The sequence below is a fragment of the Apodemus sylvaticus genome, chromosome 4 (genome assembly GCF_947179515.1).
Source record: "Apodemus sylvaticus chromosome 4, mApoSyl1.1, whole genome shotgun sequence".
NCBI classification, from domain to species: Eukaryota; Metazoa; Chordata; class Mammalia; order Rodentia; family Muridae; genus Apodemus; species Apodemus sylvaticus.
The window spans coordinates 60,272,719-60,344,020 of NC_067475.1; the positions used below are offsets into that span (position 1 = coordinate 60,272,719).

Sequence of the window (71,302 nt, forward strand, 5' to 3'; positions counted from 1 at the left end):
CTTGCTGACGTGATGGGTGTGGGCCAAGAGGGAGAGAAATACCTTCACTACTTTCAGCCTCTAAGAGCTGAAGGTTGTTAGTGCTGTGCAGCCTGATCTGTGCTGATGAATTCTCACCCTGTTGGTTTGTAAAGTTCGAGTTATATCCAATGTCCCAGTGGATTCTACTTGCTTGACCTAATGGAAGATGCTAGAAGGCACAGCAGCCTGCTTAGGCACCAGAGCACTTCTCTCAGCAGTTTGGCTCCCTGTAGAGTACCAGTAATTTAGATGCAGTTGTGCAGAGATGGATATGCCTTCCGCTTGCCTCTCTACAGGCCACCTTCTAAATTAATTAGAAGCTGGAGGTGAGCAGAGAGGACATTCTGTTGAGCCAGAATGTTCTTTTAAAAATCTCGAGTCTAAGATACTATTTTCCCAAGGCTTTGCCAAGTTGTGCCTCTATGAGAGTTAGCAGTATTATTCTCCTGGTGGGTGAGAGCATTGTGCTTTCCAGCCAGGAGTCTGACCCATTTCCTCACAGAGGCTTCAGCATCTGGAAGGGCTCCTGTGATGCTCCTGAGTGCTCTGTGAACTGCAGCCTGACAGAAGGTAGGCAGGACCCAGCCTGTCGTGGTGTTCAGGTGTCCCTTGAGAAGAGGGACATCCAAGGGCCCTTCTACCTATCTCTCCTAGGCAAGTGGTTGTCTATGTGAAGGGAAGAACACAAGCTTATCCTGTGTGTGTGGTGCCCTCTGAATCCCAGCAACATAAAATGACAAGAGAAATGGGCAAGAGACGGAGATTTAATTGAATAAAAACTCCAGGCTGTGACAGGGGTGGGAAGACACAAAGCAGTAATTAACAACATAATTTTTTTAAATGATGATACAATTAATTAACATCCTGGGTAAGCGCAAAGGGGGAGGGGAGCATCTCTCAGCCAAGAAACACTTTTAAATAAAGGAGAGGAGAGTGTGGTGTCTTCAGTAAACCTCTGTGTGCATTGACCTGGTTACCATAACTTCAGCAACGCTTGCTACCCTCAAGGGGTTTCTTGTACCAGGGGAAGCCAACCAAAGAGCCAATTTTGAATTTCAGTTTATTCTGCACTTCTGGTCATTAAGTCTCACATCTGTGAGGGAAGAACCCTGGCTAACACGTGGTGAAGCCTGTTCATATCATTGATGCTTCAGAATGAGGAGGATTGGTCTGGCTGCCTTTGCTGGGGACTTGGGGGAGGGAACCCAGGAGCTAGAAGCCTTTCTGGAATGGACTTCCATGCCTAATTTCTACCGAGGCTAGTGGAGCTAAAGCAGTTGATTTGGGTGTTGAGAGGGGTGTGGCCATAACCAGGTGCTGTTTCCAGAAACTGTTGGGATGCTTACTTATGGAAAAGAGTAGCTGGGACATAGAAGGCTGTCTCAGACAGGCAGCTGCAGTCCCACGATTCAGGCAGACCACACCCTTCTCTCTAAAGATCTCACACTGAAACATCCCACCTGCCTAAGGGCTTTGGGGTGGCAGCTGGGCATGCCTTTGGAGCCCACTTCAGGGAGGATGAATACTTACTCACTAACTTCTGGGCTCCTTATGACCCAGCAAACTCAACTGGCTCCTTCCTAGTTAAACTGCTGTGTGCCTGTGACAGCCACTTTAGTGGGGTCCATCTAGAGTCAAGAAAGAGAGTGAAGTCACTTGTTTGCTGAGACTCTTGTCATGACCTGTGATTTTTTTCTGCCTCTCAAGTGAACTTCCAAACAGGGCACTGCCTGGCTAGAAAGGCTTATCAATTGTAAGATGTTTGAAGAGAAAAATCTTCTTTACACACCAGCCCCTAGTGTAAGGCTCATACTCAGTGGGGTCCAGATTCATCTATATCTACTAGAAAAGTGGGCCGCTTCTCTTGCCACAATATCCTGTTGGCTCACGTCCAATCCGGCCATTCTCTGGCTAGCAGACACTACACAGTTAGGGCAGCAGAAAAACTTGGTGGCTTGACTTAAAATGGCGGTGACTTTCTTAAGTAGCTACTCCTATAGCATGGGACATATATAAAGAGTAAGACACGAGGTATGCAGTTAGCTTTTGTGTTCTTGACCTTCTGTTGTTGAAAGAAAAGATTTTCCAAGCTGACTTGCTTCATGCAAGTCCTACAGTAGCCACAAGTTGGAGTGGAAACTCACTTTCATGTGCTTACAGGGTGTGGTGGGAAGGCCACTGGTCACTCTGTAGAGATGTGCTATTATAAATACAGTCATTCATTTTTGTTTTCTAAACTGAATTTGGCCTAAGGTAGAGATCTAATGGAAAAACAAACAAACAAGCAAAGATCTTCTCACTACGACTAAAACAAACCACACAGAATACTTACTAATTTATAGAACTAAAGTTTAAAGTGAGTCATTGTCCCAGAGTCTGTGGGGCTGAGCTAGTCTCTGGCTAACTGGGTTTCAACTAAGAGAAGGCTCTTCATAGACAAGCAGACTCAAAAATGTGGTTCGGATTTCAAAATGCCCCATTCAGGAAAGAACGTGTTATCTAGATTTTTCTTTGCTCTGTTTAGGCATTTTAAACAGCTGCTTGGTGCTTCGTGGAATTATAAAGCTATGTATAACACAGGAATCGTTCTGGAACATATGTGCCTCCTTTCTTTACAATGAAGGTTATTTCTGAGAACTAAAATCCTGTTTTCAAACAAATGTGATCATTAACTGTGGAGTGTCGGAAAACATATGGCATGGTTACTTTCAGCGGATCGTTCCTAAGGAACGCGACAAAGTTCCCACGTGGAATCACAATGTTTCCATCTGGGCAAAGCCAACCAAGGGGGGACATGGATCCTGCTTCAGAGTCACAAACATGTCAGAGGTCTCATGATTCCAACACAGGACAAGAAGGCCACATCTTGTCTTGGGTCACAGCAGTGAAGAGCTTCCATGAAGACTAATTCACCTTGGAGAATTCTAAATTGATAGGTTCCGTTCTTGGAGGGCACTGAAAATATAGCCACAGCTCCATATTTCTGGTGCATCTCCAGGGGTCAACATTCGGTGGAGGCACAAAGTTCAGAGATTCAGTCTGTTTTCTCCCAAAAGACTGCCATCTTACATTGTATTTCTCAGAACCAGTTTCTGGGCTCTCGGTTCTTCATTTTGTATCTCTAATCATTGTGTTTTTATTTCTTTCTCAACAGTAGACCCAAACAAAGTGAAAAACCACAAGAAATGTCACCTTGGGAGACAGAAAAGACTAAGACAGATCTGATCACAGAGGACAAGTGTCTGGGCCTTGACCGGCACGAGAGCAGTTAAGACCATGGGCTGGCAGGCCGCGGCTGCTGCTGCTGCTGCTGCTGCTGCTGCTGCTGCTGCTGCGGCCATCGCCGTGACTGCACGAACACTGTGTTTAGAGACTGGAACAAGTGCGGAAAGAACATTGCTGAGTCCGGTCGGCTCGGCTGTGCAGCTCATGGTGTCGGAGGTGGTTTCGGAGACGGGCATGAGCTCTCACTGTCGAAGCTGGCAGCTCGGCCCTGCCACTGTGGAGAGGAGAAAAGCCAGGTCATTGATCGCCAGCGGAATCGAGGTCTCAGATTTGCTGGCTCATGCACTGTGCCCACCTCTCCGAGCCTTAGTAAGCCTTCTAGACTTTTGCTGTCAGCCATGCAAAACCATAAGGATACAAGCTTTGTTTGGCACGCTTGGTTCTCAGGAAAGATCTACTGCAGACCTGTTTTCAGCTCCTTTTACAATATATGTACAAAAGTGTGTGTGTGTGTGTGTGTGTGTGTGTGTGTGTGTGTGTGTATGTGTGTGTGTGAGCAATGAGGTGCTATGCCTGGACCACTTCTGAGTGCTTCGGCCATTTTTCATACACTGAAATCAGATTATGTTAGCAGCAAAGAGAGGCAGTGTGTGCCCTTACTGCCAAGAACCTACGATCATGAATTATTAGTAATTTGTCTGGGAGCTGTTAGCACAGGAGAGAAAAAAAAAACAACCCTGTTGCTGCTTTGGTTAGGGCTCTCTTCTTCAGTCTTAAGGCATCTGTGAGCGTTTGCACCAGCTCCTGAAGGGGTAGGAAGTGAGGAGACACAGCCTGGCCCAGCCCATTCTCTCTCTACTCCTCCAATACCTTTCTCCTTCCTCAGTAGATGATGTCATGAGGGATAATGGAGTGAAGGAATGGGCAGAGGATGATGGGCCTGCACCTGCATCCATTCAACCCTTCTTCTAATGAGAAAGCTAGCCATGGCTAAGTGATGCTTTCTGAGCAGAGATCTGACCCTGTGACTACTCCTGACCTATCTGGAAGTGCTCTAACTTCAAAGTGGGCTGTCCACTGCTCACTCACTGTTTTGTGGGCTGGGTAGAACCATTGCCTGCAGGGCCGGGGGGGGGGGGGGGAAGGGAGAAGAGGGGGGGGGGAGAGAGAGAGGCGCTAAGTGGTCAAGATGTCTTTCTGAACCACAAATTCAGTCCCTTCTGCTTCTCATGAGGTCTAGGCATCTGTCTCTCTTGTGGAGGGATGGAGCTGAGGGAGCATGCATTCAGATGACTGTGGAAGGGAATCCAGGGGGACAAAGTTCCCTTTTCTCAGAAATTTCTAAACACAGCTGAGCTGTGTGAGAAGCAGAGCCTCTGGCTCTCAGCACCGCCTACACAGTACACGGAAATGGTCAAGGAGAGTCCACGAGGGCTCCTTTCTCCTTAGTATGCCCCAATGCAGGCACACTGAAGGCTCCAACCAACTGAAGGCTGTAGGTGTGGATAGCAGCTATGGAGGGCGCCTGACCTGAGCAATCTCAGCATGTCAGACCAGAGGTGAATTTGGGACATCACCCAGTCTAACCCTCTTATTCTTCCAAGTAAGCAAACAGAGACACAGCGAAGTCAAGATACAGGCAGTTAGGGGCAGAGCCTGGACCCAGTTGGGTCTCCTCACCCCCTCCTCACTGTCCTTTCGTTTCCAGCCTGCCACTGTGTGTGTGCCACTGTGCTGGCACATGACCACCCGCTAGGGGAGGAAAGAGGCAGAGTGTGATGGAAAACCTAAGCTCTTCAGGAGCACACCAGGTACTTACTCCTAACTCCAGTGGCTGTCTCTCCGCTTGCAGCATCCACGTGAATGAAATCACAACCGAGGGGTTCCCTGGTGAGATATTTTAGATACATAAATGCCTGGTTCTTGAGCCCCCTGTGACTTCTGACTCCAGTGCTTCTTAACCGGAAGGCGACATGAGATGGTTCCTTTTGCTTTCATTCAGCAAAACTTCATATTTCTCCCTTACTACCTTCAGTCAGTACAAGGTAGACAGCCACTACAGGCTTCTCCCCTGAGTAAGCATGCCACTTTAAACAATCTGATCCACAGGCCGGGCCAGAACAGAAAACATGAAATGGCTATACCAAGTACACTTGTCCTTTCTATAACAGCCCAGAGAGTAGTCACACAGAGCATAACTGTTTATCAGGAGCTAATGAGGAAGGCTCCCCTCCTAGCCTCTGAGTTTTTCCTATGATGATAAACAAAGGGAAGAGATGGGGTTCATGGACAATGCGAATGATTCCAGCAGTCTCCTCAACGTGGCTCTGAAATAGCAGAAAACCCATCCTAGCATGCAGAGAGCTATTGTTCTGGGGCAGCTGTGTCCCTCTCGGGTCCTTTGCTCTACTGAAATTGGTACCATTCTGACTGAGATCTCAGAGATCTATGTCAGGTGATTGGGGCATGGCTCTTTGTTAACCGAGCACCTTGACTAAGGTCACTGGCCACAGCAGCCCTGTGTGCAGAGGGAACAATGACATGCAGCACTCAGAGAGAAGGGCACTTGCTACAGTTTAATGGATTTTTATTCATGAGAGATCCCAGCAGGGAAATATACCTTTCCAGTTAATTTGTTTCCCTCAACCTTAATTTTAAACCCTAAACAGTCGAGCGCGGGCAGTGCTCTCTGTTCTCATTAATAAAAAAGAAATGATCGTGGCACCTGAGTGGGACAAACATGGAGGGCTTCGTAGAGATCAGGGCATTTATCATCCCAAAAGCTGGGACGGTTTCTTTATGGGTTACTCAAATACAAGATCTGAGTTTCAAGCTAAACGGAGCCCCCAAGAAGGCAAGGTGGGGGAAAATGTAGGAGGAAGGAACCCCGGGAACATAGAGTGACTAGGACATATTAGCCAGGTGAGGTTGTAGACACATTTCATAAAGGTACTTAAACTGTGGGTGTTAAGAAGGGCAGTGGAAACCATACCGACGCACACTGCCTGAAATCCTAAGTTGCCAAGACAAATGTCATTTTAGCTTCTCCTCACAGAGAAGCAATCTGCTGGCAGGGAGAGAATTGGAGGAGAGTGGGTGGGGGAGGGCCACGCTCCACGCTGCCAGGTCAAGAAAAAAAGTAAACCCAAAGGATATGAATCAATTTAATCTCTTTTTTCGTTTTCCATATACAGTTACTTTCCCGTTAGTGTCTCATCAAATATTCATTTTCAAGGGCTTCACACCACTTTATCTTTCTTGCCTTTGTCAGCTGGACTAGCCAGTTGGAGTTTCTCAAAGAAAAGGCCCTTGGAATCAATTATTTGGCTTAATTAGACAGTATTCATCATGATTCCAGGATCAAGGCCCATCAGTTCTGGGGGACTTTGCACGTCACTCCAGCCACCGCTCTGGTGGTTTCTTTCATTGTCAGAGGCAGGCAGAAGGACCTGGCAACGGTGGCCCACGACTCCAGAGTCAAGCTTAGAGAAGCAGACATGGCTCCACATGTAGGTTCCTGGGCCCATTTGTCTCTGAGGGTCAGCATTGATCAGAAAAGCTGAGATGCGGATGTCTTATCCTCCGTTTATCAACCAGAAAACCAAGGACCAGAGGGCAGTGATATGTCACAGTCTTCCAAAGGCCTCTTAGCTCACATCCCATGTCAAGTCCCCAAACTACCTGAACCTGGTTAATTAATTTATATATGTTTGCTATTCTTAAGTGTCTCCATAATATTAGAACAAAAAGGGGGTTTGAGGCATTACATCCCATCCCCGGGTTGAAGTCACATGGGCTTTGGTGAGGTATCAGAGTGGCTTCAGGCTGGCTAGTGCTCTGCCCAGCAGTGCCTACTTATGAGTGCAGTAGGAACCTCATCACACTGTGAAGAGTGCCTTCTGGCTGAGGGGCTGGAGCTCCACAAAGGGAGGAGACGGCGCTCACTGAAAAGCCACAGCCAACAGCCACAGAGTGGCAGGAGAGACCTGAATTGACAGGAACTGTGGCCTATTTCTAGGTCCTTGATACTGCCTCAGGGCCTAGGGAGGTAAGCCGGCTGACTAGTCTGGCTCCCTGGAAGCCACTGTCTCCAACAGATTCCAACACATCTAATCCCCTAAGCCTTTATTCTTCCTTGGGAGAATGCCTCAAACCATGGTTGAAATGGCTGTACCCGCCCGAGAAGGGAAGGGGTCTTCTGCAGGACCTCAGGTGTGCCATGCCTTTTCTGATCAGAGCGGGGAAAGGAGGATGTTCTTAAAGGTCATGTGGCAGAAGAGAGAACTCTGCAGACTTGTGCTGTTTTCTATTTCTAGACTTAGTGGATGCCTGCTAAGAGGAAGGAGTCATAGCCCAGCTTTCCAGGATGGGCTGGATATGAGATACTGAAAATGAGGCTGAAGGCTTGACTGAGCACCCCAGCATCCCAACACACTTGAGGAAAAGCAGGCCTGGGGACGACCAGCTTTCATCTGTGGGGTTTGGCACAAGTGGGATAGCCAATCCATAGTCCTCAAAGCTGCCATTGGGAGAGGAGTGATGGGCTCGGGAGAGGCCAAGCTTGAAGCCCCAGCGTAGTGAGAACTTGTTAGAAGGTGTGACACCTTGACACCATGCTCTCATTCCCAGCGATGGTAAGAGACAATGTGCAGCAGAGCTGACTGCACTCCTTGGCTAGCTCATCTAAGAGCTGAACACTGCCGAGGGGTAGCTGTCTGGAGCCTCGGAGAACTTGCTGTTCTAACTGGGGTGGAATGTCTTGCCAATTCTGATCTCACCCTCTGGGGCTTAGTCCTACAGGACTGAGCAGACTGGGAGCTTTGTGAAAGCTTTCAAGCCTGGTACAGTGGACTGCTGGGAAGGCTTCTTCGAAGTTCTTTTTTCCATTAAGAACATGGCATTGCCTTTCAACTTTGGTTTTTCTTTTCTTTTTTCTTTTCTTTTCTTTCCTTTTCTTTTTTCTTTCCCTTCCTTTCCTTTCCTTTCCTTTTCCTTCCTTCCTTCCTTTCTTTCTTCTTTCTTTCTTTCTTTCTTTCTTTCTTTCTTTCTTTCTTTCTTTCTTTCTTTCTTTCAAACAAGGTCCTGTGTAGCCCACATTGCTCTGCTATGAAGCTGAGAATGACCTTAGGCTTTGAAACCTTCGGCCAAGGGGTTAAAGTGCTGCCATGCCTAACATTAGGGACTGAACTCAGGGTTTCATGCATGCTAGGCCAGGAGTTAGCAACTGAACTACAACATCCTTAGCCCCATCACCATAACTTATAAAATGCTCAGGAACTTTCGGCCAGGCAGCATCCACCTCCTTCCTCATCTCATATGCTTGTAGACCACATTATACACTGGATGTTCCCCATGCGCCCTTTCCATCAAAGGCCAAGGACTCGGAGCAGCCACGTGCCATTCTCCAGCCCGCGCCACCATGCAGCAAACATGCCAATGGCCAGGCAACCTCACCTACCTCTTTGAAGGATTTCTTTACCTCCACCAAGGAGTGCCAGTGTGCAATGGGCTTTCGTGGGTATGCCAGCATCTCATTCCAGTGGTCCCTGCCAAGGCCTTCAGCATTGATCCCCACTCTACAGACTCCTATGATTTCATTGTGGCCAACTCTGAGGGAGGAAACAAAGGTCTTAGCAGTGGCCATTCAAAATGCTCCCAGAAAAAGAAGTCTTTTTGGGGTGGAACTCTGTCTAGTGCATCTAACTCAAACCATGAGCTCTGAAAACCAGTGTTTATCGGCAGAACGGATATCGGCTAGCCTGCCAGTGACCCTGAGGCTTTGCCCAACCTCTTAAATAAGGTAAGACACTTAAAGAAGTGAGCAAAGGCTATAGATCTATTTGCAATCTCAGGAAACAGTAGCTGGAGGCCTGACTGGGTATTAAGAGTGTCTCGTCCCTTATTTGACTTGGGAAGCATGTTACAACCTCTGAAATTCCCAGCACTTGGAAATAAACCAACCAGCTCTGGCTGTCATTTCTCCACACCACTACTGTCTAGGCTGTAGTTTATTCACTCAGCAAGAACACAAATCATCTCTCAAGTACGTTAGTCAAGCACCTACCATGCCTGATAAGTTGTGCTAAAAACCTAGGATGGGGATGCTATAGTATGATTTTTGTATCCTTCAGCTAAAATGACACTTGGAGAAGAGTCATGGCAGATGGAGTAGCTGAAGATGTTTCTGAGCAAGTCTTCCAAAGGAAAAATCAAAAAAGAGAAGAAATAGAGGATTAATCGGGATGATTTGTGGTGATTTTGTGGGTCCAGATTATGGGAGGTCTGTGCAGTGGGAGTCAGGGGTTTTTCTTCAGAAGGGCAAGACCAGGCAGAAAGCATCCAGGCAGATGTGTCCTGAGTCTGGTGGCTGACTTAGGACGGAGAGTGATGGGGCTTCATAGCCTTCCTGTGGGAGTGCAGATGCTAGATAGGCATTTTAAAGGGCAGAAGATAGATGGCACTTGGTGGCAAAGCGAAGAAAAGAAGTGGCCAGGAATGAATGCAGGAGGGCTGACAGGCAGAATTCCCGCTGATGGGACCAAGCAGGAAAGGGAAGCTATAGCTTTTAGTAAGGGTGTTCCATGCTTTCTCAAATTCCTGTATCTTTCTTAAGTGGGGTCATTTTTGAAGCCAATAGGTTCCAAGCCCTGGGTCTAAGGTCAAGGGTCGCTATGCTGCACTGGAGGAGAGTAACCAGGCACCTACCTGTCGTAGTCCATGACAGAGATGAGCAGGCTCACTTGGTCCATGTTTTCTGGGGGGATGTCAAAGATGATGGCCTCGTTGTAGACAGGGTTGAGGGTGTTCTTTTTTATGGTCGTTTTCTTCTTTTTCAGTCTCCTCCCATCACACAGAAGGGATACTTTGACGTAGGGATCTGTGTGGATGAGGGCAGTGCGAGAAGAGAAGAGGTTAAACCGATTTTTGATGTTGCTGTTGTTTGTTTGTTTGGTGTTTGACTCCAGTTCTATTCTGTAATCCAGGCTGGCCTCAAACTCACAACCATCCACCTGTCTTAGCTTTTCCAAGCGCTCAGATGACAGGTGTAAGACATTATTAGGCAGATGTTCTTGAATAGCATTTATCAGAGAGACTGAATCCCTGGGCCCACTGCTGCTCATCAGATGGGATCAGTGGGTTAACATAATTAAGTCACCGTGTATTTATGTAGTGCACCTGTCTCTGAGGACGATCTACACTTAATAAACGCAGTCTTTAGCTACCTTTGTATACCTGGGAGGGCACCTAATGGTGTGTCACTAATGGGAAAACTAGCCCCAATTTAAACAAGACTCTTGTCCATGATTATGTAGTTTCCAGTCCTAAATATCAGCTGCACTCTCTTCGGCTGGAGAACTCAAAGAGCACTGAACCTAACAAAAGCACTGTTTCTTTCACGTATACGGAATCATTTCCTCTGGAGTCTTGCCAGCTTTAACCAAAGGATAAAGGGGGTAAAAATAGGATGCGGTGGTACCCAGGGAACATGTTAGAAAGAAGCTACAGCATCAGTCACAATGCTGCCCCTGTCCTGCCCGAGAGAAGACATGCTTCTGGGTCCACTGTCCCAGTAATCTCATTTCCATTTGGAATCAGGAAGCAGGGAAGTGGCCCCGCCCACTGCTTCCCCAGGAGGCCATTTTCTGGTCACTTCTGAGCAGTGAAGCAAGAGAACTGTGGCCAGGCGAGTGAGCGAGGTTCCCCCCCCCCCCAGGCACCCCAGACTCAGGGCAGCTGGCTGACATTTTATTTCTCAGTGGGATCTTGGATTCTCTCCATACTGCAAAGAGATGTCTTTTTATTAAGTCTCCATGTACCGACTAATCTTCTCCCACCTTTAGCTTTCTGAATGGGTATTTCATGGTCATCTTTCTACCCTGGAATTTTCTACTCATCCAAATGAAGGGGCACCTATTATCTCTCATAGCACAGGTGTCTCAGTTGCATCATAATTAGTATTTATGTGGCACAGCTCAGGAAAAGGACAACTTACAGGCAATAATAGCTTTGAGACCATGATGTGTTCAGACACCTTCTTGTCCAGAAGCCAGGGCTCATGCAAACTTGTCAGGAGGAATGAGCCAAAGTAGCCCCTCTCCTTCCTGGCTCTGTAGTTCTGAGGTACATGGTGGTGCCTCCTCGACCCCCGAGTACCCACCGAGACACATACTGTCTGGCATCGTGTTGAGGGAAGGGCAGAGGAAGGCTACACTTAGAGTAAAAACTAGAGAAACTATACACATGAGAGATGAAGCCAGCCAAGCTCCAAGCCGGGACAGCATTCTCACAGATGCCCAAGTGAGCTGCTGACTCAGCAGTGTGACAGTGGCAGCTGTGCCTGAGCCACAGGGACACTTGGGTCGATGGAGGAACTGGGGAGCCACTGAGGAATTTAATCAACCTCCCGTCTCTGACTATAGACTTTCAGGACCCCCTACTCTGGAGTATTTGGTACAAAGGAAGGAGGTTGAGAGTCTGTATGCCACAGCTGTCTGTTTCCACAGACTCCTTCCCTGTGGTTACCCCTTAGGGCGCTGTTCAGATAACCACGGGAAAGAGCCAGACCCAAGACTCTTCTTCACTATTCAAATCTTTCCATCTACATATTGCTTTAGAAAGTGCTCTGTTTGCTGCAACTTGTTCCTCTTCTATTCCTGGTCCCAGACACTCCACTCAGAAACACATTTCCATGTAAGGGCCACTTGTTCCATGAGCCACTGGGCCAGTGCCTTCTTCCCCAACTCTATCCATTCCTATAAGGAACATTTGGTTCACATCATTTGGTGAGATTTCTTTCTGCAGGAGCCAAGCTCTCACCAGCAGAGGCTAATCAGAGATCAGAGATGACTGCTCCCCAGGGTGCTTCGGGGAAATGTTTGTGGCTTTCAGTGGAATGGTGGCCCCAGATGATCTTTGAGGTCTGTTCGTCACTATGATGCCCTGAGTGCCAGGGGCCTAAGACCCAGGACTGTATTCCTGCCTCACTGTATGGGAGCCATCAGAATTCAGCATTTGCAACATGCTCTGTGCTGAGAAATGTCATTCATAGGGTTACTTCCCATCTACACTGTAACATGTTTATCATTGATAGCTCTGTTTTAAAGGCAGAAAATAGAGGCTTCAAGAGATTAAATGATTAGCGTAGGAATTGATCCCAGGCCTGGCTCCAAAGTCACTTTTGATCACTAGAGACAGAGCAATATAAACCAGAGGCAGTGAAGACAAAAGGGTTAACCCACACTTTTGTAGCATACTGGTCTTTATTATTATTTTGTGCTGTTTGTATTGTCATGACTCTAGGAAATAGGCTTAGCTTGTTGATTGTGGGCTAGTTTAAAACAAAGAAAATAGGAAGATCCTTGGTTTGGAGGTGAGTGCCATTGTAAGTCTAGAACAGGAATGAAGGAGCTTCGTTTTCCTTCCATGTTAGTCCAATGGCAGACCTGACTGGGCTGAAGGCAATGACAGCCTCAACCTCACAAACAGTCAGGAGAGCATGGGGTGCCCTGGGCATGCTGGTTTCTATTTTCATCGCCTTGGGCTATATTTGTATTCTATATGTAAATTCACTCATTCCCTGTTCACTCACTCATTCACTAGTTCATATTTAATGAATGTGTATGTTGTGTCATGCCTTGCTCCAGAGACTGATGCAAAGAAGGCCCTTGCACTTACAGAACCCACCCGAGGTTGAACATGAGAGCCCAGACCCAGGGAGGGAAACAAGAAAGCTATGGAGGTTAGAACTCAACATTACAAACAATCCTTTCACCCCTAAACCCTCTGGTTTACAGCAGCCCCTGTTAGTACCCATGGCTTCACTCAGAAATCACACTCCAGCACATCAATTTGATTACAACGGAGAAGACAGTCTTGGGGACTGGGACAGCAAAATCCTATTTCCCTCAGCCGCCTCAAGAGCCCTTAGTGAATTTCTGTCCTCGTGTGCACTTATTTTGGTATTAAAATGAAATTGACATCGGCTGTATTTGGGGGAATCTGGCTCGCTGTTGCCCGAGAGCTTTTTCCCATGTCAGCAGAGGTTCACGATGCTTTCTACTGCATCCTGATGAGAGTTAGCTGCTGTGCGCGTGTGTGCATGTGTGTGTATGTGTGTGTGTGTGTGTGTGTGTTGGGGGGAGAGCTTGGGAGCCATCAACGAAGGCTTTTGAACTGCAGTGGGCACTGCAGCAACTGTTGAAGGCTGGAGCAGGGACTTAAAAGAATTTAAAAAAAAAACAAAAAACCTCAGCTTCTTAGCCCCTTTCTCCATTTTCATGGGGCAAACCTGGGCCCAGAGGTTTTCAGCTGGACCACCATCACCACCTCTCCTCTTTTCTTTTACTCTCCACACAGTGGGTACCCAGCCAGGGTTTTACTCACGCTAAACAAGCACTCACTCTCTCCAGCTTGTGCTATGTACCTGGCTCTTGTAGGAGGGGTCGAACCTCTTATACCAGGTCAGGCCTGCAGGGTTTTGTAGCTGCCTTCACACAAGCCTCTCCCCAGGGCTGGGACTGCACTAGATTTCTATTCAGCTGCTGTGGCACTAAGGCCAATGCAGGAGCTTTGCAGAAACACACACACACACACACACACACACACATACACACAAATACTTGACTACAAAGGTACTTTGCTTTCTAATGCATTCACTCCTTTGGCTTAGCATGCATACTTTTGCCCTATGATGAACCTGCTAACATTGACACTCCAACTCCGTATAACCTCTGTAGGAGCTGGGATGACTACCTTCCCTCCAATACTAACAGGAATAGTATTTACCCAGGGCCTACAAGTGCATGGATTGGCACAGATAGTCTGAATCTGACCAGTGGATAGTGTTAACATGCCCACTTTTCAAACTGATACAGTTTAGATCTTGAATATTGATCAGAATAGATCAAAGGTATTGAAGACTCGGTCCCAGCCTGTGGCGCTAGTCAAGGTGGAAACTCTAGGCTCCTGGAGACAGGGATAGTAGGACCTTGGCCCCACACCTTCTCTTCTTGTTTCCTAGCTGACAGGAGGGAACAGACCCCTAACAGGTGTCCCTGCCATGACCTGCTGTGCTGCCACAGGCCCACAGCAAGAGGGCCAAATGACGCTGGCCTGAAACCTTTGAACCTATAAGCCAAATAATCTTTTCCTCTTTCAATTCAGTTATCACAGATCTATGCCTGCACAGGGGCAGAGCACCAGTACAGAAATCACATTTTTACACAGGAAGGAGGCGGCAGAGGTGGAAATCAGGTGCAGGCCATTTCCTCCTAAGAATAGTGGCAGTTCTTGCCCTTTCTTCCTGAACACTCTTCTGTTTGGACTTCAAGGAGGCCAAATGCTAACCCCGGGAGTAAGAGAGGTACCTGAGTAGCCTGTGATGTCCATTGCTTTGAGATTGCGACACTTGATCACTGTGAGGGTGAGCCTGCCTGCTGTGGGCAGGTAGCAGAGGGAGAACATGATTTCTCCCAAGTCCACGCTTTCCTGCAAAAGAAGATGAGAGCAGGTGAGGGGTGTTTACAATGGCTGAGGGGAGCTCTGGAGCCCAAAACATTTGTAACTATAGCAGTGAATATATTGAAGACCCAAAGGACTGGTGATTTCCACGAGGCTCCTCCTCCTCCTCCTCCTCCTCCTTCTCCTCCTTCTCCTTCTCCTCTTTCTAAATTTTGAGATCAGTTTGAGGCTGACCTCAAACTTGCTCTGCTACTAAGGATGATCTTGAACTTCTAATTCTCTTGCTGCTTCTGTCCTCTGAGCACTGGCCTGGCTTGCACACTTGCATCGCCATACCTGGGTTGCAAGTTGCTAGGCAAGCACTCTGCCCCCTGAACTCCACTCTAGCCCACCCTGCCTGCTTCTGATCAGATCTGGCCCTACCCGTGATTCTGCTCTGGACACTGGCTCACTGCTGTTGCCTGCAGAGCCTTGGTGGTTCCTGCGTCCTTGGCCTATTACTGACCCTCTGCTTTCCTGCCCACCCAGTCATGTGATCAGAACACACGTTCCAGTCCTCAGACTGTGCTCCTTCCAGGACATCTGCAACTCTTTCTGCTCTGTTTCTTAGCTTATTTGTCTTTTACCACCCGGCCGCCTTGGCCTCAGGCTCTATCTTCCTGTCTAGAAGTCGACGTGCCGAGAATTGATACCCTGCTGAGGCCGTGCTGCCAACCAGCCAGATGTAGACTGACCATCCTGTGCTTTATGAACCGCCTACATCCGGTTTGTTACCCTCCCTTAAATGTGATGATCCTTCGGAAATACACACACGCTCTATTGCCTCTCCTACCCCCAGAGTCATCCTGCCTAGGGATCCCTGGAAGCTTCTGAGCAGAAAATGTCCCTTCCTAGAAAGTCAGAGCATCTTTCTAGAGAGACAGCAAGCACGTCCATCTGTTGTATGAGACAGCACCTCGCCAGACTGCTTTCTCTGCCTGTTTATGGCGAGGGGGGTACAGACAGCTTAGAATTCAAAGACAAGGAACTGTCTTTGAGGTAAGTTAGTGGGAGGAGGAGGTGGAGGAAGAGGAGGCCAGAGTTTGAGATGGTGCTGATTCCAGATGGGTTCTTCTATGTGTTTATTCATCTACCCATTTATTCTGTGAAAAATATCTATTGAGCATCTGATATGTGCTAGGTATTGATTTATTGGGGAAAACAAAGACACAAGACCCCTACCTTCACAGAGATTACATTTTATTAGGGCCATAGATCATATATGTATACACACACACACACACATATTTTTTAAAGGAAAACAAGGTAGTCAAAAGTATTAAGGGGAAAAAGGTTAGGCAGAGAACGGGTTAATAATGACTGTGGGGAGGTGATACTATTGGAATTTTTATCTAGCTAAGGACTCCCTGACTACATCCAGTTGCTCATTGGTTAGATCATTCCTCCTCCTCCTCCTCCTCCATCCTCCTCCTCCCTCCTCTTCTTCTTTCTCCTCTTCTTCTTTCTCCTCTTCCTCCTCTCTTTCTCTTCTTTCAGATTTATTTATTTGTGTATTCTTTGCTACATATTTGCACATGCAACATGTGTGTGCCTAGTGCCTGTGAAGGTCAGAAGAGGGTGTCAGATCCCACTAGAACTGGAGTTACAGATGGCTGTGAGTGGCCACCATGTGGATTCTGGGAATCACTCAGGTCCTCTGCAAGAACAAGTGCTCTTAACCGCTAAGCCATCTCTCCAGCCTGGGCAGGCCCACCCTTGTCGGCTGAGGGCTTGCTGGAGGCATGCTTCAGGTTGAATGGATGTAGTCCCCGTACCCACAACATGTACACAGAATATTCGGGTATAAGCAATTCAAAGATGGTGGTAGGAATTCCATCTTTCTCAGGTGTGCCTCTTGTCTTCCTAGACCTTTCCTCAAGGGAGAGAGACACAGAAGCTGCCCTATGCCCTGGCACTGTGGGAACATCACTGTCCCCTCCCATGGCCGTGTTCATCTGTGTGGCCAGTGGTACATCTGGATAATAGGCCATCTCTGACTGAAGCGATAAGATGCAAACATAAACTTATCTCTCCTGATTTCCCTCACAGAGCTCTAAGTCTGATCCTGCCCATCATCCCAGAGACTGTTCCAGACTCACTAAGTATAACAGGAACCAACGCCGTGTGCTGTTCACTTGCCCACTAAGTCCTTTGCTGAATTCCCTCAGAGAGCCTTAGCCTAGCATTACAATGTGGGTGTTCTTATTGTCCCTGCTTCACACTGGAGGAAATGAATGTTCCCGACGTTAAGGACTTGCCCGAGGTTGCATGACTAGCAAGTACTTTAGGGCCAGACATTCATATGTCAATGTCCCTCCTTAGACACCTTCAGCTCTTCCCTGGCTCAGCTTCTGCATCAAGACTTTTTGTTTGGGGGCTTTCAGCAGTCGGCTGCTTCTTATCTCCTCATCTCATCCCTTCTGTATGTCGACCTCTGCTCCTCGTAACTTGGCTAGCTTTAGTTCTTTATGCTAAAACCTTCTCCCCTGTCCCCCTTGCTTAGATAATTCCATATCTGATGAATAGCGCATGGAAATCGCCAAGTCACTCTCGTCCCCATGTAGTAACTAACAAAAGGCTCTTTTCATGCGGGATCCCTGCCTTACAAACCACTGTGCTTTGGAGACAGCAAATAGCACACAACAAGTTGCCTCAGATGCCTGCAAAAAAGGATGGTTGCATCTAAAAGATTCTCTGTATCCATCCTATGACCAAGGCAGGCCTTTGGGACGATTTCTGGGAGCCCCTTTAATACGGAATAAAGAAAAAGGTTGCCGTCACCATGTTCCCATCTTGCCATGCCACAGTAGCAGGGAGGCCTTTTCACGAGCTACCCCTCTCAGGGAACTGGAGCTGGTTTGTTTATGTCGGCTTTGGCTACATGAGATCCATCAGCGTAAATGGAGTCTCTGTGAACAGCTCTCGAGGATGGCTCCCTTGAGGGACCACTGGCCCAAGGGATCCCCTCTGTTTGCAGGGCTGTCCTTTCCCAGGAGACTGAAGGCGTGTGGAAGCTGGGTGTGTGGAGCAGTATAGAATCCCCAGGCCCTGTATCCAGTGGCGACTGACTTTCTCCACTGATGGCCCAGGCAGGAATGGGAACAGGCTCAGAATCCCATCATGATTCAGAAAGGAAATGGAGTCTTGGGGCCAAAGCCCAGTTCCACGGACTTCTGCTGTGGCAGCCTGGGCCTTTCTCCCTGGGGCCTGCTGGCAAGCTAGCTGCTGTGATTCAGTGGGCTAAGGGTAATGTTCCACTTCACAGACAGACAACACAGGGCTGGATTATTTGCTAAAGCAAAGTAGGTTAATTCTGAGTAAATAGAGAGGTGGGAGATAAATAGCCAGCCAGCCACTGCTGAGCTGTCCTACCTGGTGGGCCTCAGCTCTCTCTCTCTCTCTCTCTCTCTCTCTCTCTCTCTCTCTGGCCTCCGTCACAGGTTTCTACCCAAGCCTATACATCTTGCCAGCCTTTTATCCTAATTAGGAGTGCTTGAGACTTTGGCCATTAATAAAAACCAGGGGTGCCAGGGGCTGCAAGCTGGGGCCTTGTTGCTTTCATCTCTCCCTGGTGTCAGAGGCTGCCTTAGGGCAGATTAGTAATGAGCTCCCAGTGTGGGAGAGGTCACTGCTGTCCACGAGGTGGCAGGGAGCAACTCCACCCCCTTCTGCCAACTTAGGGGTTGCTAGGGCAGGTCTGAGCTCACTAATAGCTTTGGCTGAGGCTGGGAGGGGGTGGGTCTACAACCATGGGAGGGGAAGCAGGAAACTGACTTCTGGAGAAACCTATCTCCCACCCACCAATATTTCTGCCCACAATAGCAGCCTCCTTTAGGCCTCAGGGTTCAGAGTGCCTGGGCAGCAAGATTCTGAGGGCATCTCCACTGCAATGTTGCCTTCATAAACTCCACAGCAACTATCTGCCACAGATTATGAAAACATTTCTTTCTCCTGATGCACTTAATATAACCCTAGACATAGTAGATGATGATGATGGTGGTGGTGAAGATGATGATGATAAATCCTACAGTGTGCTGACCAAAAAAGAACAGTGAACTACAAGCCATGGTGGTACTTGATGATCTATCTATCCTGCAAGCCACAAGACCTAAGAGTTCACACTAGAGAATCTAATGTATCAACTATCATGTGCTGATATGGTCCAAGGATGCTGACTAGTTAGTGTCCACTGACCATCTCAAAGACCCTAGCAATCTTGTTTTGCAGTCCAAACGCTCTCAGTCCTTCAGCCCTCACAGCTCCCAAATGCTCTGTTCTCCAGGACTCATGACGCTGCTTCCTAAACAGGCAAGGGGTCCGTCAGTGCCGTGAGTCTGCCTGGGGAACCCAGGCCGAGCAAAGCAAGAGTGATGCTTCCCCATCTCTTAGAGACACTTCTAGTCTCTTAGTCATTAAGTAGCTTGTCTGAATCTCTCATCATCAGCAGAGAAGCATCCGCTACACTTTCAGGAGAGCCACAGGAGACCTAAAAGGCCCTTGGAGACACTACCCAGGAAGTGCTGTTAAGTTACTTTGTGCTAAGGGGGCTGGGGAGGGAGGACAGAAGCCAAATTGGCTCTGATGGGTAAAGAGCAACCCCTCTCTCCTCAGGCCTGCGGTTTAGGGCTGAGGTCCGCACATGAATCAGATATGGAGGCTGGACCCTCTGAGCAAGGCTGAGCCCCCTGGTATCTGTGCCTTTTTCTTCACAGCGTGGTCACGACACATAACTTGAACATTAGTTTGGGGATGCTGTGGTGGATGTTTGTCTTCCTTACTTCTGTGGGCTCTTGGAGAGGGGGAATGGGATCTGGCTTCCCTGATTCCACCTCTCATATCTAGCCCAGGGCCTGATGGATAGTAGATGAGAATGAGGATTTTGGATCAGACAACTCTGGGGCCAAGTTCTAGCTCTGATTCATGAGTAATACAACTTATGCAACCCTTCATAGACTTGGGGCTAATATCCAACCTACCTCCTGGGGTTATTGAAAAGATTAAATAAGGTGATTCATGCAAAATGCTTGGCTTAGTGTTTAGCACAGAGTAAGTGCTCAGTATGGGTTCACTGTTGTAATTATTACTGTTATAGAAATGTCGTGGTCTCCAGACAGAGACAGAGGAGAGGAAGGCGGTCAGTGCTGCTTTGTGTAACGATGCAGGCCTAGTAACAGAGCTGTGGTCCAGATGTGGGAGAACAGAGAGAGCACTAAACTCAGGCAGAAGTTTCAGGACAGGCCTCCACAGAGGGGGTGACATCTGACATGGCATGGCCCACCCCTGAGCCTTTGCCCTTGATTCTTCAGGTGATGAGACACTCTCCACATCTGTTCCTTCTGTCCCCAACTCGGTCATTACTTCTGCCTTCTCCCCAGACACCACACTAAAGACCACTCCTAATCATCTCGCAGCTACTGAGTGTGTGTGCAGGGGGTGGGTAGGGAGCAAGACTGTGATGGTGAGACAAAACTAAACCCGTCTGGGTGATTGTGTTGTAGGGAACAGTGACAAAGATAGGTGATGTATCCGAGGGCATGAGGGAACCAATGTCACTTCATTTTTATAACATCCAGGATCCATGCCCAGGAAGTGGTCTCATTCACAGTTAAGATGTGTGTCTTCCCATATTAACTCAATCAAGACAGTCCCTCCCAGGCATTCCCAGAGGCTGAATAATTCTTCACAGGTACACACACACACACACACACACACACACACACACATGCTTCCTACATGGGTACACTGATGTGAAGGGTGGTACAAGTGACCCCAGACAGAGTTAGGATGTGAAGCACAAGAACTCACACTTTCAGCACTGTACCAAATGGCCTCATTTCCCCTCCTCAAACATCCCCCCCCCCCAGATCTTCTGCACCTCAATGCTATCACCTTCTTCCCACTGCCTGAAATGAAGCCTCACTGGGTCATCTTCCCTGAGCTCTTGGCCTGTTTTAAGGGTGTGTTCTCATGCTAGGGACAAGTGTGACGTGTTCCACAATGAAGAGGCAGGATATATGTAAGATAAAAGCAATGGATATGGTGCCTACTGGATGACTGGGATGGTGTGTGTGTGTGTGTGGGGGGGGTGAAGGGCACCTGGACCGCCCCACACCCTCAGTGCTGGCTTGGCTTCCCGCAGAGAGAAAGCAAGAGCCAAGGAGGTGGGAACTCTTTCCCAGGGTGCCAGCTGGGGACACCTGCTGTGAGCACTAGGCCCCAGGGCTGGGAGGGAGTTTGATTCCCTGCATCCCTCAAACCTGGGTTTCTAAGGCTCCAGTAAGAAAGCAGAGGGTCGCTTTCCAGAGGTGGAAAGATGGGCAGTATCTGTGGTTGTGTTGCTGGTTCTAGTCGCTTGCTTCTTCCTGCTGGAAGTTGGGGCAGGTTCTATTTGTTCAGAATTTCCTGCTTGCTTTCCTCACAAGTGCAGTTCTGCCCCAAAGCCCTTGCAGTGTTATGAATAAATGATAATTAGAACAGAGGTGCCTTCAAGGAACTCAGTAGTCTTGCTTCTGCTTCAGTGTGGATGCCAAGAGCTTGGGCTGACTCTGGAGGAGCTGAGTCATGGGGAGCAGAGACACAAGAAGCAAGAGTGTGGTCGGTCGCCAAGGCTGTGTTTGAGCTCAGGGGACTCACAGAGAGACTAAAACACATCAGTGGGACATCATGAGGGACACCTAGGAAATGCCCTTAGCCTCTCCTTTGAACCTGCCGTTGGCAAGAGGTTCAGAGTTCCATGCACTTTTAGATAAGATGTGGGTCAGAATCACACTGGGGAGATAGCACTTTTCCTAATGACCTCAAGAAGGTGGGTGGAGAAGGGAGAAGGGAGAAGGGAGAAGGGATGTAGCCTAGGAGAAGGGGGACTGAGGAGAGCACAGTTTGGGGGAGTTCTGGAAGGGATGGAGGCAGTGCCTGCTAAAGCCATGGTCTTTGGCACAAGATACTTTGTCTAAGAGAGGCCAGGGCAAGAGTCTTCCCCTGGGATCTGTTTCACTCCTGGTTTCTCATTAATGGCCTATGGGGGTGGCAGGGAAGAGTAAACAGCAAATTAGTGATGCTAATGATGAGAATCTGTCTTCATTTCTTGCCTGCACGGTGTCCTGCCAGGTGGCTGTCAGACAGCCATCATTTTTTCCCAGGGAAGAAGGTGGCATCTCAGCAGTGAGTGATCTCTGTCCCTCACTGGGCTGTGATGACAGGGTCTCTCTGCAGGAGAACAGATGTCCAAGTAGAAAGTTCCCCTAGGGTGACTGGGTAATGTGTCTGCAAACAGTTGCCTTGAGGAGGCAAACAGACAGAGCACTGTTGACAGCTTCTCTCACTCCCGGGTCTCTTTGGAGAATTGGGGTTGGGCACCCTCAAAGTTTAGGTTTTTATCAATCTCCTGTTTCTCTCACTTCAGAACCTCTTGGTCTTGCTGAACCTTCTCTGGTCCCCTTCCTATTTCATGGGCTTCTCCTACCCAGCCTCTTCCTAGAGGCTTTGCCTCTTCCCAGTGGGTTCTCATCAGTACCCAGGCCTGGGATGTCTTCTCCCCTCAGACATGCATGCTGCTAATACCCATCACCACTGCCCTGGCTCCTGGGTTTATGGGTGCTCCAAACATCACTCCTAAGCTCTAGCCCAGCAATACTCAACCTATAGATCAAGACCCCCTTGAGGGTTGAACAACCCTTCACAGGGTCACCCAGGACCATTTACATATCAGATATTTACATTATGATGCATAACAGTTCTGAAGTAACAACAAAAATAATTTTATGGTGGGGTTCACTGCAACATGAGGAACTGTATTAAGGGGTCACAGCCTTAGGAAGGTTATGAACCTCTGCTCTAGGCTGACAGAACTGTCATGGTATTAACTGCATGGCTATTTCGCAGAAACCTCAGAATCACAGATGCTCAAAGCTGAGCTTCCTAATCTTTCATTTACATGTTTCCTGTGTTTTCTCTTCATTGGTAAATGGCTCTTACATATATCCAGAGCCCAACTTCTTCTCTTCTTTACATTGAGTTCTTTACAAAGCTGAGCAAATTCCATCTCCAAACCTCACCTCAAGTCCCTCTTCTCTATCTTTTATGCCACAAGAAGCCAAGGCAGGTCTACCCAATCCCACCTCAACCCCTTGCTTCCCTTTGTTCCCACCTGGGTGCCAGAATACTCTTCAAAATATGAAGAGTACCTGCTTAACCCTCCGATGGCTTCCCTCGTGCTGTGGTTTGGATGCGAAGTGACCCCCATAGTGATCACAGAGTGGTGGCACTCTTTAGGAAGTGTGTGGAACATGTAGGAGAAGGGGGCTGGAGGAAGCTCACTGGTAAGGGGCAAGCATCAAAGGTTATATCCATCCCAGGCTCTCTGCTTCCCGGTGGGTACCTCCCCCCACCCCACACACACACACCATGAAGCAGCCTGCTGCCATACTTCCCCTGCCAGGACAGGGTAGCCCCTCTAACTGTAAGCCCAAATAAATGCCTCCTCTCTTATTTGTATCAGATATTTTGTCACAGCACTAAGAAAAATAACCAGCACACTTTGCATTAGGAGAAATGCTCCAAACTCTTATCGCAACCTGAAGAGCCTGCATGAATAATGCTAACTCTTTAGGTCCAGACTATTTCTGGTTCTTTCTGTGCCTCAGAACTTCCTGCCTCAGGACTTGCATACTCTGTTCCCTCTGGTGTATGCTCTAATGGACAGGGACTTATTAGGATAAGAGAGAGGCAAAGTGGTAGAAACAGAGAGGAATGAGATGCTCACTCGTACTTTTGTGTAAGCCCAGAGAACAGCTGTCCCTTAGATGTCTCCCCTCTGGCTGCGTCATTGCTCTTACCCTGGTCCTGATCCTATGTTTTATTCACCACTGAATTCCCAGTACTGAGCCAGCATGGTGCCTGGTCTATACCACATGCCACACCAGTGAGCAAGCCCACATCGCAAGGCACTGGCCTGGCTAAGAAAATGCCAGAAGAACCATTGATAGTAGGCTGGGGATGCAGCTCAGCAGTAGAGCACTTGCCTAGTACGTGCAAAACGCTGGATATTTACTGTAAAGTAAAAAATCAAGAGCTGTTTGTTTCACCATGGCCCTGGTCTCCTCAGGAGTGCCAGATAATAGAAAGTCTCAGCATAGAGCCTGGCAGGTTATTTCTCACCAGTGGCATGGTTTCTGCATGAAGGTCAACTCAAGAGATGGGAACTTAGGGCTGGGAAAATGGGTCAGTGGGTAAAGCCATTTGCTGTGTAAACCTGATGAGCCAGGTAAACTTGGAACCCAAGTAAAGGTGGAAGGCAAGAGAAATAATTCCACAAAGTTGTTCTCTGGCCTCCACATACATACTGTGACTTGCACATGCCCATAGGTGTCACATACACACATACACATGAGCACACACACACATGAGCTTACACACACACACACACACACACACACCAAATGGAAATAGTTTTATTTATTTATTGCTTTGTTGTTGTTGTTGAAGGGATGAGGGATTGATTCCCATGTGGAATCTAAGAGCCACTGAGTCGGAATCTCTGAAGGAAAGGTCTAGGTGCACAAACAAATATGTAATTGATGAACACATTCTCAGTTTAAAAGGAAAAAGAGAGACAAGCTTCTGCAGCTGCTGGTTCAGACCCTGTTGGGATCACTGTTGCAACCAAAGGCATCAGATACCAAGGTAGAGCAGAAATGGTGATCCTAAATGAACCTCTCGTTTGTTGGGTTTTCCAAGAGCTGAAGCCTCAGCTGGACTGGCTCATGTGGAGCAGCCTGTTCTGTATTACCCTGGGCCTCTACCTGTGCACCACAAGGTACACTGGGGAGTTCATTTTAGCAAGAGAATGGGACGTCTAATTATTATGATTTAATTAGTGTGATAATTCCCAGGTGTGCGTCTTTGATGGACAGCATGGGGAGCAATTGGAGCTTATCAGATTCACCTCTTACCAGTGGGCAAAACCCAGGAGTCTCTGTTCCAGCAAGCGCTAGAGAAGTCAGGAAACCAACAACTATTGCCACTAGTTAGAGCCATGGCTCTGAACTTTCCTTATGCTGCGACCCTCTAAGACAGCTCCTCATGCTGTGGTGACCCCCTATCAGAAAATTTTGTTGTTGCTTCATAACTGTAATTTTGTTACTATTATAAATCATAATGTAAATATCTATGTATTCCGATGGCCTTAGGTAACACCCTGTGCTAAGATTATTGGACACACCCATAGGGTTGTAACCTACTGGTTGAGAATCACAAAGTTAGAGGCGCCAACTGAGTGAGGACAGGCTGCCCACTATCTTCAAGCTTCTTCTACTTCTTTTTAACAATTTTTTCTTAAATGATAAAAGTCAAAGTCAAAAGAGAGAGAATTTACATTTGTGGAACATCGGCTAGAGACCATGCAGAGAAATTAATATGTATTCAGCTCCTTCGCGCGGAGGAGCCCGCCCACTCTCACGGGCACCTTGTCTTGGGACTCAGATGTGAACTCTGGAGGCCCGTTCTTCATCACCCCTGCCAGCCCTCGCTAGGATTGCCCAGGTTTTAGCTCCCTTCACCCCACCTTCTGCCCCTGGTCACTGGCAATCATGGATGCTAAGGACCCAGGGAGGTGACATTTTTGGGTGTTCTGGAAGCAGAAGCACTAGGCTTTTTGGGAACATTTGTCCTTCTATGCCTGCCTTTGCCTGTCCCTCCTTTACGAGAGACTAGTGCAGTGTCATCCTGTGTTACAGACTGCAAGGGGACTGCTTCCTGTTCACTTGAGCAGCTAGTTTGGCACTCTGGCTGCAGCCTGTCATTTCCCATGAAAAGCATAGGGGACGTCATCATTTTCTCAGATGCTAAATTGTTTCTGTGGTCCCTGCCTCATTTTCAAGGAAGACAGGAAGAAGCTTCTGGCAGCAGGCAGAACCCCTGAGGCTGAGCTCCTATCACAGCTGTGTGGAAGGACCTGGGACACTCTGCACAGATCTCCCCACCTGAGCTGTTGGGGTGCAGCTACTAGCATCGTGGCGAGAAACCCGTCAGTGAAGAAGCTCTGAGCAAGTCGTGTTGCCTTCCCATCTCCCACAGAGCTGGGTGTTGCTTCCTTAGGTCTGAAGCAGGGACAAGGGCATAGTCTACCATCTCTACTCAACTTCTTGGGAGAGTTGAAGATGTCAAACTCTTAGAGTCCATTCCCTTAAATTGAGATCTCTGTCGTCCAAAACAAGACAACACTGGTCATGTCACTAGGCAACAAAGGACAAGTACTTCATCAGCTCCTCCAATCTCAGCTCAAAAGACTCCTCCCTACTTTTCCAGATAGCCTGAGGTATAGGAAGCCATCCCTTGGTGCCCGAGCCAGGGCTCCCGGGGATGCGTCTGCCCTTTTCGGCTAGGTACCATCTACTGTTTCATTGTAACTGCCACTGAGCTTTTAAAAGCCTGTATCTATTTCTTTTCCTTTTGTTTTCTAAGGGTGTCTCATGTAGCTCAAGAGGCCTTGAATTCACTATGTAGCAGAGGATGACCTTAGATTCCCAAGGCTTCTATAAGTGCTGGGATTATAGGCATGTATCATTGCTCTTGGGTCCTGTATCGGTGTTTGCTCCATCTAGTTTTCTCCAAAAGAAACTGCTTGGTTTTAAAATTTTCCAGCATTTGAGTGGCTTTCACCTGCACTCACAGTTAGCTATAAACAATCAGCTCTCCACTTGGGGTTTGTCGAGGGGCCTTTTGTCTATTCAAAGGGGAGGGCTGTAGAGTAATCTACAAGGGAGGTGGTAGTATAAATAACCTGGTAAGATAGATGCTTGTGAGCTTTGTGCTTCTATTTCCCAGTGGTGTGACTTAAAAGTCACTCCTCTGCAGCTCTCTGACTGTGGGTCATGCTTGAGGTAGCTCTCTATTAGGCAGGTGTTCCCGGCCCTGATTCTGAAGTGTCTGAGAGAGTCACAGGGAGGGCCTGACCAGCTGCTCGCCATCTCTCCTATGCAGCAAGTGTGTGGTTTGTAAACTGCCTGCCTTCCTGCCATGTGAGTGCAGGGGGTGGCTCTGTAGTGGGTAGCCGTCTCATCTGCCTGCCCTGTGGACTGAGGGGTCAGGTGTGTCCTATGCATGTGTCAGCATGTGGGAGAGGGAGGAGCAGCTGTTTTGCTGGGGGATGGGGGGGGGGAGGAAGTTTCCTAAGCAGAAAGCAGGACAAGGCAAGTGGCTGGTGCAGCAGAGGAAGATAAAGACAGAGGGAAAGGGCTTAGAATCCGGAAGCTACCAGGGCAGGGTTCTTCACTGAGAACTTGCTCTGAAGCAGGCCCCAGGCCTCCTTTCCCCCTCCTGCGAGCCTGCCCGAGAGGACATGATGAAATGCCAAATTAGCTCCATTATTGTAACGCCTCCAAAAATTATAGGCCGCGTGTTCTGCCAGAGCCAGTTAATGGCACCCGCTGGTGAGCAGGTGACACAAATAGTTGTTTCCTTCTTTCCAGGCACTGAGTGCAGTGGCAGAGTTGTGAAGGAATGAGGCTCAGGCTAGAAGGGAAATGGGGGTGGGGAAGGGAGCAGCCATGGAGAAAGAAATTTTCAAGGCTCAGATTTCCTAGTCGCAGAGTTACAGGGGAGATGCCTCAGAGCTATGGCAGAGCAAAGCTGCCCGAGTGCCTTGGATGATTTCAGATCTTTCCTTCTGTCTCTCAGAAGAGGTTCCTCTACCCTGAAGGGGCATGGAATGCCTAGCTACTGGCTCAGAAATAGCCCTACCTAACTGGCATCAAGGCAAGGCATTCTGCAGGCCACACCCTGGCCCTCAGGCTGGCTAATCATTCATAAGCTTCTAATTGTTGGGGGGCAGCCTGGCTTTCCCTACAGCTCCGCTCCCAAGTCAGGCCCCGCATTTCCTGGCCTCCCACACAGACACCAGGATTTCCTTTCTCACCTCTCTTTATCTCCTCCTCCCCCATCTGCCTCTCCTCTCACACAACCAAGCCAGTCTCCAGTCAGTGTCAGCTGAGGTGACTCTTCCTCTAGGAGGCAAGGGCCCAAAAGGGGTGGAGCTAACTGGTTCCAAGAAGACCTGAGTCCCTTCCTTCAAAGCCCAGTAATGGGGAAATCACACATTCCAGAAATGGGGGTGGTTCCTATAAATCTATGGCCATGTCCCAGACCCTGCTCTATTCCAGCTCACATTTGTCCCTGATAAAAGAGTGACAACTGGATCTGTCTCACTGACCATCTCTAAAGACTGTGTGGCGGGCGAGCCTGGCTTCTCCACAGTTTGTAGATTCAGAGTAAAAACTTGTCTGTGATATTTGTTATTGAAGATGACAAAGATTCCTTCTCAGTTTATACATTAGAAGGAAGCTTTGAGGGGCCGACAGCCCAGCTGATCTGATGCTAGATGGAGTTCCCATGCTGGAACCTCTTGGTTTATTTTCTGGTCCCATCACACATTTATCAATGCAAGATCAGAGTTCAGGGCTTCAGAGGACAGTCAAAGAAGTAAGCCTAATGGGTGGCGGGAGGAAGTTGAGAGGCTTGCAGCACAGGGACTGCCTGCCTCAGACACAGAAGGCCCATAAGTTAGGGAAGGTATTGCTCATAGCCAGTGTTGACCTGACACTTGCTCTGTGCATGCTGTAAGGAACCTGGTGTGGATTCCTGTAACACCCAACATGACTACAGAGACTCATCTTACCCACATCTTTCAGAAGAGTAGACAGACAGATGCTGACTTAACTAGCCTGTTTAACTCATTTTAGGGAGGTGTGGCTCCAATCCAGGCAACACGACCCAAGTCCTTCTTCTTTAACCGTTATGCCAAACCAGCCTGGTTCTCTATAAGGTTTACACTGACGATTGCTGTTCATTACACATGTTATCCAAAGCCCATTGCTTCTGAAATATAACCACCTCCATAGATTCATTAAAAAGAAAAAAATCTCTTTATGATACTCCCATTTGGGGAGGTGCATGGTGTCCAGCGACACTTAATTCCCAGCACCGAGGAGACTGAGGATGGAGGGTCTAGATGAAGGCCACCTTGGTCTGCACCAAGTTGAGCTGACAGATGGCCCAGTGGGTAAAGCCCCTGCCACACAAGCCTCACAACCTAAGTTTGATCTCCTGAAACATGTAAAGTTAGAAAAATAGAACCAACCCCACCATGTTATCCCTCTACCCTCCATACCTGTGCACAACACATGTAGGTCCACACACATACCATACATACACATAAAATACTAGTAGTTAGTTATGATGACAATGATATGAAATTTAAACTTTCTTCAAGCCCAGATCATAAATTTGTTGTGACAAGTAAGTGTTTTTTGTTTGTTCATTTTTGAGCTGTGTCTTTCTGTGCAGTCCTGGCTAGTGTGGAACTACTGTGTAGATTGGGCTAGCCTTGTCCTAGCCTTGTCATGCCATGATTCTTTTGCTTTAACCTCTCCGTCACTTGGATTACAGATGTGTGCTCCCACATGGCTAGCAAATTCTTTTGTTTTTGTTTGGTTTATTAAGAGTTTCACTCTAGCTGGCCTGAAACTTTGCTAATTTGGGGCTATAATTACTCCCACTTTACAGACTAAGAAACTGAGACTTAATGAGGTGGATAAAGTTTCAGAATTCAAAAACTGAGCTCTGAACTGCCCCCATGCTGATGTGTTGGGTTTTTTCCCCCTACCTCCATTCTAGGACCATTTTTTTCTAGCAGCTGGTTTATTTTACTTAATGGTTGCTGAATTCTGTGCCTGTGTTTCCTCTCTGCATTAGCTGCCAGATGCTTCAAGTCAAATGTGTCAGCAGTGTGTGGAGGCAGGGTGTGCCTGTAGTCTGGAGGTCCCAGCAGGATTCCATCTGACATTCTTTCACTTGTCCTTTTTCTACTATTGCATTAGATTTTAAGCACATCTTTAATCTTGCTATTGTTTTGGGCGCTAGTTACAAAGCGACAACAAAATAAATGAAAGTTCTTATTTCCCTGCATGCTCAGACAACCCAGCCTCTCTCAGCTTAATTGTCTCTATCTGCAGAACTGGAATAATGACTTGTATAAAAATTTGTTAAGGATTAAGTGAAACAATACAGGTAAAAAGGTATTGTATACTCAGCAGTGTATTAGAAACATAAGGTTGTCTTATTAGCTTGTTGTTACTGATAGCAAGATGTGATTCCTGTTCCTGAATTATCTACATCACAAATAGTTGACTCAGCTTGGGAAAGACAGTGCTGGCTGCTTGGGACCCAGAGCTGTGCCTCTGAGAAGATACTCAAGAGAGGCATGGCACAAAGACGCTCTGAGACCGATGGAAGCTACCCACTCTCCAGGCACGGCTCAGCTGAAGCTCTGCCCATTAAGAAAGTATCTGGCTGGAGATGGTTCCATGTGAGATTGTAGGAGGCCCTCCAGATAGAATTTGGGAGGGCTTCAGCCCTATCATCTGGTAAGAGGAGACCAATAACCTAACATCTCAGAATTCTGATTACAAGGGAACAGTAGCCATGGCCTATGGTGGCCACCAGCCCGGCCTCACTGCCCCACTTCTGAGCCTGCCCACCTCCTTTCTTCTGCTCTTCATAATACATCATTGCCTTCCCTCTGTACATGTGTGCATGTGTGTATATACTAAATGTGTATATGCTGTGTGCCCGCAGAGCCCAGTAGAGGCTGTCAGATTCCCTGGAACTGGAGTCACAGGGAGTTGTGAGCTGCCTGACATGGGTGTTGGGACCTGAACTTCAGTTCTTTGGGAGAACAGCAGCAAATGACCTCAACTGAAGAAACATCTTTCCAGTTTCACCTTCTGAGTATTTTTTTTTTTGAGAATCACTTAATTCTAGAAACTTTTAGGTCTCATCCAGTTGATGCATCAACATCACAGATCTGGACCTCTTTCTAGAACATTCTAGAGCATCTCCCTAACTCTACCTCAATCACATGACATTTTAGCAACGGGGGATTTTGTGAAAAAGTTATTTACCTGCTCCTTTCCCCTCACTTCTTTTCCTCTCTCCTTCTTTCTTTCTTTCCAAACTATATAAAATAGGTATGTAACCATTTACCTTAAGGCAAAGGAAGATAAAAGCATATGGAGTTTTATAGTACCTAAACTATTCAGCCAGGTACGGGACTCACATCCACCAGAACTGCACTTATGGGGTTGAGGCAAGAGAATTTTATCAAGTTTCATGTCAACCTGATCTAGTGAGACCCAGGCTAGACCAGTGATCTAGTGAGACCCAGGCTAGCTCAGTGATCTAGTGAGACCCAGGGCTAGCTCAGTGATCTAGTGAGACCCAGGCTAGACCAGTGATATAATGAGACCCAGGGCTAGCTCAGTGATCTAGTGAGACCCAGGCTAGACCAGTGATCTAGTGAGACCCAGGGCTAGCTCAGTGATCTAGTGAGACCCAGGGCTAGCTCAGTGATCTAGTGAGACCCAGGCTAGACCAGTGATATAATGAGACCCAGGCCAGCCTGGGCTATTGAGTAAGGCTTTATGAATGAATAAATAAACAAATGAGAAACTGATCTCAATTTTGCTTCTCTGCTCCATCTCTTTAAAGCTGTGTGGCTCCAGGGAATTCCCCCAGCTCTTCTCATCTATAAAATGGATTTCTTACTGTACTGAGAAGGTGAAATGAGGTAATGCATTTGGAAGGTTCTTTATAAACGTATTAGGTATTATTGTTATATTCAGGAGCAATGAACTGTGACCATAACCTGCAAAGCCCCTCTCCTTCACTGAGGCTTTGTAGTCTGATTTCAGGCCTGTGGCAGTGGTTGTTTTCCAGATCTGGTTACTGAGGGAATAGAGGATGCTGCTTGTTGGAGGCCACACAAGCAAGGACAGCTTCAAGCCCTGCATGGCAGCCTCAGAATCACACCCAGCAAAGGTTCTGGGGAGCTGGTGCTGAGTCCAGCGGCACACCACACTGAATGTGGCCTGGCTGACTCTGGCCTCCCTTATCAGCATCCCCAGGCTAGGATGGGGGAGGGTAAACTTTATCCTCCTTTGAAAGCACCTGTGAGACACAAGCCTCAGCGGATGGATGCAGTGTGAGGCTTAAAACCACACCCTTGGCTATTAATTAGGTGCTCATTTCCCAGGACACAAGGCACCCTAGAACTTCTCTTCTTTCAAATGTGCTTCATTACAAGAACAAAACCACTCCTCTCTGGGGTGGCTGGAGTCCCCTGGGAGGAGAGTGAAATGGGCTAGACTCCCTGTGAGAGAGTGGGGCTCTCTCATTGATTCTCCAGTGTGGCATGCATGTGAAGGGTGCATGTGTGTGTGTGTGTGTGTGTGTGTGTGTGTGTGTCTGTGTCTCTGTGTGTGTATGTCTGTATGTTCACTTTTCTTTCCTATTTCATCAAATGGAAACAGAGTTCAGCCAGAGTTTCTCTGATTTGAAAAACAAAAAACAAAACAAAACAAACCCTTCCAAATCAAGTTGGAATATTTTTCCTTATGGTACACTAATTCCCTGAAGAGAACTGGGAATTTGCACAGCCCTGGCAGGAGGGGAGAGGAGGAGAGGAGGGAGGGAGAAGGATAGGGAAAGGGAGGGAAGGGAGAGAGAGAGAGAGAGAGAGAGAGAGAGAGAGAGAGAGAGAGAGAGAGAGAGAGAAGAAGGAGAGAGAGAGAGAGAGAGAGAGAGAGAGAGAGAGAGAGAGAGAGAGAGAGAATAGTCTTATCAGCAAGACTGGATTATAAAGGCATCCACAGCCTGCCTTTCCTGGCACAGCACAAACCTACCCCAAAACACTAGAAACAGAAACAGGAAGAAAGTTTGGTCTTCATAATTTCCCCTTTAAAGCCACCCAGAGCCTTAACTTCCATCTGCAAGATGTCGGCACAGCTTGAACTGCCTCAGCTTTCGAGCTGCAGAGAGCTCCACGTCCACAGGCCTCTGGGCACCATGCTCTGTGCCCTTCCCTTTCTGCTTGCCAGCCACCTTTCAGCAGCAGCTGACTGACTGTGTGCATCAGGGCAGGCTAGGCAGGGCGCTCTCCATTGTTGCTCTCCTCCTCACAGGCCCCTTGGGAGTGACTCAGCTGGAGGCCGCTGAAGGTGTGGGGGCGGTCCTTCCACGCGGGTGCCTCAAGTCACAAAGCCCTGTCCTCAACTTCTCCAGAAGAGAAATGTGCCTCACATTGTCATGACACACCACAGAGCTGTTCTCCTCCTCTGAAGTTGGCAGAGCCCAATGTGTCACTAAGATGACTCAACCATGACTCCAGGAGAGAGATGGAGGCCCTGGCCAGTCTGGTGCAGATGGGACAAAAACAACGTTTTTCCACACAGGTAACCTTCATTATTCCAGTAGGACAGAGGCTTCCAGAGGCACAGAGGGGGCTCAAGGAGGCTCACCAGGGTGCTAGGATGCTGGAGCAGCAATCCTTGGCCACTTCCCCTGGCTGCCAAGTTGTCCCTGTTAGGTTTCTCTTTGATCCTGGCTACCAATGTATGTTCTGTCTTCAAACTGCCCAGGCGTAGACCCAGGTGGTCCTAAAAAGGAGCTCTGAGTGCTAGGGTAACCAAAAGAAAGTAAGCGCAGACCATCAACTGACAAGGCCCGAAAGTGCATGACCTGGTGAGAGAGAGTCTTCACGGGCTCCTCTGTAGGTAACTCCTTTGGTTCTCTCTGGTAACTCTCTGCCTATTTCTGGGGATCAGAACCCTCTCTTCTTTTCCATATTTCTCTGTGGTTTCCTCATAGCCCTGCTGCTTCCCCAGGAAAGATCTCATTAGGTCTCTTCTTACCACCCCCCACCACTACCGCTTCAGGACTCAGCTGGAGAGTCAGAAGAGCTAGCTAACTCCCAGTCAGCCACCAGTAGCACTGGAGGGGCTGAGATGGGAGTAGATACCCCTGCCTTCAGTCTCAGGTACAGTTGAACTCATCTTCCCAACAGGGTCCCCTGCATACATGCAGCCCAATGGCCCCACAAGAATCAACAGTGCTTAGGTAACAGGAAGAAACAAATGTCAATGGAAAGCACAGGCATCTCCTGGAGAGGATGCCGGGAACAGGGTCGGGCAATAGCTAACAACCTCGTTTTATGACGTGGGGTTTGGTTGGATATCGGAAGGTAAGGCTGAAATTGAGGCTGGGATGAGAAAGCTCAGTTACCCTCTGTAGTATGAAGAGGGGTCTTGTGTGTTTGTGTATTTGATCTTGAAGCCTGGTGCTGGGGAAGCAGGGGAGGGGGAACAGGATGGTGGGTGTGGTCACCCTGAGAGGCATGGCAGGCAGTGGGGACACCACTTGGCTTTGGTAGAGTAAATACTGTTCCTATCACTGTACTCCTCCAGGTGACTGTCACTCATGTTGTGTGACAAGGGTGTGTGGAGCCGGCCTGGAATACACTGTCTGGGTCTCTGAAGGAAGACAGTGGGAAAGCCAGGGGGTAGGGGGTGTGGGAATATTCAGGCTGCCAGGCAGAGGCAGGTATCTTGGGAGATCCTTCTCCTAGCCAGCTTCAGAGAGGCAGATCAAAGGGAGGTCAGCTCACCCAGGATTTCCCCTCCCACTCGCCCTATAACCCTGAGTAGGCTGCCTAAGTCCATTGAAACTGAGAATTTTCTACAGGCGGCGAGGGTTACACGTAGTCTCTGGCACTTAGCATGTCACACTCAGAAGGCTGAGAGCCCAGTGGCCATCACTAAACCGGCAATCACGATTCCACACATTTTAGTCATCCAGGTTTTCCGTTTGCTTTCCTCAAGCTCACCTTCACACCCACCACCCAAATGTCTTGAGTTGACAATATACAATAATTCTTGGAAACCATTCTTAAAGTCGCCCACTGGTGAGGCCTAGACTATGTCAGGTTCAGAACATCAGTGGGGTAGAACTGTGAGATGACAGATATGGAAGTCCTCTGGCATAAGTTAGTATCTCTCAAGCCATGGAAACTAACAGAAAGGCCAGTCTGTGCTGGCCAGAGAAGGCTAAGGGCCTCAACATTATCCTCCAGTCCCAGCAGCTGGCCTTCATCCCAAGGCCAAGTGGATTCCATGGAAATCACTCTACCCTAAGTGTCAATACAGCCCAGGAGAGACCCTCAAGACCTTAGGGACTTTGTCTAGAAAGGAAAAAAAAAGAAATATTCATGAAGAATAAGTAGATATCAAATCAGACATGAGAGGAGAGCGTGGTTACAGGGGCAGCCACTGAGGATGAATGAGGATCAGATTGGTCATGGGGTTCGGGGGACCTGGGGGTTGAGTAGGGGCTGGCTGTTGCTTTTGTGATATGTCAAATACCATAAAAGTATGCTGGCCTGACCTAGACTCTGAGGCTCATATGCCACCGTCTCCCTCAAGGTATTAATATTTATGCACAAGGGGATGTTCTGAGTCAGGGGTTAACGCTGGCTCAGCACAAAGGCACTTTGATGAATGGCTTCTCTTTTCATACCTGCTGATATTGCCTGCTTCTGTGCCCTTTGGCAGCTGGTTGTATAGGCAGTGATAGGATGGGGGCCTAGAGACAAAAGTGGGGTGTTAGGAAAATGAACAGGGGAAGAGAAGTCCCTCTGAGGAACAAGAGTCAGGGCAGGTGGCAGGAAGGACACCTAGGTCTCCTACCGACTAGCTTATTAGTCACAGGCAAGTCATGTGGTTCTCACAGTCTTAACGTGCTTGTCTGTGGCAGGTGCAAGCTGGGCTAGATCGTCTTTGAGGACTGTGCCAGCCTTGACCTTTTCCAAGACCAAGAATGAGAACAGAGTCAGAACACTGTGGGCCACAAGAAGTAAGAAGTCTGCCTCAAAATGGTGCCAACGCTTCAAATCTGAGGCTACTCTGCTCACTCGTTTGCCCCATAGCCCTGGTCTCTCTGAATTGTTGCTGATTTAGGGGACACAATACAAAGTTGTGACAGTGTCCAGAGAGCTAAGAAATATCCCTCAAGGGAAAATGTCACTATGTGACAGAAAAAGCAGCCAGGCACACATGTGTTCTGCAGTAAGGTAGAGAGGTGCTGGAGCTCCTGAGTTGGGGGAGCAGAACTTGGGCTTCTTGCAGGAGCTGGTTGCCTAATGATTTCCCATTCATTCCTGTGGAAGGCAAAGACTGGCTGTTGGTACCATTGAGAGATACAGCATACTAACGAGGGGTGCATAGGGCAGTGTGGGCTTACCCAGTCAGCTCTGTGCTGCAGCAAGTTGCAAGAGTAGGGGGAGGTAAATCTGGGTTGTGCCGTGCTCGCCCGTGGGAGCTGGGCTCTGCAGCAGGCAAACTCCAGCAGGAAGCAGGGCTTGCGGATTGCTAAGGGACTTGTCACAGGAAGAGTGGAACTGCCTTACCGTTCTGCGCCTCAGGCAGCCGTAAGGCCTTTTCCTCTAAAGCTACCAGGGAGGACCTATTACAAAAGGACAACTTTAGAAATAAGAACACCCACGGCCAGTGGAGCGCTTATCGAGCAATTATGCTTAAGGCCAGGTCACAGCCCTGTCTGGACCAATTAGCTTTGTTTTACAGCACCACATAGGAAACCTCTAACCCCAGGTACCCAAGAAAGGTCGCTGGTCACAAGTGGCAGGGATGAAGGGTATGGAATAGTTGGTATGCACCCATTACTTCTGCAGGAGGAAGGGGCTCACAGACACAGAGCACGTGGCTCACCTCCTGTGCCCACCATCAGAGTGCTTGGTAGGTAGATTGTCACTAGTCCTCTGGTCCCTCAGGCAGTCTCAGAACGCAGGGCTAGACAGAGAGGTACATATACTTCCAATATGGAATGTCTGCCTGATCAGGATGGAAGAAATCCAATAAGGGTGGTGCTTCCTCCCATTGGTCCAAGGGAGAGGGTTCTCTGGGAGGGTACCAGGAGAGAGCAGTGAAGCCAGAGACTAATGAGGATAATGGGGCTGAGCCTGAGGGAACAGCAGGGAAAATGAGACTCTAGTGAAGGCAATCAGATAGCCAGCAGCTCCCACTGAGCTGCAAGTAAACAAGGGAGTCTTGCAACCCCTGTGGCCTCCGACTCAGTGACTGATAGAAAGGGTGCAGATAGGGCTCACTGGAGACAGCCCAAAATACAAGACATGGCGGGGCAGGGCAGGGCAGGGCAGGGCTGAGCAGCCTTGTGAATTATTCAGGATGTTCTGGGTGTAGGACTTGCCCTGGGAAGCTGTCTTCATGGCTCATGCAGACCGCTGTCCCCTTTGTACCATCTGGAGCACCAGTGTGTCCATCACTTGCCCTGAAGGACTCCTCTGACAAGCTCTCCCTCTCTGCCTCAGTGGGTCCTGCATGCAAGAATTCAGACACGTGGGGGTTTAAGGGAGAATTCTAGGCCTTGCTGCATAGTCCTGAAGAATGGGTTTCCTTGGCTTGAGAGGTGCTGGAGACTTGGGACACTCACACCTCTAGACTTGCCTATATCCCTGTCTTTCTCCTATGCAGGATGGCTTTGTGGACAAACTACAAAACCAACCTTCCTGAGCCTTTCTATCTCATGTCAAGGGCCGTTCCCTCTAGGAAGTTCTCCTACAATAGCATACCCTGTCCTGTCTTCCATGAATGACTTTCCCTAATCAGGATCTACCCAGATGGCCCTGGTCGCAGTTTTATGGTTAGTTCTGCGCACTTGCTGTCTCATATATATATATATATATATATGTTTTTTTGGATTTGGTTTTTTTTTTGAGACAGGGTTTCTCTGTGTAGCCCTGGCTGTCCTGGAACTCATTCTGTGGACCAGGCTGGCCTCGAACTCAGAAATCTGCCTCCCAGAGTGCTGGGATTACAGATATGCGCCGCCACCCCCTGGCTTACTGACTCCTATATTTATTTCTTCAACCATGGCCTTACTCCAGAACTCTAGACGCTGTATCTAACCTCCTACTTGGCATCTCCACACAGATGTCCCAAAGCATCTCAGCTACAGTGTGTCTAAGCCTAAGACCTGATCACCCTTCCTATCACTAGGATTTCTCCACTTAGAGAACTGTGAGTCCTTCTGGATTGCCCAGACTGGAGACCTTAATTCTTCCCTTTCCCCCAAATTTTAGACTTTAGCATTCAAACTACAGTAGATATTTATTGCTTATCCTTTCAAAACATGTCTAGATGTCAGATACAATGTAATCCCAACACTCAGGAAGTAGAGGTAGGAGCAGCACCCACAAATTCAAGGCCAGCCTGGGTTATACATGAGTTCTAGGTCAGTCAGGGCTATATCATATGAACCAAAGAACAAAACCAACCACATAAATAGCAACAAAGTGTCCAACAATTAGCCATGTCTTCCACCCCTCCATGATGCTGTTCCTGAGCGGTTTCTCAGGCTCTGGTCTTGATCCTCTACTCTCTTCCCTACGCATTCCTCCTTCTAGCTTTGCGTTACGGCCTCTCTCCTTTAATTTGATTTAAGACACTGTGCTCCTTTGGTCACATTTTTGTTTGTCCTGCAATTTTGTTCGAGTGCAAACTCTGAGAAGAAGGGATGTGCTTTTCCCTTTAATACTCAGGTGTTCTGGAACCCAGGTCTGTTTCTGGAGGGATCATAAAGACCCAGTGCTGGACAGACTCCTGAGGTTTCTCTCTCACTGCTCTGTTCAGATTGAACCTGGGAACCTGAGGTCCATGATAGGCATTCTGAAGGCGACCATTAGCTGCTGCCAGCCAGCCTTGGACAGGCTTCGTTTCAGGGCGACTTAAGGAGTCGCAGCAGGTCAATGTAAGATTCTTGTTCTGTACTTGAGAGACCTTTGGTGAACACTCTCAGGTCTCTTGGCTTCAGAATGTGGGCATGTGAAGGGGATGCAATCGGAATGCTTTTGTTCCTGGAGGCCAGCCTTCCCTAGACATGCTGGGCCAATGAGGACTCGGTGTTCCCAGGACAAGAGAAGGGTCTTCCTGCCTCTTCCATCAGACTGTGAGGGATGTGAGGAAAGGCGCTGAAAGCATCCTATGCCCAGCCTGTGCTGAGTAGTGCAGTTTTGAAACTGCATATGTGCATCATTACACAATGAAAGGGAACCAAAATGTATGTAGAGAGTTTCTCTCTAGATCTTCCCTTCAATCTGAAATATCTCCCCTACTGATCACCCCGTTTATCTCTTCCTGGTCTTCACTGACGTCAAAGCCTGACCCCAAACTGGCCACGTGTGCACTCTGTGTACGGGTGTACGGGGCCTACGCTACTGTTCCTCTGCACCTGGGCACTCTGAGGGGACGCTCTTTCTTTGTAATCTTTCCCATAATATCCAACAAGCACTCCATGAAGCACGGTTAGCACTTGGTAAATGTTTGTTAATTCAGAGAGGGATGATTCTCAATGCCGATGTGCATGGGGGACACTGGAGAGAGGGTAAAAGGCAAACGTCAGTCCACAAATCGTCCCTCAAATGATATCTGGTTTTAAGACCGATGAAACTGTCTAACCAGACCACAGGGAAACCACACCACACATCACAACACAGCACTCAAATCCCTTGATGAGTCCCACTATTTCAGGGTCTGCTTTCTGTGCAGAGGAGTGATATAAACACACCAGTTTCTTCCACTGAAGACCTCTATGCAAACTTTGGTTTTAACAGTTTTGTGTCCCTGGGTGACATTGGCCGAATCAGTTACCTTGAACCTTATGTATTCATGTGCAGAGGACACTGGGTCACGGTGAGGATGAGTGTGAGAGAGAACATGCTCTTGGCACCTTAGGGGCTCAGGAAGTGTAAGCTGCTTCTCCAGGAAGCCAGGGTTGGAGGGGGATCTGCAAGGAGCAGGTGGGACGGAGCTAAGCAACAGCAGAGTAAACCTGTGCCTTTGGGAGAAGGAGGGAGAAAGCTTGGTGCTGTGCTGAGAACCTCTGCCTCTGAGGGAGGGCTGATGAAGAGATGTAAGAGCAAAGGAGAAATGTCTGCCAACTGGACCCAGCGGCTGATCATCCCAGGTTCTAGGTTCTTCTGTGGAGATCACACAGATGAACACAGCTCCAGTTCACGAAAGTAAGAGACCAAAGGCGCTTTCTATGGGAGAGGCCAAGAAGCTGAAGAAAGAACATCTCAGAATGCTGGCGAGCTTTCTGGAACCACAGCCCAGAGGGCAAGTCACTTTTTTTTAAGGTCACACAAAAATATACGGCTAAGCCAAGAAATACAAGAATAAAATGCTCCTTGCTTATCTATGGTTTGCCTTTCTGCGGTTTCAGTTACTCACAGACAACCACAAATCTAAAATATTAAATGGGAAATTCCAGAAATAAACAATTCGTGTCCTAAATTGAATGCCTTGCTAAGTAGCTACACCATTCATCCCTGTCCTGCATTATCTATTTGTCTCCTGTATCCACAGTGTATACACCTCATCATTTGTCACTTAGGAAGTATGTTGGTTATGGAGTAGATCAGGATGCTATGATGTGCTTGATGCCCTAATTTTACCTAATAATGGCCCAACACACAGAAATATAATGTTGTATTGATATTTTATTGTGATTTACTGTTATTATTATTCTGCTTCGTAAGTATTGTTATCAATCTGTTAATTGCACAATGTATAAATTTAACCTTATCACAATGCATAGTTTGGTACTAGGGGCATGCATGCAGGAACATGTATGAATATGTTCATCTTAGATAAGTGTTTGTAGAAGGGTGTGCTCTGATGACTTATAACCATCAGCCATGACATGTGGCCTACACTGAAGTGGATGATATGGCCTAGGAATGGAAAAAGAGTGGCCCACAGGCTGCGTGAGTGGGAAAGACATAGAAGAACAGGTTTTAAGCAGGCTGCTCGGGACCAGTGCCACCCTAAGTAGCTCAAGAATTACATGAACATAGACCAGAAAAGACAAATTGTCCCCAGTCTGTTGATAGTAAAACTGAGTCACAGTCTAGATACTCCCAAGTCTCAGAACACATAGGTACAGAAAGTAGAATGCAACACAAGGTTGATTGGCACCTGGAGGGAGGAGCTCTTGCTGCACACCCCACTCCTTACTTTCCCCAAACCCCAAACAGCTCAAGTACTCTCTCTCTCTCTCTCTCTCTCTCTCTCTCTCTCTCTCTCTCTCTCACACACACACACACACACACACACACATACACACACACACATACACACACACACACATTTATGGCTCCAGTTACAGCAGCGACGGTGGCTGACAGAGGCAGCTGTATGCACTGGGCTCCGAAGTCTCTGTATCAATAACTACAAGACTACGGAGATGTTAGCGTGCCCAGTGACAGTGGCTCTATTATAATGATAAATCTACAGCTTTATATAGAAATAATGAGGCTAGGGGTAGGAGTGGGAGGAGGGAAGGATTGGGTGACTTTAATCAATTGGAACTCTGGTTGGAGAGACAGCAGCAACCCCCTAGGATTGCCTGAGAGACTGGCAGGGACCATCTCCATGCCAGGAGAAGGGAAGGCACGGAGCCAGGGAGAGCCCTGCCCCTGGCTGAAATGGATGCCATGAACTCCCTCGCTTCCTCTCCCAAGGCGGATCTTGGAAATTACTGGAAGACTTGAGGGCTCCAACTGCCTTAGCGAAGCCCATCTGCCTACATCTCCTCTCAGAGGCCAGAGCTGTGCATAGCTGGAGGCCAGGGTGCGCTGGGAGATCAGCCTGCAATCAGCATAGCTAGAATACGCGCATGTTAACCTCCCTCTCACTAGCCTCAAGCTCAGTGTTCAGTGACTAAGAGAAAGTAAGACAATCATCAGGCTTTGCTACTTCCAACCAACTCCAGCCCTGGGGCAAGGGACCAGCCTGCTTCTGCAGGTGAGGGCTCAATGTGATTCCCAGTGAGCCCAAGGAGCTGCTGGGGCAGCATTTGTGGGAGAGCATGGTCCCAGAGCATCCTTCTAATCCTCTATGCTCACGGTGCCTCTTTCCACTCAACATGTGACTCACTGCCCCCCTCTGTTCCAGTGTAGACTGCACCTGCCTTCCCAGAACCATCTGTACCTGAACCCTGAGCAACAGCGAAGTATGTCCCTTCCCAAGTTTGGTTGTACCTACTATTAAAAAAAAAATGACTGGAACTTCTCCAGGAAACATTCCCAGGTTAACCCAATTCAACTATGACACAGTAGAAAGTCAACTATGGACACAGCTGATCCATTAGGAGACTTTCAAGATAGACAGTGATAGGAGATGCACCTTGGGGACATGGAAACTCATGGGAGGCACCAGAAGATGGAAGAGGGCTGCCAGAAGGTTTTGGATTGGCCTGGCAGGCATGTAGCAGACAGGCCTGTGTAACAGAGCCTGTGGTAGTTAGTTCTCATCAATCTAACATAAACTAAAGTCACACAGGAAGAGGAAACCTCAGTTAAGAAATTGTCTCCATCAGCTTGGCCTGTGGGTATATCTGAATGTGGGAAGGCCGGGCCCACCGTGGGGTGCTGGGCAAGGGGTTCTGAGTTGTATTAACTGAACAAACCATGAAAAGCAAGCCCGTAAACAATGTTCATCTATAGCCTCTACTTCAGTTCCTGCCTCTGGGTTCTTGCCTGGGCTTCCCTTGACAATGGACTGTAAAGCTGTAAGCGGAAATGAACCCTTTTCTCCCTGAGGTACTTGTGATCAGTATTTTATCACAGCAACGGAAAACAAATAAGACAGAGCCGTTGAAACCCAAGGCAGGACTGTTGGTCATATTGAAGGACCAGCCGGGCTGGAGCAGGAAAACTGAAGTTCCAAGCTCAGGTCTGAAGTACAGCTCTGAGGAGAAAATTGGGCACAAGGGAGAAACAGGACCTGGCTGTTGGCTGCTCTCATCTGCCAGCCTCCGCCCCCAACACTGCATGAGTTACTGGATTTTATATACTCTGAGTGTTCAGTCATTCCCTGTGACTGTGACTTGGGTCTCCCTGGTCCCCAAATAATTAAATTCTCACAGCCAACATCACAACACAGGTACAAACACCAGCCTTTCCGCAGCAGTCCTCCTTGTCTTACTGGAGTTTTTGTCTGTAGGGCTGGAGCCAGTTCTCCAGGCCCATAGTGACTGGCGAGGCTTTGGGCCGCAGAGTCTCCATGGCGCTCACCTGAAGAGGCTGCCCTGTGGGCCTGGTACCCAGCTCTGCAGACCTGGAAATGCCTGGGCTGGCCTCCCTCTGCTCCTGACCTAGAATACATCCCAGGGCTCTCATCTTGGGTTATTTGTATCCACCCTTCCCCATCTAGTTCAATCACTCTCATTTGCAGCTCTTCCCCACTGTCTTTCACTGTCATGGCGTTGGATCTTATCATCATCAAAGGGTATCTTCTGGCCTGCTATGTAGCTACTGAGTATAAATCACCTGTCTCTTTGGTTAGATTTTAAGTTCCTGTGTCTTAAAAAGGCTGCTTTCTACTCCAGTCACACCCTCACCCTGTCCCCTCACAGTCCTCTCCGGATAAGGCAGTGGAGGAAGGCTCTATTCACGCGGACTGAGGAGGACCTGCCTGTTTCTGAAGCTGGGCAGGGGAAGGGGCAATAGAACCAGGGTGGGGACAGCTACATTCCCAGATGTGGAAAGTGACATACAGGTGAGGGGTGTGCTTGAGCACAGACTAGTCCAGGATGAGGACACAGAGGTGTTGACTCTGGTCAGAGACAGAGGGGGCTCCCAGGGGACAAGATTGACCCTTGTCAGCCCCTGGTCAGCAGAGCTCCCTGCCCTGAGCCACAGCCTGACTGTGAGAACTGAGTTCTCCTCCACATGTGCGGCCACAGTAATGAAGCCCCGCTGTAGGAGACCACAGGGAAGAGCTGCGCCAGGTGTAAACTTCAGAGTGATTTATGCTGCAGAGCTCTTGGGCCCACTCTGGTGTGCTGCTGCTGTTTTGCCCACCCCAACCCCAGCTTCAGGTTGTCTGCTGACCAGTCTGGCTGCCTGCCTATGCCATTTCTGCCATGTCTTTACTCAAGAAAGCACAGCCAGGGAAGACACTGGAACATTGCTATCTCCAACCATGAGCCTGGAGAGCCCCAGAGAGCCTTTCTGAGGCAAAAGGAAAATCCATCAACTCTCTCTATGAATGTATCGCATTCTCTATCGCCCACTGTGAGGCTGGTTTCCTCAAATCTTCTTCTCACAAATTCAACATAATGATACTGACTATGGAGTGCCCAAGCATAGGGTTTGCATGTGGTCATCTCTGCTAAGGTACAATTCAAGAAACACCCAGGGAGACACTCAAGCTGCTAGCACGACAAGCCAACTGGAGTTTGCTTAACGCCTCTGCAGACTTTCATCCGCATAGGTGGATGCAAAGAGGTACAACCTCGCTGTCTGCTTTAAGCTCACCATCTCATGCTCTCCTGGCTAACAGAGGTTCTGGGCAGGCTTCACTAGTTCCTTCTACCAAGTTTACCCTTCTCTTAAAGTCCAACATGAAGCGGGCAGCAGAGACGGCTCGGGGCTTAAGAGTGTGTGCTGCTCTTGAAGCAGACCGAAGACCAGGGCCCAGCACCCACGCCAGGCAGCTCACAGTTGCCTTTACTTCCGGCTCCAAGGGGTGTGACACCCTCTTCAAGTCTCTGCAGGCATTCCATGAGCATGCAAAAACCTCCCTTCCAACAGACACTGCATACACACAATTAGATTTCTAACTCTTAAAAAAATTATATATTAAATAAATAAAATTAAACCTTGATTCTTTGAAACCTTTCTGGGCCATTTTCAGGTGATTGTGGGCAGGCCAGGATCAGACTGTGTGTGTGGAAGTGGCCATTCTGTTCGAATAGACTCCTGCATCTCCCAGACTAATGAGAGGCCGTGCTCCAAATGAGGGGCTGTGCTATGTGCTGTTCCCAAGTAGCTGAAGTGGCCCCCTCCCCTGGACATGGCAGGATTGCTTTGCTCCTGCCTTGCTGATATGGAGAATGCCATGTGTCTCGGCTAATGAAATACAAGTGGAAGTGACCTGTCTCTTTTGCCTGGAAGCCTTACAGAATGCTGCATGCCTTCTTGCAGTTCCTTCATCCTGATGTCTACCTGTGAGAGCACACACTGAAATAGGGCCTCTGTGGGCTTGAGTCTCTTGGTAACAAGATCCGGTAGAACCCACAGGCAAGCTGTGAAGCATGTGTAACACAAACAAGAAATAAACTTTAGTTGTCTTAAGCCAGAAATTCCCAGTATTTGCTTGTTACTTCAGCATGACCTTGTTCATACTGACTAACACAGCCTAGTCGTGATCACCAATTCCAAACTTCTAAAATACAGCAACGACTACAAGACTCTACTGACCAGTTCAGCTTAGACTTACCTTCAATTAAAAAGAATATATAACATGATTGTACAAATAGCAAACTTAAGGTTTAGCAAGTAGAGAGAAACACTCATACCCTATAATCAAAATCAAAAGACACAAATTCCCTCCCTCTCTTCTTTCCTTGTTCCATCCGGGCTGATTTCAAGGATTTTCCCAAAATAAACTGGGCCACTAGGAAGTTTCCACAGTTCCCTGCGATCTCTAGAGGGAGAGTGCTGAGGACACATCTTACTCAGCCCAGAACTGCCCATGGTCAGGAAGCCAGGGAAGAGGACTGTACTCACACTAGTGGCGTACTGGATGTCCTTCCAGATGGAGGTCTCCCGGGACAGGTCAGAGGCCTCAAAGAGATTGTCCAGGATGACCTCCCCAATCATGTCATGGCGGGAAAAGCGGTCAAAGTCAAAGACACTGAGATGCAGCTTGCGGTCAGCCAGCTCCTCATAGGGCACGGGGAAGTGGAAGTTCTCATCAAAGGTGGGGTTCAGGGTCTTGCGGTGTACCCGGGTCTGCAGCTTGCACTTGCGGTCAGGCAGGAGGTAGATCTTAACATAAGGGTCAGAACTTCCACAGAAGTCCTTAGCGGGGAGGTCAAAGGCCTTCAGGATGCGCACAATCAGGGTCTCGCTCTCATAGTCGTAGCGGAGGCTGAAGTTGATCTTCCCACAGCTCTTGGCCGCCTCAGACTTGGCCTCGTCCCCATCCACTGACTTCTGCTTGTAGAGCTCAGGCTTGATACGGCCAATACTGGTGGGCTGCTCGGCGGCGGCCGGCGGCAGCTCATTGCCATAGTCCACGCTGGAGACGTGCATCTGTCGTGGCAGGTGGCGCTTGAAGGATGTGTGCCTGGTGAGGACAGGAAGCACAAAAAACATGGGTCAGGGCTTGGGGTGGGGGTGGGGGCAGTGGGATAAAGGCAGACCCAACCCTGGAGGCTGCCTATCCCTCTTGTGGGGCCCCCTTCCTTCTCTCTCATTGACCCCACTTTTCCTCGTCGTACAGTTTGTGCATGAAGCAGTTGGAAGCATTGTGTGTCTTAATATATGTAAAGTAGTTGGAATGGTGCCCGCTGTACAGCCAGCTCAATAAATGTTAGCCATTGTTTTAATCATTGTTCCTGCTTTTCTGACATCTGCTTTCTAGGTTTCTTTCCTGGTAAGCGTGACCAATTTCCTCCATTAAAACATGAGCCTCTGTAAGAGAAGGACTATCGTTCCCACTGCCTTCACCATCACCATCACCATCATCATTATCACCGTCATTATCACCACCACCACCACCACCACCACCACCACCACCACCACCACCACAGCTCTTGCCACCCACCACTGCTGCCATCATGACAGATTTAGCATCTGGCAGACAGTTAAGCAGTTAAATGCATCAGGTTAGGAGATAGACTACATAGGTTAATTTTGGTCCTGCTACTTTGAGTAAGTGATTAACCTCTCTGCACTACAAAAATAAAGATGATAAAAGTAACAACTGCAGAGAACTGTATACTGGTAAAATAGATACAAAGTGTTTCAAACAGGGCCAGGTGTGCAGTAAGCAACATGTGTTAACTCTCAGCATTAGCACGTGGATTCTTTGGTAGTTCCTCCTAACAACATCAGCAGAGCCATTTGCCCTGTTGTACAGTTTAGAAAAGTGAGAAATAGCTCACTATAAGCTATATACCCAAAGCCATGCAGCAAAGTCAGCCTGTGGCACCTTGGCACCTTCATTCCTGGCTTCTGCTCTGAGAACTTCTCTTTCCCTCTCATCGGCGCCTGTGAGCCTGAAAGAACTCACTGCAGGGATCCAGGAATCTCCAAGATTCTCAGATTCTGAGTAAACACGTCCATCCACGTCTTTAAAGGATGCTTTTGGAATTAGAGTAAGCGGGAAGCCATCGTGCCTGTTGTTGGTATGCTTTTGAATTAGATGATGCCACATTATGTAACTACTGCCATGCAGGGAACTCAAAAGGGCTTTAAAGAAATCCTTGTTCCCAAACGGCCTGAACTCTCTTGCTTTACCTCCAGAGCATGGAACACTACAGCCACAGTTTCACTAACCTAATATATGCCTGTGGGTCTTTGCATATATTCTTCCTCCGTGTGTGAAGTTTTTAATTTCCTCAATGCTCTCAACCCAGCTTCTAGTCTTCTGTGTTCTCACATCCACTCTCATGTGCTAAGCACATACACAGCATCTCACCTTGAAGGTTCCCCTTTCACCACACCTACCTGATGCCACCTCCCCTTCTTGATTGGCACCTCAGATGACACCATCTGCTCTGGTCCTCAGAGGACATACGCTGTTAGTTCTCATTAGACCCTAATCCTCAGAGGCTGGCAACTATTTGAAGTACTGTATCGGAAAGTATGGCGGGGTGGAGGGGCCTGGGGGGCTGGGAAGCGAGGAACACGGCATTCACCTTGTGGACGATGCTGGCTCTGTGGTCTGTCGCTGCAGCTTCGTGTGACGCATGATGTGCTCCTTCACCGACATCTGCACCTCGGCTGGGATGTCTGGGGAAGTGTGGCTGATCTTCACAGCCGCCTCCAGGAAGCCCAGGGCACTGGGGTCCTTCAGCTTATCTGCCATGGTGCCTCTGGAGCTGGGGCTCTGGAGGATCTCTGAAGCAGGGTTAGCAGAAGAAGGGCTGGAGGCCTCCTTGTTCCTCCAGGGCATCCAGCACAGCTTCCAAAAGAGAAAGAGAAAAACTGCCACCAGGGCCACGCCACACACAATAACTACCACGGCGAGGAGGCTGACAGAGGTGCCTGCCCTCAGCATGAGGCAGGCAGGGCAGGACAGAGACACACAGAGGTGGAGATAAGCAGGTAAGGCATTGGGAGAAGTTGCACACGGAAGGGACAAAGACGGAAGAAGAGAGAAGAACGGTTATGAGCAGCGCTGCCAAGTCACGGGAAGAAGAGACGGTTCGGACCGTCGATGGTCCATTTTGTCAACTGTCTGCAGCCTGGCGCTCACCACAGTCTGGTTGCTTTAGCATCACCCTGCCCCCGCCTTTTACCAGCATGGGGAGCACTGGCAGCTTGCCCTGCTGTTCCTGGCTTGTGCCCAGGGATGGGACAGTGATTTAAATGGGATTCTAAACAAATGTGCAAATTTCTGAAGTATTCATATTTGTAAGCTGTTTGAATTTCTATTAGAGCGCTTACTGTGGACGGCCTTCTAACAAGGTCTCACTTTTCTTTTCAACCCAGAGCCTTGGCCAGGTTAGGCAAGTGATCTCTCACTGAACTTCATCTCCAGACCCCAAAAGTGATGTTTGCACACAACCCACACACAGTCTATGAGGGGCAGGCCCTGGCAAACCCATGCTCCCTTAGAAAAGGGAGCATGGAGTCTTAATCCAGGCTCCATCCTTGCTCATTGCTGGGACTTAGCAGGAATTCAATAAGCACACCAATTTCCTCCAGGGAGAGGAGTGCAGCCTCCCTTCCCTAGAAGCAGGTGTGTCAACTTGTGTTTTCCTAGGGTTTTTTGCATGCTGTAGGCTCAGTGGTTTCTTGTATTAAGTTGGAATCTGATTACCGAGGTCTATATAGGTCAAAGTTAAGTACAAAACGCAAATGATTTCCATCACTGTCTTTCTTCCATTCTGTGGTTCTTTGGAAGCTTTGCTGTGAATCTAGGATTTGTGAGCAGTGTGGCTGGCTTGGAAACAGGCACTTAAAGCTTTAACCCGCCCCTGTCCAGACCCAGGTGCCCATCATCTCGAGAGAGCTGTGTAGAATGTCTCCTCCTGTACAGAGCTGGTAAGCAGACTCCTGTCCCATTTCTTCTCCTCAAACAAGAAGAAGAGTCTTTGAGCCTAAGGGAGAAGTCTTTGCTGGGCAGGGCTGTCACATGATCACTTGCAGACGAGCCAGCCAAGGAGCTTGGTTTGGCTAACATGGTGACTGAGAAGCTATGAAAGTCCCTGTCACTACCCCAGATGTCTGAGTTCTGTGGAAGAGGTCAATGACTTGCTAACTGGCCCTGGGCAGATGGGTGATTCTCTCTGCAAGGATGTATTCTCTCAGTCCAACCTCAGATTCCTCGTATCTGGCTAGTCCCTGCAGAATTGGAGGTTGGAGCCTCTGGACTGGGTGCTAATTGCCTTACAGATCTTAGAACTTGTGCAATTACCCATGTGCTGTCCTTTTAAAGATGACAACAGTAGCCCAGCAGAGGGACTCTCAGGAGGCCATGGGTTGGTCAGAGAACTTGGGCCGGGGCCAAGGCATTCACTATCCTACTCTTTCTACTCCTATGACTTGTTTGTCCCAAATTAAACTTTAGACTCCTATAGGTTCCGGTGACCTTATGTTTTCATATTAGCAGGCACACATGAATGAACTACAATTGTTTCTTATTTAAGTTCAACTATGCCAGATTCCATCCCCAGCTAGGCTTGGCAAATGCCAGGTACTTTTATCATATCCAGATCTCAGAGAAAGCTAGCCTACATCCTGAGGTCAAGAGCCTCAACCATCGTCTTCAGGAGCCACCACTGCCTTCTGGCTTCCTGACCAGTCCTTGCCAGGAACAGCCAGGTGTCTCCGTGAAAAGGGATGAAAAGGAGGTTATTTTCAAGTATCTTCCCATCACCTCTGGCTCACTCAGCCCACCATAGAGACTTCAGAGTCTCTCTGTGGCTGACAGCTACCAGAACTAAGTCTTTCCCTAGAGCAGTGGTTCTCAACCTGTGGGTAGCAGCCCTTTCAAAACAGGAGTCACATATCAGATATCCCAACTATCAGATATTTACATTCAACTCACAACAGTAGCAAAATTATACTTATGAACTAGCAATGGAAATCATTTTATGGTTGGGATCACCACAACATGAGGAATTGTATTAAGGAGTTTTAGTATTAGGAATATTGAGAATTACTGCTCTGGAGAATGCCAACCAGGTCTCCAGTGAGGCATGCCTGTGCCCCAAGAGAAAAAAATTCCAAAATATCATAATCTTCATCATGTTATATAAATGATCAAGAATTCATATGCAGGTTGATAGTAATAAGTGTTTTATTACTGGATTTAGTCAATTTATTCAACATCATTATGTTCAATATTAAAGTGTTTTTTTTTATATATTCAATCAGGTAATCCTCTCTAATGAAGCAGGTAAAGTTATTGTCCTAGAGAACTAATAGAGTGCCCAGGCCACACAGGGAGTGAGGTGGGCCCATCCCCCACACAGCTCAGCAATGTCACTCTGGTAGACCATGTATATAACCTGGAGACAGAAGATAAACACACTTAAATCCAGTTTTTTTCTCTGTTGTACATTTAGGATCTAAATGTCTTGGAGGCTGTTTCTCCAAGCCATTAACCTTCTGGGTACATCAGAAAAGCTACTGTAGGCATGTATGTCCATATTCCAAGTGCCTGACCATCTCTGAACCCTTCGTATCTGTCCTTTGTTACAGCTGCTCAGGGCCCATTTTCTGCACTGAGTCACTTTAAAACAAAAGGTATTTCTGGGGCCATGCTTCCCTTTGATCATACATTTTACTTGCTCTGGTAATAATTAGAATTTTAATGAGAAGGGAGGAGGCGAGGGGATCCAGAGAGCACAGACTGCATTTAAATGTTCCGCTTGACAAAAAAATGTATTCATAAATGAAATAAAGGTAGGGGGAGGGACCAGGGGATTCTTTTTGTCTTCATGTAGTTGCTATTCAGTTGCTTCTCCATGTGACCTCCCTGCTGTTCCCTCAACACTATGCTTAGAGAAGGCAGAGGGTATGGATTATTGGGAATCAGTGCCAAGCACTCAATACTGGTTATGAAAGAACAGGAGGGCCACCCCGTGCCTGGGGAATCTTCTCCCAGGACTAGGAGAGCCTGGGTTTTGGCATCTCACAGGCAGACAATGCAAGGAGAATTAGATTCTGGACCCCAAGAGTTCATCCATACAGGAGGCATAAGGTGGTGAGGAGGAAATCAAGAGAGGACTCAGAAAGAGGAGATGGTGATCATAGCAGAGTAGCTAGAAATAACCCAGGGAGGTCTTGAGCTCACCAGCCTTCACCGCCTAGTGTGTTGGTCAGCTCTGTGGTTATGGTGCCTGAGGTAACCGGCTCATGAAGAGAAACATTGATTTTGGGTCACGGTTTCAGACCTCTATGCTTTCTCAGTCCCTGTTTAGCTCACGGTCACACATCATAGTGGATACATGTGGGGAAACCAAGCCTTTTACATCATGACCAGGAGACGAGAGAGAAGGAAGAGAAGGACAAGACGCAAGACTTGCCATTAGGCCTCGTTTCTGGAAGGTTCCACTCCCTCCCACTTTCAGAAACAAGCTTGCAGCATGTGGGCCTTTAGGCAGACACCACAGATCCAAACTCTAGCACCTGCTTCTGGGCATCTCATTTGGGAAGCAATGGCTGCCAACCGTAGAGCCGCCTCTGGGAGAGGAAAACTGTGGTCTACCTGTTTCTGCTTTGGAGATTATAAGCTCAAGGACATAATCTAAGACAATGGCATGAGGCTTTTATCCTTATTGGGAAGCTAGACTTCACAAGGTGTGAAGAAACAGGTGGGCACTAGGCTAGACGGCTGCAAAATGCATGCTACCTACATTTCTTTCTAATGGCACTTCCCACCTCTCAGAATCATTATGAAAATCAAATGCGCTAGAACTAAACATGGTCCTGATATGCAGAGAATGCCCCCCAATCATTAGCTGCAGCTAATGTCCCCCAGGACTTGGTTTTTTTTTTTTTTTCCATGTGATTAAGTATAGTACAGCTAAGTCTCTGGGGTAGAGAAGGAAGACCCTGGATCAGAGAGCAAAGTGGTGAACAGCCTCAGGCCCCTCTTCCCTCCTAGGAAGCGACAGTCCCAGCCCCACCCACGAAGGTCATCAAGGTAGGGTCTGCTTGGTCATCTTAAATAAGACTGGTAGGGTGACGGCTTGTGGCCCTCCTTCCTTATTCAGAAATGATAAGTTATTAATTAGCATCCCAGGGCCTGCTTATCATCCATGGTGACACTTCATTCTCTAGAGACAGGCTGGCCCCCCTCCTCCCTCCATCCATGGTGTTAGGATTCATCAGCAACTCTTATCGCTTTCTATTGTTCCGGTTTTTTCTAATGGGTTCCTATGTCAGGGAAATCCATTTTGTAACCATCACAGGCATTCTTGCTAACAGACTATAATTGAAAAGACAAACTGGAGAGAGGATTAGGGAAGAAAAGACCAGCTCCCAGTTCACTCAGTATCAGAGAAGCCTGGCCCAGGGCCTGGAGCTGCTGCTGGCCCCTCAAACCCACAGGAACCTGGCTGTGTGCTTCCCTCACATCCTGCAGTATGGAGACATAAGCAAGCCACAGTTCAGACACCAGTCTACAAGGCATGCAGAGGTCCAAAAACATGGAAGGAACAGCATTTAGTCCAGAGAGGGAAGAGACTCCTGGCAGAACCATTCATATTAATATTAATGGTAGTATTTGCTGTTCATTTCTATGCAGCAAGCAGTGTGCCTTTTATATTATCTCATTTAATCTTTACAGCCTCGTGAAGAAATTCATATTCACTTCTTACAGATAAACAAAGTGTAGCAATGATGACCAAGTCACTGGCTCAAGGGTGCAGTGTAGTAAGCATAGAAGCTGGGGGCTGAATGTGGCGCTTTCTGATACCAAAGTCCAGGCTTTTGAACCAGGCATCTGTGGGGACTGGAGGCAGGGAACCATTTCTTACCTGGAATCTGGAGAAGGTGAGGGTGTTCTCTACTCTGGTCTGATCTTTTAAACCTGGGCCAATCCCTGCAATTGGATTGTAACTAACCTCCACTCCGACTTTTCTTGTCTGAGAAGTGCATGTCCTCGGAGTTACCCATGGACTACAAGATAAGTCCCATCTGGTGATATCCTTTAGGAATACTCGTGTGTGTGTGTGTGTGTGTGTGTGTGTGTGTGTGTGTGTGTGTGTGAGAGAGAGAGAGAGAGGGGGGGGGAGGGAGGGAGAGGGAGAGGGGGGAGAGAGAGAGAACACTTGTATTAAGAGAACAGTAGCTGGTTCTTTCTGAGGCTAACGGACATGGTCCATTAATAATAAGCCATGCCGTGGCTTGTAAATTTATTAGGAGAAGTGGGTGTAATTAAATTCAGAGTCGGGGGAGGGGGAGCAGAGGGCCTTGGCTTCCTATTCGTCTTTAGAGAGCCTGGCTGAGCTACCTACGGATGGGGATAATTAGCGGAGTCCAAACAGAGAAGGAATTAATGCTCCTGGAAAAAAAAAAAACTGTGATGAGGATAGACAATGCTGAGCTAATTACGGCCGTGCAAAGCTTTGTGACTGGGTGCCTGCTGCATTAGAGGAGTCAGAGACAAATCGGAGGCTAATGTAGAAATGTTATGGTGAATGAAGCTCTGGCACTAATTCAGATACCATCCTCCTCCTCCTCTTCCTCTTCCTCCTCCTCCTCATCATCATCATTGCAAATGGTCACTGACCTTTTTATCCATGGCCCCCTTGAATGGGGAAGTAAGGTTGGAGTGGTGTGGGGGAGGCACAGCCAGCCAGTCACTCCCTTCTGGGACTCTCAGCCCCAGTTTACAGCTACAGCTAGTGGGGGGAGAGAACTGTATGGGATTTCACGGGGAAGACAGAATTCAGTGCCCCAAAGAGAGAACTGAGGGATGAGGTGTCCTTTAAATCTGCCAGATGCCCAGCTGGCTCAGCTATGACTGTGTGTCCTGAGAAGCTCTGACTTAGAAGCCCAACCAGTAGAGGTGACGATAAACTCAATCAGGTCTTCTTAGCATGCTCAAGACAAGCCAAGACCACCCCAAAGAAGCCTGGCCCGATCCTGAGCCCCAAAGTCAGTCCTGATCATATCTCACCCCCAGCTCGGAGAGTGAAGCACCGTAGAACAATCAGCCCCGAGGGGCCCTGTCGCAGCCCGTGGGAGAAGAGAATTTACAGAGGCATCTAGAACATTTTGCAACTGCTGGATATTGGACTTTAAGGCACTTGAAGGGGATTCTAGGTGCTTATTTGTACTTTGAGAAGCCTGATACAGAAGAGTTCTTATGGGCTTGAGGCCAGCATGGGCTACACAGCTGGATCCTGTCTCAAAAAAAAAAAAAAATCAAGAGAGAAAAAAAAAAGTTAAGGCATGAAACACACTAAGATTGGAAAACCATCCCACCAGTTGTTTAGGGTAGCTAGCGAGTTTCTTCTCTGAATGTAAACTATAATGTTTATTCCTTCCATCCAGAAGGAGCCAGAGAGCGTCTGATTCTTCAGATGAAGAAATGGTACTCTGCTTTAGGGAAATGTGTTCTTCATTCAACATCACACACAGGAGGGAAAGAAAAAAGGCAACATGCTCTGGGCTGCAAAAGGCCAGCTTCAAAGCCGGGTGGTTGAATCACAGAGCAGTCTCTGGAGTCATTTGTAAAGCTACCTAACACTACAGGCATCCTGAGCCATAGGTAGGTAGGCTGGGAGCAGCTGCTCCTGGCTGCAGCCCATGGCACCAGGAACGGTCGGCTGGGATCAGCTTTCAGCCTCCTGCACTTTCTAGAACACGATTAGATTTCCACAGCAACTTGGACTACATGTAGAGTCCATTCACCTCCACAAGGAAAATGGCAGAAAGAGAGGCCTGTTGGTGATATGTGCATGTATGGGGTCTATAAGGAGTGCATTAAGGTGGAAAGCAGACTTTTTGTCCTTAGGTTTTTAAAGAAATGCTTTTAGTTGGGAAGTTTCAGCACAGATGTTTCCAAGTCAGAGTCTGATTCATAGAGATTTCGGATGCAATTCCTTGCCCAGACGCTGACCTATGGGCAGGTCTGTGTAAACGGTAATAGAATCTGAGTCTCAACTGTTGAAGCTCAGATGGGAAAGGGAGCTGAGCACACGCTCCCCACATGCATTCTTTTTTTTTTCTCATAAAGATCGAGAAGATCTTACATGGCTTTGCTCGGATCCTACATGGAGTCTCTGGGGTACAATGAGCAGGCTGGGAGGTGGGAGGTCTGGCATCCCGGTTTGAACGGTTTGAACGCCGCATTCCTCTAGACATAGAGTTTACCTAAATCTCCAAAGTTCCAGAGCCAGCTAAGCCACTTTCTTGTGTAATCCAGCTCTCTGTTTACCTGCATCTCTTGTCCTACCTCGGCCCTAGGATTTCTTGGGGATTGTGACAGATGCAGTAACTATGTTAAGGCTCCCCTGAGCCAGGGTGGGTGGGTGTACAACTCACGCACACGCTCAAGGCATCTGGTAGCCTGCCTCCCTCTCCTCAGCACGGCCATTCAGATCAAAGAAATCTTTCTGGATTCAGACTAATAGCATCTTCTCCTGACATGAACTCATAACATACCCCCACCCCAAACCACAACATTTTTGTCTTAGACAGGTAGTAGAGCAGAATTCCAAAGATCTGTGCTGGCCTCTGCATGCTGAGTTGTCAGACCCAGGAGGAAGACTCCACTGCAGATGGAGCATTTGAGGAAATGATGGAAGGGAACTAAGGAACGGGGGAAGGTAGGAAGTGACTGACTTGAGGAATTGCTGTCTGGGAAGCATCGTGGTGTAGAAGGAGATATACCAGAGGACCAGTGTCTAACATTAGTCGAATCTGTTCAGAGACTCCCGAAGAGGCAGAGCCAACTTCTACCACTGTCCCACTCTCCAAAGTTCTTTATATCTAATCTTGGTCTCTTCTACTGCAGTCGTCAATTCATTGATTAAACAGTGTCAGAGACTGCCAGAGAGCAGCATCCCTAATGACTCATACAGAAGTGAGGTGGGCTCTGCTCACAGAAAGCTGGATACAGCCTCCCGGAGAATACACACAGCCTTCCCCAGCCTCTCTGCCTCCCCCCTCACAGGCTCTATTCCTAACCCAGAATCTACCTCTGTCTTCAACCTTTAACCTCAAATGGAAAAGGCGCTCTGGAATTTGAGGCCATTGGGAGTTCATGCCACCTGCACCTACACCCGGGTACCTCTCCTTTGGTCCCTGGCAACTTGTCCCTGGAGAGATGTGTGAGGACCACATTTCTGCCTTCAGTCGCCCCCTCTTCTCTTTCCCTCACCAGCCATATGGAACCACGAAGCAACTCCCACTTAAGCCTAGGCCCAGAGCCACTAGGGTCCTGGTCCGGGGTCTCGGTCGAGGACAAGGTGAGGTGAGTCTGTGGAGCCCCAAGGAACTCCAGCACCTGGGTCTCTGCAGGATCTCCCCACCCCCACGCCGCATTCGCTCCGGGCCGCGGGCTGCCTGCCCCCGGGCCCTTCTTCCCTCCTAGGGGACACGACCCATACTTGCTCTGTCCGGTACCCTCCTAATTGCGGGACAAAGGATCCCACTGCAGCAGGAGAGCTTGGCGGCAAAGACTGGTGCAGCAGGTACATACCCGGGCCGGTCGGCTGCCACGCCGCGGACACTCCCGCGGCTCCCGCCGCCAGGGCGCGACACGCCACCCCTGTTGTCGCGACTCCCGCGAGACGTCGCGGCTGCACGCAGGACCCGGTCCCCGAGGGGCTCGGGCTCAGGACTCACCGGCTCCGGTGAGCTCGACTCTGCTCCGGCTGCTGCCTAGACTTGGCGGCCGCCGGGGCTGCGTCCGGCGCAGGGTCCGCGCGGCCGGGGCAGGAGGTTCCCGCCTGGCAAAGTCGGTGAGAGGCACCGGCTCAGTTGAACACCCGCCCGGAGTCCGAGTGAGTCAGAGAGAGACCGAGGAAGTGAGTTATAGGGGTGCGGGGGGGGGGTACGCCACGACACTCCCCCCCCCGCTCCTCGTCCCCCCCCTCCCCGCGAGACGCAGACAGCCACTCGCTGCTGAGAGACCTGGACACAAAGACCGCGTGCCAGCTGCAGACGCAAGTTTTTCCCAAGCCCAGTGGTTCGCCACCCTGTCACTGATGGGCCCTGGACCCTGGACCGGCCCCCACCTCCCGGAACACAGGCTTTCCTCCGTGCCCAGGACCTCTCCATTCTCCCCAACCCTGGCCAATCGCCCCTGGGATGAGCCTAAGACACAAGGGAAACTGAGGCCCCAAGAATGCCGCATCTGCATCTCCGGGGACTCGGGAGGAGAAGGGTTCTTTCGAGTCCTCCTCTAATCTCTCGTTGCGGGCGGTGAGCCAGGGGACTGGCTCAGACTGGGACTCCGAGCTAGACTTCTTGAGGTTCTGGGGCTCTTGGGCTGCTGCCTTGGGCAGGAGAGGCCATTGGGATGAAACACCCAGGGGTGGAGAGGGACCTGGGTCTCCCAGTACCTGAGTTGGCCGCGCTTGGACTCTGCTCCGGGGGCTGCAGCTCGAAGCTCCGACAAGTCTCCACGTCCAGCCCGAGAGGGGGCGGCCGGGCCCGGCACAGAGAAGCCAGGACCGCGAGCGCCGCCTGGCACCGAGGCCCTCCGGCCCCCCAAACCCCGCTCATGCCCCGGACACTCAGGCCAGCGGAGCAGTGGCTCGAACCCCAGCCACGGCCGGACTGGGGCGGGTCAAGAAGGCCCCAAGAAGACCCTCCCCGCAGCGGTCCCCTGAGGCTCCGCTCTGCTTTTAATCACTTCCCCGCAGGGTCCCCGCCCCTCACGTGGCACCCCGCGGCAGCTGGCAAGTCTGGCGCCTCACGGCCGCCCCCTCCACACTCAGGGACTTGCCCGAGTCCGGGCAGGTTCCAACCCGGGTATCCCACATGATGCAGGATCAAGGCCAGCAGAGCCATCACTGCGGGTGTGACCTTGGGCCTTTCTGGGACTCCGTTTTCCTTTTCGTAAACGCGGTGTAATAATTACTGGCGCTCTATGAGCTCCCTGGGAATATACAGGTAGTGCTTGTGAAAACGTTGGGGAAACCGCCACATGCCACATAACTGGGCAACGCAATAACACAATATAAAAAGGGGTGGCCCGACTACGCGGGAGGACCCTGCAAATATAGTTAACCGGAGAAGTTAGCCAGACTTTCTGGGTCTCGACTCCGGAGATATAAGACCCCAAGACAGCGGAGCGAGGGGAACTATAAAGAAGACTTTCAGAGCCCCGCAATCTTGCGGTCCGAGGCACCCGCACGTTGCTATGGCGACTGGAGGCAGCGGCCGTCTCTCTCCATGGCAACTGGAGGAGAAAGTTTCTGGCAAATAGGAGTGGGGAGCATTTCAAAAAGGGGTTCGGTTCCCACCAGACCCACCTCCACGCATCAGACCAAACCCACCATAAATAAGATAATTTTCTATGAAGCATACATAACAAAGACCAACAAGATGGAAAATTAACAGGCTAGACTGTAAAAGGAGCTCCCTTCAGGAACTGTGAAGTGAAACTCAGAAGCAGGGTGGTTGTTAGTTTCACCCAGGCCTGGAAATCTGGGAGCCATTGTTAACAGGCAGGAGAGCGAGCCCCGTAAGGCCCTATCACAATAGATTCTCACCCTCCACCTATCATCATCTATCATCATCGTGTAGCCTTTCTGAAGTAGAATCTGGGGAAGAAACTTTAGCTGGAGCCCCTGCATCTGCAGCTACTGGGCTGGCGTGTGCAAGTCAGAGTGGTAGGGAGGAGGGTCTTTCCTCCTAATACACGTTAATTGGAGGTGGCTTGGGCTGTGACTCAGGTTCCTGAAGGAGGAGAGTTGGAGCGGCAGCTCCAGGAGATCACCATCTGTACCAGCCTCATCAACTGGCCCTTATAGTTGCAAACCCGAGACAGCCACACAGTGCCCAGGGTAGCAAGGGAAAGGCCTCAGTCTGAGGGACCTCTGGCCTCAGCATAGAAGCTTTCCTGCTCCTGACCCGCGCCGTGTCCCTGTCCGCGGTGCTGAAGATTCGGTTGGCACGATCAGCTTGCGCGCGCTGTGGTTGGGGATAGCGGGGAGGGGCTATTATAGCCGATTCGCAGCTTCCACCCGGGTCCCCAGAGCCTGCCATAGAGAAGTGTGGGATCTCGAGTGGGAGGGGTTGAAGAAGGCCCCGTGTAATCCAGACCACCTTCCAGCCACTGCTGCTGGGTTGCTGTTCCAACAACAGGTAAGCTTCTGCCTCTCCACTTGCCTTCCACCCACCTGAGGAACCCAGACGCCCGATATCCTCCCCTCCACCGCCAAGGTAGATTTCAGCCCCGAGGAGAGTTCGGAGTTCCGAGGCCCCAGGCGACACTCTCATTAGCAGCTTCCCAAGCGGGGGTTTTGTGTTTATGTAAAACACAAATGGAGAGCTGCTCTCTGCTGGTGTTTATGGCAACTCTCCCTCCCCCTCTCGAGTTCCTGGGGACAGTAGCAGAACAAAGCGCCTTGTTTTGCCTTTGCAGAGAATGAAAAATAAAACAAAACAAAAAACAAAAAAACGGGACCACCTTTCCAAGGGCCCAGGACTGCGATGCAGGGAAATCAATATTTTGCTTAACACTGAGTGGGGGAATTTGCCTCTCCACTGAAGGCAAAGGAGCCTTTTCGGAGCAGAGCAGGTGGCAGGAGCAGAGAATTAACAGATAATTTCTCATTGTTCCCGGATCCAACCTCCACACTCGGCAGGCAGCTCTGCGTCTCTGGCATTTCTCAACCTAACAGAGCGAAAGAGGTTCTGCCCTGACAGGGCTGCAGGGAGAAGCTGAGCTCCAGGCTCCTAGACCATTTGGAGTGCCAGAGTAACTGCAGGAAAGAGACAGAGACACTGACAAGAGATCGAAGAGACAGACACAGAGACTAGGGGGCATAGGAGATACAGAGAAACCAAGTCAGATAGCTATAAAGGCACACATTCAGAAAGCGACGCTAAGAAATATTTTTTTACACTAAGACGAGCTTCATTCTAGTTGTTCTCATTCCTGCCTCGCCATCACCTGCTGATAACACCGTGGTGAGTAGCCGGTGTCAAAGCTCTCTTGGGTATCTCTAAGACTCCTTGTCCCACAAGTCCAACCCCCAAACACATCTAAAAGTATTCCCATATGAAGAAACCAGATTCAGTTGCCTAGGGCATCACTCAAATGCCAGACCATTCAATCTTGTGGAGAAAGACCACTGAGTGCAGGTTTAGGAGTGGGGAAGAGAGAAAGAGGAGCACAGAAAATATGGCCAAATGCCACACAGGGATGTGGGTACCAGGAGGCCTGAAACAGTCATAGCCTCTTTCTGGACTTCAGTGTCCTTATGAAGAGGGGGTTCCTCAAGGCTAGAAGCAGAGGGTGAGGACTGGTGGACCCAACTCACTCCTAGCTACCGCTCCCCCACTGTGGGGTCCTCGGGCTGGGCTGCTCTGAAGTACAGACTGGGACTAGAAAGGGGGCAGGAAGCAGACTGAGAGAACTGAAGCAGAAACCAAAGGCCTCCTGCTCCTATGCCCTTGTCATGCTCTCCCCATCGAGGCAAAGTGCACATTCCCCACCCCCACCCCATGATCTGCCCTTGGGGCAGGCACCCACCCTGCTTAGAACAGCCCTGTCTAGTTGAATTACTCAACAAATAAAGTAAATGAGGACCACCTAATTTTTTTAAAAAAATTTTGAATCTTGATAGGAAATTGCTAATGCTGTAGGCAGCAGAGTGAGCTCTTTTGACAAGAACCGATGTGTCATATCATCTTTCCATCTCAGTGCAATTTATAAATAGGGAGCCCTCTCCCCAGCTCCCCCACCCCTCGCCCTGCCTCAGTCCTTCCAGAGAGGTAAAGGCTGCATCTGACACTCTTAGCTGAATAGTCTGACATGCAGGGAGAGATAACTGGGGACTAGACACAGGGGAACTCAGTGCTTTGTCAAGTACCTCAGAGCCACAGGGGACCTAACCCAGCTTTGAGGTGCCCCTCTGTTCTCTCTACTTCCCTTATGCCCTGCTTTCTGGAGCATTTTCCCAGATCAGAGAGGAAGATCCAGGAGGTATGGTGTTCAGAGGCCAACCTATACCTCTTGGCTAGGCTAGTCCATGAAAACAGCCAAGTAGGAATTCATGTCATTCAACCCTCACAATAGGGAGGACTGGTAGACTCTAAGGATCCACCTGCAAGGTAAGGTAATCATTCGGTCAGTCCCCGGTGGTGTAGCTGGGAGGTAGCAGAGAACTAGATCCTGACCCCTCAAGCACACAACAGTGTATCTCTTCCTTCTCCATGTTGAGAGAAGGAGGGTTGTGGGATGTTCCTTTAAAAGGTCATGATACCTTAAAACAGACTTTCTTTTTTTTTTTAAAAAAAAATATTTTTTAAAGATTTTATTTATTTATTTATTGTATGTGAGTACACTGTAGCTGTCTTCAGACACACCAGAAGAGGGCATCAGATCCCATTACAGATGGTTGTGAGCCACCATGTTTGCTGGGAATTGAACTCAGGACCTCTGGAAGAGCAATCAGTGCTCTTAACCACTGAGCCATCTCTCCAGTCCTAAAACAGGCGTTCTTATGTGTAAAAGATATTTAGAAATTAATTATATAGAGGAATGGAAGATTGAGTCTCAAGTGTCTTTGGAAAGATCTCAGCTCTCAGAACTTAGCCATTCAGTTGCCTCTAGGACCCCAGTGCTGGCTTAGAGGAGAGTCAGTGTCATTGATAAAGCGCAGTTGGAACCTCGGCTGGTCACTGTCTTCTCAAAATTGTCATGACTGTTTCACTTCTGGCAGAGCTGGAACTTTCCAGAGGCCCTCTTAGAGCATCTCTGCTATGGCTGGGATGTATCTGTGCTCACAGCCCAGCTTCCAGAAAAGAACCTAGACCAGATTTTTCTAAGATCACAACCTCGGTGTTGGGAATTCTCCCCAAGGAGACCAGAGAGAGTTTGTAATCTCAAGACTCTGGCTGTTCCACTAATGAACGAAAACCAAATAAAATGTCAAAAGTAATTAAAGTGACATGTTCGAAAAGGCCTGCCAAAGGACGTCTTAATCCTTGATTTTGATAGAGTTCAGACAGCAAGTTAAAGGCTTGAAGTCTCCTGTGGCATGAAGGAACCAGAGCCCCTGGAAAGAAGAAAGAAAGCTGTTTACCAAATTTTAGCTTCCCTCTACACTGTGGGATAAAATCTCTTTCTACCCAAGACTCCAGGCGGCATTTATGTCTTTGCTGTTTGCTAGGACATAGGAACTGGCTGAGAAATCCCCTCTTTCCTTTGCTAATACTTCATTTGTAAAATGAGAGCTGTTTGTTAACAACTCTGTCACCCAGCAGCCCTAAGAATAAGGTCTGTTTAACCTCATCATCCACCAGAGAGCCCTGGTGTGTGTGTGTGTGTGTGTGTGTGTGTGTGTGTGTGTGAGAGAGAGAGAGAGAGAGAGAGAGAGAGAGAGAGAGAGAGAGAGAGAGAGAACCCTGGATTCACAGGCAAGTAGTGACAGGACACACCTGTGTCTTTAACTTTATTCGTCTATGTCCTCTCGGAACTTATCAAGGTCCTCTCTAAGACCCAGTGTGCAGAAACGGAGACACAGTCTTAGGTTGTCTTTTGCACTTGGCAACCTTTAAACAACACACTGCATGCAGATCCCTGAGCCCTGCTCCAGGTTGCTATCCTGAGGGAGTGCACCAGATTGCTGTGGAGAGAGGCCACGGGTGAAATTGATTTAAAATGAGTTCTTTGACCTTTGAGTTGCACAAATGCCTATGCCCACATTGACCAGCAAACTTCTGTGACATGGTTCTTTGTAAACTTCCCTGCACAGAGTGGGCCCTTCTCCTACAGAACTTCAAATGTTAAACAACACTAGTTTGGTTTGTTTAGCCTGGGCTAGCCTTCAACTGGATATATAGCTGAGGATGATCTTGAACTCTTGATCCTCCTGCCCCCACTTCCTAAGGGCTAGACTTATAGGCATATACCATGCCCAGCAGCAATACTACTACCAATAGCAGCACTGTGGGCTGGTGAGATGGCTCAGCAGGTAGATCCTTACTGAGAAGCCTAAAACATGAGTTTGATCCTCAGAACTTGTGTGGTGGAAGGAATGAACCAACTCCTGCAAATTGTCCTCTGACCTCTACATGACCACCGTGGCACATTTGTACCATATTCATGAAATAAGCAAACTATAATGTAACATGTATTTTACATATTACATTGGTGTTATATATAGCACCAAATATTCACTGAGCCCTTAAGCAAGTCTAGGCTCTTTACTGCTTATGATAGCCCTATTAGTCAAAGATTATAGATATCAAACAACAAGACCGGAACCCAGTCTTGGTTGGAACACCTTACTCCAAAGCCCACACTCCAAGCCTCTCAGTGTGTGTCTTTGACTACCTCTCCCAGTTCTGAACAACTCAACCCTAGGGTTCTCCCATCCAACACATGGTAATTATATTTTACTTTGTGAACTGTTCTTCCTCCTTAAAGAAAGGCAATATCTGAACTGGAGTCTTAGCTGAGAGCCTCAGTGTCCCCCTGATGCCCCCATCGCCCTTGTCCATGCACACTCAGCCAGTCACTGGGCCTTCTCAATCTCTAAGTGCTTGGAAGCCTTGCCTTGTTCTGATTCTGCACAGCATCCTCACTATCCTGGTCTAGATGCTTGGCACTTTTCCTCTGGCTCATGGCAGACGCCATGAGATATCACAAGATCCTGTCAACCTCTCTCAAAATTCCCCAGACTTCTTTGGTCCTTTATGGTAATCCTGGCTCTCTCCAGTAGGGCATACCGAGCCCTCTAGACCTGGCCTCCTCCTTTGTCCCTCTTTGCAGCCACTTCTCCATATACCCTGACATCCTCCACAGGCTTCCTGAGCTGTGGTCTCCCCCTCCCTGCCCTGTCCACCATGCTTCTCCAGCTGCTCCAAGCTCTGGAACTTTGCAGCCAATGAATGCTCTACTGGTGCAACCACTGGCAAGATACTAAGCCTCTTGGTGCCTCTGTTCTTTCGTGAATGGGGTGGAGAGGGTGGAGGCTGCTTCCCTTTCCTCAGGACTGAGAGATTTCCGTGAGTGGCTACACAGGCTGCAGGCTGCAGGAGTGAACTGCGTGTCCACTTTTGTCGTCCTACTGCAACACAGTGCTCCTTTGGCATGACATTGAACAAGTTGTACTGTTGACACCTCCTAACCCGTACATTCCTTAGTCAAGATTTATCTGTCTCCTAGTCTTCCTAGCCTAAGTGGCCCACATCTGGTCCACATCCTACAATTGCAGAGTGATGGTGTGAGGGTAGCAAGACTCGCAGAGTAGCTCCACAGGCCAAACCAGGGCAGGCGCATTGGAAGGAAATTATTTTGAGCACTCAGAGTTGCTTTTTCTTGCCTTGTTTTACAGGGAGCTTGAGCAAGAAAGAATGAGGGAAACATTTCAGGCTTAAAGGTTTCAAGCCAAAACAAATGCTTTCTGGGAAAGAGAAGGCAACGGGCTTCCTTGCCAGGACCCCAGACCCCAGGCTCCCTCAGCTGTGGGGGAGGCCCCAATCTAGCCTTGCACCCCATAGGAAACTGGAGGCACCTGTTCGGAACCTCGCAGCACATACTGAAGAATGCAGGGCTCAAAGCTTTTTTTTTTTTTTTCCTTTCTAAGAAGAAATTGCTCATTCTCTTGAGTGTCAAGCCATCGCTGTGAGGCAAGTACGTGTCTGCTGGGGCAGCTGACTGTTTGCCAGGATAAATTTCTGATAATAACACAAAGTCATTACTGTGCAATTAACGCTGCTAATGAGGAATGCAAAATTTCCTTCCCACTCCCCCTCCCGCCCTCCCCTTTCTACCTCTCTGATCTTTTCCCTCTCTTCACACACATTCTTCTCAATCTCTTCCTTCCCAGACCTGGGGGTGAAGTGGGGGAGAGAAAGCAGGGGGAGGGGCATACACGGGAGAGAGCTGTCATCAACCACCACACTTGACTCTCAATCTTCCCACAGTAGCAAAGCATCTGTGGGAATGGGAGAGAGGCAGAGAGTGGAGACATGGGTGAAGAGAGTGTGGGGCCTTGGACATGAGCAATGACAGCGTGTTGAGTGGTCTCAGCAGTGATCCACCACACGAGAGATCCTGGCGAGTGTAGTACAGCGCTCTGCCTCAGCATGGAAGAGACAGGCAGAGTCAAGGCCAGGTATCTGTGCTGTGGGAGAGTCAGGCTGCATTTGTTCCTAAGAAAGGCCGCTGAGCTTGATGGGAGTATATTTTGTTTCTTTCTGAGTAATTATTTCATCTAACACAAGCACACACACACACACACACACACACACACATGGATTTTTCAGTCACATTCCTCAACTTACCTGACAGATACTCTGAAGTCCTCCCTAGGGATGTCTATCCAGCTTTTGGGAAACTGGTATCCCCAGGAGAGGGGAATGGGACAAGATTAAAAACTCTGAGACAATCACAGAGGTCTCTGTCTCCAAGGGACCTATGTCAGGGTGAGCTGCTCCAGCAAGCAGGAAGCCAGGTGGTGGATGGAGTACACCTTATCCCCTAGGAGCAGAGTTCAGGACAAGAAAGGAGGCAATGGCTCTCAGGGGAGCTGTTTGGGAGCTAGGGCCAGGATTCTAAGAACCGTTGCAGAGAGAGCAGCAGGCCTGGGGCTGGCTGCAGGCCACAGCTCCAGAGCCCAGGGACACCATAGAGAGTCAGAGGGCCTGCAGGAGGCGGGTTGGATGGCCTGTTTGCCTCCATCCAATTCTTTATATTCTTGTGCATGAAAATTGCCCAAACCCAATTGTTCCCTCACAGCTGAGCTCACCTGGGGCTGACGGGAGAATGGCAGGAGCCTTTCATTATTCATCCGACTAAAATGCTAGAGCCAAACAGTGCCATGAAGGAAAGGGAGGAAAGGGAGGAAAGGGTCTGTTTTCACCAGAAGTCATTGTAATTGCAACTGAGTTGAAGAGTGAGATGCTGGCTGGGAGGCTCAGGGTTGCCACATACCAGCACCCTGACTCTGAATAGCGAACGGTGTTGGGTAATGCTCTTCTTGGGCGCCCGCAAACCCTGTTAGGGCCGTTCCTTAGCCCAGATAATATTCCCACTCCAATGCTCTCTTCTTCCCCCTTTGACATCTTTCCTCGTTTGGGTAAGCCTCCTCTAGAGTAAGTTATTTCTATTGTTGTAACTGTCCCAGACAAGGACCCATAAAGGTGGCTGGGTACCAGTGTCTGTTACCTAGTAGCTACTCAACCAGTTTCATCTGGGTAGGTCAGCCAAGGTAGGATTCCGAAGTATGGGGTGGTGGTTTAGAGTCTAACTAATTCTTCCTTGCCAGGGATGGAAGCAGAGGCCACCAAGTATCTAAAGTTGGACACAGGCCTATTGTGCAGCAGTGCAGGAAGCGGGGTGGGGGCTGGGAGGGCTGCATTCCTCTTCTATCTGGGTTTCTTAAAGCTGGTCATATGCTGAGAACAGATGCTTTGAAGACCCTGGGCATATCTTGGAGCTCTTCCTGCAGAGCTCAGTTTCCCAGAAGGCTTCCACTTGAGCCACGTTGGGACCCTGCAGCCACCTCCATGTTTTTCCCAGAGCATCTGTTCTACCCAAGTGAAGACCAAAATCCTCTTCCTTGATATTTCTCGGCATGCCATAGCAAGTTGGCATTAGGTAAAGAATTCCCAGAACTCTAAGGAAGGTACTACCATAAGCCATACTTTCTGGGTACATTTCTGATCAGAAAGGCAAGGTTCCATGACCTCAGACCTTTCCTGGCTCCAGCCCCCAGTAGGCTGACCCTGGAGCTGAATCCTCAAAGTACCAACTGGACCACAGGAAGAGGGTCCTGGAGTTTGCTACAAGCTCTCCAGCAACAGCCAAGTGGTGCCCCATGCTATACAAGGAAGACAAATGCTAAAGGCTCTCCGGGACCAGAAGCAGCACTCTGTGCTCCAGGTACAGACCTAGAAAGTAAGGCACATATAGGTAGAGTTGGGGTCAACACAAAGCAAATCAGCTTCCAGGAGGCAATTGCCGCAGACACCTGTGAGGATGCAGAACTTGCTTTCAAGGGTGCTGGTGCGGTGCTGCGTTGTGTGGTCGCAGCTTGAGTGACAGCAGATGGTTCCAGACAAGGCAGAAATCCTCACTTCCAGCTTCTGCCAGTTTTCAGAAGAGTTGAGCGAGCCACTCTTGACTTCTCCAACAAGACAAGTCTAGTTGGAGAAGCACAGAGGGGCTAAACATGTGGTGCTTGGAGCTGTTCAGACGCACAGCTAAATCCTGTCTCTTTGATTTATTCAATGTCTATAACCCGTCTGAACCTCCACTTCCTGAACTGTAAAATGAAGATTATATGGGCACTTACTAGAACTGCGCTAATTCCCGGGCAGGGTCTGGTGTACAGTAAGAGCTCAGTAAATGGCAGTAGTGTGTTTATTGCTTGGATTTGATTATGGCCTAACTGAATGACCCCAAACTTAATGTGCCCTTGATGAAGTCTTCTGCTGTGGGGAACACCTTACCTGCATCTGAATAGCAAAGACTGACAGCAGAAACTGCCCTGATCTGTTCCAAGGGGAGGATCCAGCCTTCAGGTGGTGGTCCTTTTCCCTCCACACTGAGGTGGACACCAGTGGGGAGGTGGAGAGGCGGGCGATGATTAAATTGAGCCCTTTAGACATGAATTATGGATCTACGACCTTTCCTGGCTTAATTACTCCCACTGCTGTGTGGCCTGGGCTCTGGTATGAAGCCCCGGAGGGGGCAAATTCCGCTCACAGCCAGCAAAACCCAGAGCCTCAAGCTCCTGCTTTTATCCACTGTGGTTCACGTGGCTACTTCTGTGGTGGGGAAATTCTCTCACTGTGATGAAGGTCGTGCCCTAGTCTAGGAGCAGACCCCATCCCGACTCTCCTAATCTCTTTGACCTTTACAGAATCATCTTTTTAAGCTTACTGACATCGGCATCAGCCCACTTTTTTTAAGGTTGAATCTGAGGGTTCTTAATGAAGCTGTCGCACTAATAGATCTATGGGTTCCTACTGAGCTGGTACAGAGAGTGCAGGGCACTGGACGGAGGGTGACCCTCACAGCTTCATGAGGGAAGAGAACAAGTAATTGAGTTTTGTTTGATAAATGTTTTCAGATGTGCAAAAGCAAAAGGCAAGAATAATAAAACGAATTCCCCCACGCCTATCACCTACCTTCAAAAATATTGATATTCTAGCCTTGTTCACCTCATACTCTCATCTCTTTATTTTTAAACATCTTAAGGAAAATTCTGGACATTACATCAGCTTACCTGTCAATTCTTCTGCATATACTTCTGATATATGCACACTTATGTTGAATATATGTACTTTGCATATATATGCAATCATCATCCCCAACAAAACCAACAAAATAATTCTCTAATATACAATATATAATCAAGTTATTCAGTTGTCTAAAATGTGTCTTGTAATAGTTGACATATTTTGATCCGTAGTACAAGGTATATGTGTGTGCGCACAAGTGTGCGTGCAGACACATGTGCGTGAGGTATGCATGTCTCTGCATGTTCGTGTAAAGGTCTGATCAGGACATAAGTATCTTTCTCTGTTGTTCTTTCCCCTATTGCCTTAACAGAGGGTCTCTCACTGAAATGGTTAGGCTACTTTTGGCTAGGCTGGTTAGACAGTGACCTCCTGAGAATTCTCCCGTCTCTGCCCTACAGTGCTGGAGTTACTGACACCCACAGCTGTGCCCAGCTAGTTACACAAGTGTTATGGATTTGAACTCTGGCTTTCATACTTGTAGAACAAGTGTTTCACCCACTGAGCGACCATCTCCATTTCAATACAAGGGTTTTAAGTAGTAGTGCTGACTTTCTCCACCCAAAGCTGATGGTCCCCAATAGCACTACCTAGATAGCTGAAGATTGCCAGTCAACTAACTAGTGGAGGGGTAAAGATGGGGGCATGAATAACACCAGCCTTTGGGCTGGGTCTTATTATCCTTCCAAAACGTGACTTTGGACTCTGCCCAAGTGTATATGTTACCCCGTCTCACAAGTTGTAGACCTCTGTTCCTTGCAAGGACTTCTTGAGTCCCTCGTTTGAGCTGGAAGTCGAGGGGACAGATAAAGAAAAGGCTGGAAGCCATAGGAACTTGCTGTCTGATACTGTGACTATCTTGTGTCTTGAGCTTGTCAAGTATGTGCAGAGAACAGTAGGCTAGAGAAGGGAGCTGGAGTCTGCAGCACTTGGGGAAGGCTTCAGGAATGGTAACATTTTGAGGCCAGGGAAATGGCTTCATGTGTAGGAGTGTTTGCTCTGCAAGCCTAAGAACCTGAGTTTGAATTCATAACACCACAGAAAATCCCAGTCATGGCTGTGGTCCTGTAACCCCAGCAGTTGAGGTAGAGGTGAGGGAAGTGTTGGAGCCATGTGGATACCTAGAATTCCTTGGCTAGCCAGACTAAAATGGTGACTTTCTGGTTCACTGAGAGGCGTGGTCTAAAAGTAATGAGGTAAAGAGTAACAGAGAAAGATGACATTGGACATCGTGTTCTGACCTCTGCAGGAATGTGGGCACATGCATATACATATGCACATATACACACAGACAGATTTTTTTTTTAAAAAAAGAAAGAATAAGTTGCATTCTGAATGCCAATCTATATGTGTATATGTGCCAAGGTCCCTGAGAGAGTCACATTTCCGTATTCTAAAGATCAGACACAGAGACCAAAGAGAGATCAAATATCTGCTTTATTATAGGTGAAGCTGAAAAGGAGAACACAGCTTAGATCCAAGGCCCAAAGGGACTCCGTATTCCTCATCATGAAAGACTGTGATTAATTGAGACAGGGCGCAGAATGGATGTGGACAAGAGAAAGAAACATGAGACAAACACCACATAGTTAGGACATTGTTGTCAGTGGGCCAGTGCTTGCTTGAGTGGGCTCTGGAGAGGGAGTCTGAGAAGCCTGACTTAGACCAGATGGCCCATTGTGAGCAGTTGTGGTTCAGCCTCAGGAAACCTTACATCTGATGGGAGAGGATGCTTCCTGTCTGCCTGTGGCCTCCATGTCCTCCCTCAAGGCCCAGCCAAATCGTTCCCCACACGGGTTGTTCTTCAGGAAGTCTTCTCTTCCTATTCTCAGTGATGACTTCTGTAGATCACACTCACACCCTGACCCTGATTCTCACCACGCCCTACTCACCCCCACCCTGCTCAAACACTTGCCACTGGTCCTTAGGCCTTTGTCCATCTCCTCCCCACCACAGACATTCCAACACCGGTATTGTCAATGCTTGTGAGTTTCTGAATGGTTGTCTGTCTCTTTTAAACACAACAACACTGCTTACCTGCTTACTCTTGGCAAAAGGCCTGTTTCTCTAATGAGCACATTCAGCTGTCCAGTCCTCAGAGCTTATAAGCCAATAGACCAGAGGGAGGGTGAGCCAGTGTCCAGCAATGACAAATGTCAGGGTGAAAAATGGAGCTTGAGAACAAAGATGGAGAAGCCACAGGTGATGCCTTTGAGGGTAGAGTGTCCAGAAAGCATTTATGAAGAGATGACATTTGACCAGAACAAAATTAGAGAGTGAGGGACATTTTAGAGCCAGGACAGAGATTCCAGACAGTGGGAAAGAACAAGTACAGATGTGCTTAAATGTTCAAGGAGCATCCAGAAGGTCAGCGTGCCTGGAACCTAATGAGAGGAGGGGAAGGGCCGTGCGATGCTGGCCCAGTGGGTGGAGGTGCCTGCCAGCAAGCCTGGTGACCTAGTGAGCGCCGTGGAAACTGCATATTGAAAGGAGAGAGCCAACTCCCAGACGTAGTCCTCTGACCCCCATGCCTGTGCTGTTTGGTACATACATGTTCCTGCACATGCGCACAAACACACACACACTGACACACACACACACATACACACACACTCCTATAACTTTCACACATACTAAGCAAATGGGAGAAAGGATAGGAGACAAAGTTGGGAAGATTGGGAACACATCTCATAGAGGAGTATTTGTCAAGGGAGAGGCTGTGTGCTCAGGGTCTTACAGCAAACGTTCGTGAGTGCCTGCATGGACGAGTGATCGGGGGCAAACCAGGGAAGGAGGCCGTACTGTCCAATATAAAGGACATATGGTACTATTTAAATTTTAACTAATTAGAATGAACTGAATTGTAACATCTTTTTTTCTTTTTTAAATTAGGCTAGAGAGATGGCTCGGCACTGAAGATCACTTGCTATTCTTGCCAAGGACCTGGGATTGGTTCCCACCATCCACACTGTGGGGATCACAACCACCTATAATTCCAGTTCCAGGAGGTTTGATGCCTTCTTTTGATCCCCTTGGTACCTAAACACACATGGTGAACATACATACACACGTAAAATATTGCCTGGATGCTGCCATGCTCCCACCTTGATGATAATGGACTGAACCTCTGAACCTGTAAGCCAACCCCAATTACACATTGTCCTTATAAGAGTTACCTTGGTCATGGTGTCTGTTTACCATAGCAAAACCCTAACTAAGACA

General features: G+C 48.6%; 1 protein-coding gene across 3 annotated transcripts; it reads right to left on the reverse strand.

Annotated features, from left to right (window-relative positions):
- Positions 1-3,119: 3,119 nt before the first annotated feature.
- Syt6 (synaptotagmin 6) lies at positions 3,120-57,376 on the reverse strand. 3 transcript variants are annotated; one of them, XM_052178545.1, is made up of 7 exons: positions 57,214-57,376; positions 47,380-47,728; positions 45,242-45,803; positions 14,613-14,733; positions 9,952-10,123; positions 8,705-8,855; positions 3,120-3,520 (listed from the first exon to the last, which is right to left on the reverse strand). In XM_052178545.1, the coding sequence occupies exons 1-7, from the start codon at positions 57,374-57,376 to the stop codon at positions 3,449-3,451; spliced, it is 1,590 nt and encodes a 529-aa protein (XP_052034505.1). In that variant the 3' UTR covers positions 3,120-3,448. The 3 variants fall into 3 exon arrangements, with proteins under 3 accessions (XP_052034505.1, XP_052034506.1, XP_052034504.1); XM_052178546.1 differs by lacking the exon at positions 3,120-3,520 and adding an exon at positions 5,116-5,133; XM_052178544.1 differs by lacking the exon at positions 3,120-3,520 and having other exon boundaries at positions 8,532-8,855.
- Positions 57,377-71,302: the final 13,926 nt, after the last annotated feature.

Bases quoted from the DNA above. Each gene is read 5' to 3' on its own strand.
- Syt6 (XM_052178544.1), bottom strand. From the start codon at position 57,376: ATGAGCGGGGTTTGGGGGGCCGGAGGGCCTCGGTGCCAGGCGGCGCTC. The intron at 14,734-45,241 runs GTGAGTACAGTC...CTTCTTTTGCAG, and splicing joins ACATCCAGTACGCCACTAGT to GAAAGCGTGGACTTGGGAGA. The intron at 10,124-14,612 runs GTACCTCTCTTA...TCATCCACACAG, and splicing joins GGACATCACAGGCTACTCAG to ATCCCTACGTCAAAGTATCC.